Here is a 72,089-nt window from a genome sequence, read left to right as displayed (position 1 = left end):
TTCTTTGTCTCAATTTTCGCATCAATCTGGTAGTTTTGGATCAAATTCAGAAGTTCCGGTTTCTGGTTCACCTTGAAGTTTCGAATTGGGACCGGAAGTTTCAGATTTTGATTGGGCCGGATATTCTAGATTCTAGACTGAACTTCTGTTTTCTGGGCAGAACTGAACTTCAAGCGAACCAAGTTTAAGCAATTCGAAATATGACAAACCAAATTAACGACCTCATCAATCACTAAATCAAGATATATTTTAATTTAGTTTCTCGATGGCTACGTCGCTGCTGGCTAAACCACCTTAATCGGAGTCGATCACACACACGTACGAACGAGACGAGCAGCCAAAAGAATATACGTACATTTGCGCGATCTGGAGCCACCATTTATTGATATAGGCAGGGTAGATCGATGAACATAAGCAAGCCGACAATCTGTTCCCCATGGATTAATATATCAGTTCATCCGTCGGTGTGTGTACATCCAACTGGTAACTAAAGGCTGATGCCGTTGTTGGGGGCAAGTTCGATTTGTTGGAAAATATGATTAAGTTGTAATGATGTAGGTTTTGATAAGAAATTATTTTCAGAAACATACATTGAATTCGCTTTTAGTTTTCGTTGCAAAAGGAGGAGCGCCACTGTATAAATGTTATATACCACTTGTTAGAGACCACAATGTTAAATCTTCGTTAAGCATGTATGATTGTTCAGTAACAGACTTTGTATTTAATCTCATGTTATACATGTCATACATGGTATGGTGTTTAAGTTTCCTTCTATTCCAATGCGGTGTGGAACAGTATGGCTGTAACGATGTAGTAATGAACAGCTTATTGCATCTTAGAACAGTATAATATTATTACAATATTAAAAAACTAAACGCTGACGCACCTATCCCAGCAATTGCGTGTCTGTGACAGCGACGACCGCTAGCATCCTACACACTTCTGTATGGTTTTTCGCTCAGCTCTAGCAGTAGCAGCTAAACATAGCACGTGGCCTCGTGGGCCTTACAAATTTGCACATATATACATGCATGTGTAAGTAGCAAAAGGGACCAAAATCTATCTAGTACTACTGTTTGTCACGTGAATCACGCCTGGACATTTGCAGGTTTCGGTGGACAAAAGGCAGGCAGGCAGGCAGGCAGGCATATATGGGACTATCGACGACTGTTTGTAACGTGAATCACGACTGGACATTTGCAGGTTTCGGGTGGACAAAAGGCAGGCAAGCAGGCAGGCATATATGGGACTATCGACGAGGTAGCAGCTGGGTTGGGATCTATCCTTGCGATCGAACTCCATGGATGTTGAGCGTCGACCCAGCTGATTTGATCGCACGAAAGAGAGAGATGCATTAGCAGGTGGCCCACTGTATTTATTTCGCCATTTAGTTCGACTTGCCTGCATGAGCTAGATATATATCCCGGCCAGCCTGGCTAGCATGCGCTGAGTAGGACCAGCTAGGCATCTACTAGATGCGAGTATGCGACGTGCAAGATTTGCCAGATGAATATATATATCGGACCTGACACCAGCTGCTGCACGGCGACACTGTATTTGTTTTTCTAGTTTTTCTAAAAAAAGATAAGGTATCCATTCCTCCCTGTGATTCTCCGTTCCCACGTTTGGCTGTCTCCACTGTACAGGAGTAACTGCACTGTCGTGCGGCGGATCCTACTCGCGAGCTGCTGGGCAGATATATAGGAACGCATGCATTAGGGGAGCAATGAGTGACTGAATGCATGCAACAGTATAATGAAGTTCCTTATTATTATGAAAGCAAGCATTGTATATCTATATAGTTAAGTCTTAATGTGTGCCTAGTACAGCTTCTGTGAGACGACATATATTGATCTCATCTGGTACTAATGTACAAGTGGTTGAAGGTGCCAGGGCGGCAGGCCGTGGCGCTCTGAAATACCAAATCCAAGAATCGTTTACGTGCAAGCCAACAAAAAGAAAAGCAAGTCTACTCCGAGTCTTGTGAGAGTTTCGTTTCGGGTTGGCGGAGCATGCACCCACCCACCAACCCACGTCCTGCTCGCCAGCCCGACTAGGACAACGGTAGGCGATTGGTTGTCCGTATGTAGCTTTATTTGTATGGATTATATATATAAGTTGAGGGGAAATATGTTGAGTGAAATTATATTTGATAAAAAAATATATTTGATTAGTTGTATTTGTATGGATATGTTGAGCAGAATTTATATTGGTTAGTTGAATTTGAGACTGTACGAGGAGTTCGATATGTTAAGATTATAATTAGTTGATTGTACAAGAATAATTATGATGATACTGTATATGGGGTGTGGTATGCTTATCCCTCATCCAGGAAACCGTGTAGGATCCACCAGTCTGTTCACAGACATGTTTGCAAATGAAGATCTTGGCAGCAAGACCAATAACGGAGCATCTAATTTTGGTTTTTTTTAACATTTTTCTATTGTCTCCAGGATATCAACAGGATCACATGTATTTAGGGTGGAGTACAAAATTAAGACTTCCTTGCGACCATACGAGGAGACTTGATCTAAATAACCATGGACAAGTGTAACAATAATTTGCACTGGAACAATTCTTGACCAAAAAACAATTTACCAAGCTAATCATTAAAACAAAATCGTTATATGGATGCTAAAGAGACAAATAAGAGGGAGGAAAAAAGATATTTTCTTTACCAAAAAGGTGAACATTTTCCAAAGAATACATAAGGCTTTGTCAGACCAGCAAAAAAAGGTCGTTTCCTATCAGACCACACCAATAAAAACAAACTTACACTCCACTAACATGACTTAATTATACTTACACTGATCAATTCTGGACTTCATTATACTTACACTAACATGCATTAGCTTGTCTTACATAACAAAAGCGAATTACAGTTACACATCATCACCATATGTGAAAGTAACATATTATTGATGTGGCCTTTGCAGTGCTCCTCCTCCAGTAGGATGGTATTTATGGTGTCATCCCACAATGCATCACTTAAGATCACGCAGCTTCCAAATCTTCACTCACCTAGTCCTCCACTTGCGCAAGTGGTTGTACACCTGCTGGCCAGTGACCTCAACTCCAACATGGTCACTCACAATCCTTGCAACTGTGTTCAAGTGTACTTTCTTGAATCCCTTCTCAGTCTTCACTCCCTCCTCAATCAGCTAGACCATGCGATGTAGCATGAAGCTGGACTTGAGAGAGTTCCACTTCAAACTGGTCCTTCCACTAGCATCTCCAACCTCGGCCATGTCCTGCTACAGAAAAAAAAAAAGAAATAAAATATGTGGGCGGAAAAACCAAAAGACTAAACAAATCAACACCAACAGATGACTTAAAAAAAACGAAGGAACTTGAACCAAATAAAATTACTGCATAGAATAAATTACTTAGAGCACTCCTTTGCAAAAAAATAGAACATACTCAAACATATTCAATACCGAATATTGTCATATCTAGTCATACATAGAATATACTCATATTGTCATACATATAACATACTCATATTATCATACATAGTCATACATGCTACATCAAACACGCAATTGCCACGATTCATCCACATAGCAAGTGTCCACTCGTCCCTCTTCGTTTCCCAGGAGCTGTTGTCTTGTGCAATTTTGTTATGCGCTCCAGGCTCTATAGGATTAGGAGTCTACTCTTGCTTTAGTGGGATACACTCATCTATCCCATGCAATAGGATCCAATTTTGTAGAATGCAACAAGCTAGAACTAACTTTGATCTTGTAAGGGTGGAAAGGCTTGTTGTAAAGAATTCTGGATCGGTTCTTTGAAGCACTAAAAGCCTGCTCCACAGTGACCCTAAGAGACGAGTGTTTCAGGTTGAACAACTCTTTTTGGTCACAAGGATGGTTCCTCCCACCATACTCTCTCAAGTGGTAGCAGCAGCCATGGTATGGTGGAAGGAACCCAGATCGAACCGCATATCCAGCATCGACCAAGTAAAACTTACCTAAAAATGATAAATTAATTTAGGTAAGCATTTTTTGAGTTGAGTAAACTATTAATTGATCTAGGTTGTGTACTTACCCTTGGGAACCCTTAATCCATCATCCCTTTCCAACGCATCTGAAAGAATAAGTGCATCATATGCAGAACCTTCCCATCCAGCTAACACAAAGGTGAACTTCAAGTCAAAATCGACGGCTGCCATGACATTCTGTGTGGTCACACCCTTTCTACCATGAAAGACAGTAGCCATATTTTGCGGCACTCTAGCTAGCACATGAGGACCATCTAAAGTCCCGATGCAATCTTAATCTCAATGTATGCACTATTAGTATGACTACCATAATAATGTACAATTATAACCTCCAATGACATATTCTAGTACCTAGAAATATGGATAGGACATGCGGCTGTTCAAAATTTTTGGGTGGACGTTATTAGATCGGGTCTTAAGCATCTCTTGGCACAACTCCCAGATAGCATACAACACTTGTTGGAAGTACCGACTAATTGTTTCAACTGACCTTCTAAATGACAACTCTTTCAACCTAAATCTTTGATTATGACCTACCACTTGAAGGAACATCGCAACTTGTTCCTCCACTGAGCTATGAATTATGTTGGTCAGCAAATGCCTCGTCCTAAGCAATGTATGTAAGTGAAAAAATGGGCTCTCCTCATTCTAAGTTGCTCCATATAATGGCAATCATCATTGTAAAATATGAATCTAAGGTTATCCATTCTAATCTTATCTCTTTCTAACATAAGACCGTAGGTGACAGTAGGTGTTCGGTCACTGAAACGCCTTGACATATACATCATGTATGCACACATTGTAGCAACTATACTTGCACAAGACAATTCCTCCATCTATGCATAAGTAAGAACAATGCGATCAGGTCATAGATAAATTTAGTATTCCAGTACACATATGAGCAAAAGAATAAGCACTCAGTGTCTTCACTAGCTGGCACAAAATACCTACAAACATCAGGGTTGACACAAAACATTATCATCTGAGTTTATGAGTTGAAGCAAAAGAATATAAGGACTTAGTGTCTTCACATACCCTAAAGCATTATCATATGAGATTATAAGTGTATTCAACAGAAAGTACCAATTAAAAATCAAACTTTTAAGATGCAAAAGAATATAAGAATTCGGTGTCTTCACAAACACTAACCACATGGCCTTTTACTGATCCATCGTTGGTCAAATTTTACATGGCTCATGTCAAAGATCAAGAACTCACAAGCAGTGCTTACTTTTCTCTCAGAGAAAAGCAAAAAGGAAAATTGAAAAAAATAAAAAGATGCAGGAGGGTAGCAGTTAGAGGCCATTGATCTCTTTAACCAGACACAAAACTCTACTGCTATCAACTTGGAAAAATCCTAAACCTAACCAGCTCTCCCCTCTTCCAAAATACACACAATTTCACCAGCTTTCCTATTGTGAACTCCAAATACATGTTTCGACTAACTGCAAGCAACGACCTAAATCCACAACCAAGCTACACATTTCTTGATTTCTGAAGTCTAAATAAACAGAATCCCCTTGCACATTCTTCCTAGCTTACCCAACAAAACAATTCCAAAACAAACAACACCAAGAACAAAAATTTACCAAAACACTTGAAGGGAAAAAAGGGTCTGAACTAAACTGAGAGCACCAAGTTCTTGGGTTGCCACCCCAAATTGAAAAGAGAAACCAAAACAAAGAGAATAAGAGGGGGGGGGGGGGAATGACACTTTCGGTTCTTTGCAGGACTAGAAAAATGGCTAGCACCTTTGCCTCCGAGGTTGCTACAAGCAGTTCGTTTGTGTAGGTAGGAGCCCCAAGATCTATGCAAGAATCAGGCCAATGAGTCGGGAATAAAAAATCAGTGAATCCAACGTCTAAAATCAATGGATCTCTGAACCAAAATGCACAGGAAACAAGATCTAAAATCAATGGTGCTGGAGAGTTAACTCCTGTCGCAGGGATCCTGAGGGACCCCTTTTTAGAGATTCGACCGGGGGGATGATTCTGAATAAGTTCGCTGGAGAAATAACTGGATATGAATGCGATGGCTGGTAGAGTGGAATGATCTGGTGCGGAATGAAGTAAATGCACTGGGAGTTTAGACAGGTTCGGGCCGCACGAAGGCGTAAAACCCTACTCCTGTGTGGATGCTATAAATGTCCTGAGAATATCTCTCAGGAATGTGCTAGTTACAAGAATGTCTGCCTATCCTAGAGGCTGGGGCTCCTTGTTCTTCGGCTTCTATGCTCGTACGAAGGTGTTCTTCGAGCTGTGTGTATCTGTTGGCTTTCGGTGCTCTTGGACTTCTCGATCTTCTCTACTTCCTTAACTTCTTCAACCGTGCAGAGCTTGCCAAGCTTTTTCAGCTTGAGCGCTTGTCTTTGTCCATACTGCCGGCCGCTTTAAATACCCACCAGCAATAGTGTGCCCCGAATGGGAGGGCACGAGTTCCAAGGTACCATAAATGGAAAGGGCATCATCATAGCCTCTGTGCGAAGTGACAGGGGTTGAAAACGCGCCCCGCGCCCGGTCATCAGTCGTCATGATGGCACTGGCAATGGGCGCCGTGGAGAGGGCCCACCGGGCAGTCGCAGAGCGGCCCGGCGTGCCCGTCCTGTCTTGTTCTCCTGCCACAGCAGCGCAGTAGACGGAATGCCTCGGGCCTTGCGACGTTATCCTGAGGCGCGCCGGATGGTACGGGATGGGACCCGTGCATTTAATGTCTCCACGCCCTTCTGCCAGAATATGGCAGGAACTGACACCGAGCGTGGCGGGAGCAGTTGGAGGTGACATGCCACGCGCGCTCTTAAATGAGGCCTCGGGCCTTTCACCGGCTGACACCTCATCGCTGGACCCCTATGGGGGCCACTGACGGAGGGGCTTCCTGGCTCGTCGGGGAACCGAGTGCTCGGGGGTCACTGTTCACCTCCCCGAGCACTCTCTCCCAAAAAAGCCCTTTTCTTGGTCCTCGGGGAACCGAGTGCTCGGGGGCCACTATTCACCTCCCCGAGCACTCTCTCCCGGGCATGCTTGTATGGATCCTCGGGAAACCGAGTGCTCGGGGGCCGCGGCTCGCAGCCCCGAGCACTCTTTCCCGAAACTTTCTTCAGTGGGTCCTCAGGGTACTCGGGTGCCCGGGGGGCCACTGCTCGCGGCCCCGAGCACACCTCTCCCGGTACTTGGCTCTCCTGGTCACATAGTCTTCGCAGATCATCGGGGAACCCGGGTACTCGGGGACCACTGACTGTGGCCCCGAGCGCCCTCTCCCGGGACTTAGTCTTTTTTATCTCGCGGAGGTGACCCCGCGGGATGGCGCCACGTGGCGGACTACTGGCCTGACCTCGGGATTCGGGTACCCCTGGTTCCTAATTCACCGACAGCAGCCCCCGGGCCCATTAGCAGGCGATGGCCCAGAGATTGCAGATGGGCCCTTCGTCGTCAACGAGGCTGAACCCAGCATCGACGCCACACGGCGCGCTCTTAGGCGCTGGCCCTTCTGGTCCGGGCTTCTAGCATGGCCCAATGGGGAGCTGAACGGACGCGCGTCCAGCCGACTCCCGAGGCGCGTGATAACGAGGCGGGCGGTGCATGATAACGAGGCAGGTGGTGCGCGTGGCAACCGCGCAGATCGAGGAAAGTACGCCTGGCAACCACTGACAACCGCACGGCCCGAGGGAGATTCACCTGATGGTTGCGCTGGCTGAGGAAACCGTCTCACCGAGCGCGTCGCGGCAGGCGACGTTTGAATTTCCCTGGAGTATAAATGGAGGAGGGGAGCGAACCGCCCCCCTCTTTATGCCATCTTTGCGATCAAGCCTTCTTCTTCCTTGCGCTCCTGAGCTCTCACCTTCCTTTAGGCGATCAGAGCACCACTTTTCCCTCACCGTTCCAAATCATCCCCCACCCTGACAAGATGCCGAGAGCGGGAGGAAGCCGTCGCGACAAGACACCCGACAACGTGCTGCCGGAGTCCCGACTCGCGAACGAGGAGGCGGCACATAAGGTGCAGAAGTTGATGGTGCCCGAAGGCCAGCGGGAGGCCTCGGTGGTGAGGCCGGCGAGCTTCCCGCCAGTGACAGACCGGCTGGAGCGCATCGTCCTCTTCACCTCGTTTGTGGCGGCCGGGCTGGTGCCGCCGTTCTCGACCTTCTTCCTCCAGATCCTCGACACGTTTGGGATCCAACTGGTGCATCTCAGCCCGAACTCCGTCGTCATTTTGGCGGTCTTCGCCCACCTCTGCGAGATGTTCGTGGGGGTACCGCCGTCGGTGTCGCTCTTCCAACACTTCTTCATGCTGCGGCCGGTCGGGAAGAAGAGGGGCTTCTCCACCGCTGACGTCGCCGGCTGCTGCAATTTCCAGCTGCGAGACGGCCTGGGGGAGCAGTACATTCCCCAGGTGCTGCGTAGCAAATGGGACGACTGGCAGCGGGACTGGTTCTACATCGACGTCTGTCCCCACGACCGCCTTACATTGCCGGAGAGGGAGGCAGAGCCCCAGAGGCCAACCTGAGAGGTGTTGCCGTAGGCGGACGAGCGGATGGAGCCAGTCCTGGATCGCATCGACTTCCTGCGCCAGGCCAGGCTCACTTCGGTGAGGGTGGTGGCGGACTATCTGCGCCGCCGCCTGGTGCCTCTGCGGGAGCGGGCCCGGCCCTGCTGGGTGTATACGGGCCCCCAGGACATCACCAGGACCCAGATCGGCGCGGAGTGGAACCTGGACGATGCGGCATTGAGGGGCCTGCTCCGGGTGGTGACCGGCGTGGATGACCTGGGACCGGCGGAGCTTCCATGGAAGGAGCTGGCGCTCTGCGCCGACCCGAACCGGGTGGCGCTGCAAGCGACGCTGCCGGAGTTCGACGCCCAGGGGTTGGTCGACCAGCCAAGGTGCCGGAACCTCGGGACTATCCAGATTCCCGGGGTAGACGAGGAGACCAGCCACGCTCTGAGTGCCCCCGGCGGGGACACCGCCAGAAGCAGGCCGCAGACGAGCGGCGTGGAGGTCGCAGGCGGCCCGACGCAGACCGGTGGCTCGAGCGCCACGGGTGGCGGGCCGCAGGCCAGCCATGGGGCTACTGCAAGCAGCAGCCACCAGGCCAGTGGAGGAGGCACCGCCGACAGCGGGGCGGTGACAGCGCCGGGGGACAAAGGGAAGCGCCCCGGACTTTTGTTTCTATGCCGACGTCCTCGTCGTCGCCTTCGCCACCGCGGTAGCGGCCGCCGACGGGCGGCGCAAAGGAGGGAGGCCGAGGCGGCCAATCGTTCGGCGCGGGGCCGGCGATGGAGGCGGCATCTGCGGTTCTAGAACCAGACCTTGATCTGCTTGGGCTTGATCTGGAACCCGGAGACCAAGGCCGGCACAGGAGCGCGGGCACATTGAGTGCCCAAGCCGGCCCGCCGCTAGAGACGGACCCCGCGGCGGCCCCGCAGAGCCCCCCGCGAAAGAGGAGGAGGGAGGATTCCGGGCCAAAGCTGTCGGGCCCGGAATACAGGATCCTGGAATCGAGATGGCAATACCGCTGACCCAAAACTGCGTAAGTTTCCCCCCTTTTCCTTGAGCATGCCTTGCCCGGAGTGAGTTCGGAGATTGACCTTATTTTCTTTTTCGGGACGCCTAAGGACGCCGCCGGAGACCAAGGACGGCCAGAGGCGCCGAGGCCGGCTCCAGCCCCCGAGCCGAGCGCATCTGAGCTGAGCGTGCTGGTGGAGCCGGAGCCGCTGAGCGCACCGGTGGAGCCGGAGCCACAGAGCGCACCGGTCGAACCGTGGCCACAGGCGCCGCACTGCCCCGAGCTGATGGCAGAGACCGCGCCCGAGCAACCGGCGCCGGGTGAGCCCGCCCCGAGCACGTCGAGTACGGGACGGATGGCCTTGTCGAGGGCGGTGCCTGCGTGGCAGTATTCGGGGACCCGAGCCCCTCAGAGGGGGCTCGCAGGGGACCCAGCGCCCGGTTGTCGTCCAGCCAGCCTGCAGAACCCCTCCCGGACGTGCTAGGAAGCGCCCGGGAGGTGATCGAGCGGCTGGAGGCGGCCGTGGCGGGGGAGAAGACGCAACTTGAGGCAGGCCGCGCCGCCCTTCTTGAGGAGAGGGAGCGACTGGCCGAGTGCAGACGCCTTTTTGAGGCCCGCGTCGTCGCGGCACGCGCCATCAACGAGAATGAGCAGCGCGCGATAGAGGCAGAGCATGAGGCCCTGGAGGGAATACGCACAGAGGCCGTGTAGGAGCAAGAAGAAGCCACCCGCCTGGCTGAGACATCGCGGCGATGGGCCGCCGAGGTACTCGCCAGGGAGAGGTTGGTGCAGGCTCGGGAGGAGGCAATCCTGTCTCGCGAGAGGACGGTGGAGGCCTCCCAGGAGGACTCAGCCTGCCAGAAGGGCGAGGTTGAGCAGAGCCGCGCCGAGCACCAGCGTTGGGAGGAGGAGCTCCGACATCGGGAAGAGGATGTCGCGATCCGCGAGACCGACGTCGGCATCACAGCGACGGCTCTGGACGCCCGGGAGGAGCTACTGACCTGCCGGGAGGCAGAGGCTGCCGAGGCGTCGGCGGCCTCAGCTGCTCGGGAGGAGCAGGATGCCATGTGGGAGTCAGAGCTGACTACCCAGGAGCAGGCCCTCTCTGCCCTCACCGAGCAGGTGAGCAGAAGCAGGCCGAAGCCCCGGCGCCCGGCGCCGCCCCGACTAGCACGATCGAGGGACTGAGCCTCGAGGAGCGGCTGCAGAGCATGAAGGAAGAGCTCGAGACTGCCAGGGCCGAACGGACCAATGTGAAGCTGATGATGGAAGACATCCTTCGGCAAGCACGGAGGTTCGTGAGGGTGGCCGGGCTCGGGCGAGTCCACGTGGGAGCGAAGGGGACAGGCATCGGCCACATCGCCCTTGGCTTCGAGAAAATCAGCCAGCGACTCGAGGCGCTTCCCCAGGCTGTGCAGGAGCTAAATGCCCGGGAAGGGCGTGGCCTGGCCCAAGCGGTGGCCGAGCACATCCTGTCCTGCTACCGGAGCCAGGATCCGAACTTCTTGCTGGAACCAGCTCGAGAAGGGGTGGTCGAGGCCGAGGAGGAGGCCGCCCGGGAAGCTGTCCAGGGCATCACCGCCGAGGTGGCGGCTTATTTCATGCGGGAGCCGCCGCCGTCTCCGGACCCGGGGAGCAGCGGCGAGGAGGCCCCGCTACCTTCTGAGCCCGATGACTTCGACTTAGATTAGGCTTTTGTAATTTTCTTTTTCTTTGACTTGATGTAAATATGGGAGTGATCCCTCAGAATAGCTGTCCTTTCTTATGAATATAATGGAAGACTTTCTTTGGGGTCGCAACTCCAGTGTTCTTCCAAATGCTTGATGAAGTTTCTGTTCTTTTCACTTGATGTCCCGAGGAGTACTCAGTCAGACCGAGCCCGACCTTTCCCTCCCCGAGAATGAAGTCGCCCCAACCACTCAATGCCCGAGCAGTGAGGCCTTCTTCGCGTGTTCAGCCCCCGAGCCCTCGTGAGTCCGCAGCGGCTAAGTCAAAAGACAAAGGCATGAACTTCCTTGCTCGGGAGATAGGTCGATCCAGCACGGAGCATGCCACGACCAGTGAACACTTTCCCATTTTGCGACCACTCAAACAGGTAGACTGGAGACACGTGCGGGCGGAAATGTGACCAAGAGTCCCCACGGTTTGGAGGTGCCCGGGCTAGGACGGACCAGACGAGCACCGACAGCCCGCCCCCAGGGTCTAGGCTCCCGACCGCTCTTTGCTCGAGCGGTGAGATTACCCGAGAACCCTAGAGGCTCGGTAGTGCCCGGGGCCTTTTAAGCAGACCAAACACCACGATCACTATGAAGGACTTCGGTCAGACATCGCCGTTTGTACGGTACACCTTTCTACTGTCCGTTCTGTCGTTCCGGGAAAAGCGGACACGTGGTAGGGTTTTATGCGCGAGGAGACCATCTCGCCGTACAGATTAGAATACGAGGGCCCCGAGGATAACTCGGGAATAATATATTAATGAATGTAAATTCGTATGAATTTAACCACTCACCGGACAGCTGTCAGCTTTTCGGCCGACCGATCCAGGAGAGGTATGCGCTCCGAGCTCGGGATGCCCAAGAACTTGGTTCCTTCGGCTGGAGGGCCCGAGCACTGGGGAGCGTGATGGGGAGCTCGGGACCAGGCGATCTCGACTACTCATGCCTGAGCAGTAGGACCACCCGAGGACCCCTAGGCCCGAGCAGCGACCTGGGCACTGAGGCCCTCGATATCGAGCTGCTTTTGCTTTTGATTGTTGATCTGTGATTCGAGAAAAATAGAAAGATTCTTTGCTTGGTGCGCTCTGTTAGTGCGGTACTTATTATAGGCTGCTCTTGTTTTTGACCCGAGACCTCTCGAATACCCAGACCGGCGGACTATACAGGCAGAGGCATAACCCAGAGGTCATATGGTTCGGTGGCGCCCGGGTATGACAGACCAGACCGAGCACCGACAGCCTGCCCCTGGGGCCTAGGCTCCGAACTACTCTTTGCTCGAGCGATAGGATTACCCGAGAACCCCAGGAACTCGGTGGTGCCCGGGGGACTACCACGACACCGAACACCATAGCCTACCACGACAGACATAAGTCAGCGGCAACTGCCCGCGCGCATACCGATCGGGATTCTTTTATCAACGGGGAAAATGACAGAGCAAATTTTTTTCTCGCACGATCGAGCATCTCACCAGACAGATTAAACATATGGTTTCTAGAAAAAACAAAATTTGACTTAAGAACTGCACATTGATAACATATATATATTGTATTGATAATTTTTACAAGACTGGGTGACTTACCCGGTTAGTGGTATCCCCCGGTCAACTTGGGCTGGGGAGAAGCCCCCCGCCTGGTTGACCTGAGCACGCATACATGCCATCTATGGGAAGAATTTGTGCAGATGCTCGATGTTCCATGCGTTGGGGAGCGGCTACCCGTCCTCCGCATCCAGCCGAAAGGAGCCTTCTCACGGGACACCGATCACGGTAAAGGGGCCTTCCCACATAGGGGACAGTTTATTGCTTCCTTCGCGCGATTGGATGCGTCGGAGAACTAGATCCCCCACCTCGAGAGACCGGGCCCGGATGTGACGCTGATGATAGCGCTGCAGGCTTTGCTGGTAGCGGGCTGCTCGGACGGCGGCGGCGCTCCTCCAAGTAGTCAACGTCGTCGCGCCTTCGTTGTTCCTGTTCGCCTTTAGAGTAGGGATGCACCCGAGGGGAGCCTAGAGTGAGCTCGGAGGGGAGGACCGCCTCAGCGCCGTACACAAGGAAGAAAGGAGTCTCCTTGGTAGCGCGACTTGGTGTGGTCCAATTGGCCCATAGCACGGCAGGTAGCTCGTCGATCCACCCTTTCCCGTGCTTTGCGAGCACGTTGTAGGTCCGGGTTTTGAGCCCCTTCAGGACTAGGCAGGCAGGACGGAAGGCCATGTGAGTCTTTCTTCAAAGACTCCGGCAGGGATGCGCGCACGGGAGGAGGCCAGGCGAGAAAGGTCATCGGCCAGAGTGTTGTCGCGGCGAGAGATGTACCGCAGCTCCAGGCCGTCGAAGTGCCTCTCCAGCTTCCTGACTGTCGCCACGTACGCCGCCATTTGATGATCCGTGCACTGGTATTCTTTCGATACCTGGTTGACCACTAGCTAGGAGTCTCCCTTGACCAGGAGGCAACGAATCTCGAGGCCCACCGCGGCTCGGAGGCCAGCGATGAGGCCCTCATATTCCGCCATGTTGTTGGTTGCTCGGAACTGCAGCTGCACGACGAACTGGAGTTCTTTACCCGTTGGGGTGGTGAGAGCCACTCCGCCCCCCCACACTTTCAGTGTGAGGGAACCGTCGAAGTGCATAATCCGGTACCCGGGCACATCGTGCCCAGGATATGCTTAAATCTCTTCCTGGTCGACCTCAGGGACGGGTGTCCACTCTGCCACGAAGTCAGAGAGTGCCTGGTTTTTGATCGCTTGGCGGCTGATAAAGTGCAGGTCGAACTCCGCTAGCTCCACCGCCCACTTGACGACGCGCCCGGTGCCTTCTCGGTTCTGGAGGATGGGCCCCAGTGGGTACGTGGTAACCACCGAGACCTTGTGCACCTGGAAGTAGTGGCGCAGCTTTCGGGAAGCAACGAGAATGGCGTAGAGCAGCTTCTGGGCTTGGGGGTATCTTATCTTAGCATCCTGGAGGACTTCACTAACGAAGTACATCGGTCGCTGTACACGGCGGGCTCGGACTGCGGCTTCACCCGAGGGCCTGCCGCAGCCCCCGAGCTCGGCGACGTGGTCGGGGTTGGCCGGGTGCTCGGGCTCGACTCCCTGGTCGGGAGGAGCCAAGTGCTCGGGCTCGACCCCCTGCTCATGGGGAGCCGAGAGGACTAGGGAGTGCTCGGGGGCAGCCGGGAGCTGAGACTCAGCATCTTGCCCCGAGCACCCATCGCGCTCCACCACCAGTACCAAGCTCACGACCTGAGGATTGGCCGACACGTAGAGCAGTAGTGGCTCGCCCTTGGAGGGGGCCACCAGTACGGGCGGCGAGGTGATGTACTTCTTCAGATCGCGGAAGGCCTACTCGGCCTCCGGCGTCCAGTCGAAACGACCGGTCTTCTTCAGAAGCTTGAAGAGGGGGAGTCCTCACTCCCCAAGTTTGGAAATGAAGCGCCTGAGGGCCACCATGCAGCCGGCGAGACGCTGAACCTCCTTGAGTTGAGCCGGGGGTCGCATCTACTCGAAGGTCCGGATCTTTTCTGGGTTGGCCTCGATCCCTCGGTTGGAGACCAAGAAACCGAGAAGCTTGCCCACAGGCACCCCGAAGACGCACTTCTCGGGGTTGAGCTTCAGGCGGGTAGTGCGGAGACTGTTGAAAGTCTCGGCAAGATCTTCAAGCAGGGTGGCGCGGTCTCAGGACTTGACCACAAGATCGTCGATGTAGGCCTCGATGTTGCGGCCAACCTGCGAGTCAAGGGTGATGCGGATAGCGCGCTAAAAAGAAGACCCAGCGTTGCGCAAACCAAAAGGCATCGATACATAGCAATAAGTCCCTACCGGAGTGGTAAAAGAAGTTTTTTCTTCATCCTCTATGGCCATACGAATTTGGTGATAACCAAAGTTTGCATCTAAAAAACACAAAAGATCACATCCCGCAGTTGCATCTACAATCTGATCTATGCGGGATAAAGGAAAAGGATCTTTTGGGCAAGCCTTGTTTAGATCAGTGTAGTCCACGCACATGCGGAGCTTGCCGTTGGCCTTCGGGACGATGACTGGGTTCGCCAGCCACTCGGGGTGGAGGACTTCTCGGATGAATCCGACGTCAAGGAGCTTACTGACTTGCTCCCGGATGAACTCCTGGCGCTCGGGCGCCTGCCGCTGGACTTTCTACTTCACCGGGTGTGCGTCCAGGCGCACAGCCAGGCGGTGCTCGATCACCTCCCTAGGGATCCTGGGCATATCGGACGGCTGCCATGCAAACACGTCGATGTTAGCCCGGAGGAAGGCGACGAGCACGCTTTCCTATTTACCGCCCAGGTCACCGCTAATTCGAACGACCTGGGAGGCGTCTTCGCCCACCACGACCTCCTTCGTAGAAACGGAGGTGTCGGCAGCGAGTCGGGGTTTGGATGAAGAGGGTCCCAGGCCCCCTAGACGACCTTCGACCTCGGCCCGAGCTGAGACCAAGGCCGAGTACAACTTCTCGGCGCATGAGACGGCGCTGCTGGTCTCGGCGGACACGGAGATGGGGCCCGCCGGGCCCGGCATCTTAACCGTGAGGTATGCATAGTGCGTGGCCACCATGAACCAAGCGAGTGCCGGGCGCCCGAGGATGGCGTTGTAGGGGAGGGGGAGCTCCACGATGTCGAAGATGACGTTCTCTATCCGGAAGTTGTCCCGGCTCTCGAATGTCACGGGCAGCTCGACCTGCCCAAGGGGCAGGGAGTGCCCGGGTGTCACCCCGTAAAAGGGGAGTGACGGCTTTAGGCGCCTGGAGGGCACCTGCAGCTTCTCAAAAGCCTCCTTAGAGAGGAGGTTAAGGCCTGCGCCCCCGTCGATCAGCACTCTACTGACCTTCACATTGCAGATGGTGGGGGACACTACCAGGGGTAGTTGCCCCACGCCTGCAGTACTGGCAGGGTGGTTGGCCAGGCTCAACGTGATCGGGGCATCCGACCACTTTAGGGGCCTTGTGGCCTCTTCGCTCGGGGTCGCCGAGCACACCTCACGCCGCATGGTCTTGACACTGCGGTGGGAGGAGGGCGTGTACACGCCTCCGTCGATGAAGGCGACAGTGTGCTCAGGTTCCTGGAAGCCGAGCTCTTGGTTGTTGGGGGCGGCTCCATCATCGCCGCCCCTGCGGGGCTCCTCGTGGTCCCTCTGGCGCTGCTCGATGAGGCCCTTGACCGTGCGGCACTCCGTGAGGTCATGCCACCTGGTCTGGTGGATCGGGCACCACTTCCCCGGCTCAGGCCCCGTGGGAGCGGGGGCCCTTGCCAGAACGGGAGCCCTCGCGGGAGCCCTCGCGGGAGCCGGAGCCCTCGCGGGCGCAAGCCGTCTGTCGGTGGCCGCCCGGTGTGCTTGCTGGCGGTCGGGTTCCTGGGCCGGCCCACGGGCGGGGCCCTGGGCTGGCTCGATGGGGACAGCCTCGCGCCTCCTTCTCTTTTTCTTTTCCTGCCTGTCGGAGCGGGAAGGACCTGGCTGGTCGGCGGTGGGATGCTAAGGGCATGGAACGTGCCATGCCCGAGCTTCCGCCGCCTTGGCGTACTTGTCGGCCAGCGCGAAAAGCTCCGCGGTGGTTTCGATCTCGTGCGTGCCTAGCTTCTCAAGCATCCGCTCGTCGCGGACACCTTTCCGGAACGCGACAATGATAGTGTGGGGGGGTTATCCTCGGGATGGTGTTGCGGACCTAGCTGAAGCGTTGTATGAAGCGCCGCAGCGTCTCCCCCTCCTGCTGCTTCACGGCGTGGAGGTCGCACTACAGGCCGGGGCGCGTAAATGTGCCCTGAAAGTTAGCCACAAACTGGTGGCAAAGATCATCCCAGGAGCTGATAGATCCTGGGGGTAAGTTCATAAGCCAAGAGCGGGCAGAGCCCCTCAAGGCGACATGAAAGTAGTTGGCCATTACCTTTTCGCTGCCGCCAGCCGCTTGGACAGCAGTGGTGTATATCTAGAGGAACTCGACGGGGTCGATGGACCCGTCGTACTTCTCCGGCAGTTCTGGGCGGAACTTGGTGGGCCATTTGACCCAGTGGAGCTCGCTGGTGAAGGCTCGGCAACCGGTGTCGTACCCTGCGGTGCGGGCAGCGCCCTTGGGCGGTGAACGCCGGCGAGCCGGGGAGTCCCGACGATCATGGGCCGGCAAGGAGGAGGCCTGGTCCTTGGCTTCAGCCTCATGCCGGGTCTCCCACTGGCGCTCGAGGGTGATGCGTGCGTCTTCGATGCCCCTCCGCTCGTTGAGGTGCAAGCGGAGGTCCTGGGCTCCGGTAGTGGCCAGGGGGGCAGCACTCCGCTTGGAGGCCCCCCGGCCAGTGCGATCGCCACCTGATGATGGGCCGGTCTTAGCTGCGCCGCGGTGTGAGGTAGCGCGGGAACTTTCGACCAGCACCTGGTGGTGGGCTGTGCCGATTAAGGTGGCTACTTCCTGGAGCCAGCGGCCTTCCGGGGTTTCCCCCGTTGCCTGGACTGGCGGGTGCCTGAGGAGGGCTTGCGCCACAAGCAGCGTGCTCCCAGGACTGGCCTCGCCGAAGGCGAGCCTACGCCGCAGCGGCGCCCGGCGCTGACCAGATGTGGATCTGGCGGCAGGAGTTTCGACCACCTGCTGGGGGTTGGATGGTGCACCGGCGATGGCGGCAGCGGCCCTGCTGGGCCCAGCGCCATGGTCCCCCTGAGAGGGGAACGCCGTGCGCGCAGATCGTGGCTGCTGCTGGGAAGCAGCGGCGACTGGGGCCTCCTGAGCGAGGGGCTCCATTTCCTCACTGGAGCTGGAGCCAGAGCGCCGGAGACAATGACCGCCAGCTATTTTTTCTGCAGGAGAAAACAAACAAACAAATTCAGGGATGCTTCCCCCCTACCTGGCGCGCCAGCTGTCGGAGGGTTAACTCCTGTCGCAGGGATCATAAGGGACCCCTTTTTAGAGATTCGACCGGGGGGATGATTCTGAATAAGTTCGTTGGAGAAATAAATGGATATGAATGCGATGGCTGGTAGGGTGGAATGATCTGGTGCGGAATGAAGTAAATGCACTGGGAGTTTAGACAGGTTCGGGCCGCACGGAGGCGTAACACCCTACTTCTGTGTGGATGCTATAAATGTCCTGAGAATGTCTCTCAAGAATGTGCTAGTTACAAGAATGTCTGTCTATCCTAAAGGCTGGGGCTCCTTGTTCTTCGGCTTCTATGCTCGTACGAAGGTGTTCTTCGAGCTGTGTGTATCTGTTGGCTTTGGGTGCTCTTGGACTTCTCGATCTTCTCTACTTCCTTAACTTCTTCAACCGTGCAGAGCTTATCGAGCTTTTTCAGCTTGAGCGCTTGTCTTTGTCCGTGCTGCCGGCCACTTTAAATACCCGCCGGCAGTAGCGTGCCCCGAATGGGAGGGCACGAGTTCCAAGGTACCATTAATGGAAACGGCGTCATCATAGCCTCTGTGTGAAGTGACGGGGGTTGAAAATGCACCCCGCGCCCGGTCATCAGTCGTCATGATGGCACTGGCAACGGGCGCCGTGGAGAGGGCCCACCGGGCAGCCGCAGAGCGGCCCGGCGTGCCCGTCCTGTCTTGTTCTCCTGCCACAGCAGCGCAGCAGACGGAACGCCTTGGGCCTTGCGACGTTATCCCGAGGCGCGCCGAATGGCACGGGATGGGACCCGTGCATTTAATGTCTCCACGCCCTTCTGCCAGAATATGGCAAGAACTGACACCGAGCGTGGCGGGAGCAGTTGGAGGTGACAGGCCACGCGCGCTCTTAAATGTGGCCTCGGGCCTTTCACCGGCTGACACCTCATCGCTGGACCCCTGTGGGGGCCACTGACGGAGGGGCTTCCTGACTCGTCGGGGAACTGAGTGCTCGGGGGTCACTATTCACCTCCCCGAGCACTCTCTCCCGAAAAAGCCCTTTTCTTGGTCCTCGGGGAACCGAGTGCTCGGGGGCCACTGTTCACCTCCCCGAGCACTCTCTCCCGGGCATACTTGTATGGATCCTCGGGGAACCGAGTGCTCGGGGGCCGTGGCTCGCAGCCCCGAGCACTCTCTCCCGTAACTTTCTTCAGTGGGTCCTCGGGGTACTCGGGTGCCCGGGGGGCCACTGCTCGTGGCCCCGGGCACACCTCTCCCGGTACTTGGCTCTCCTGGTCACTTAGTCTTCGCAGATCATCGGGGAACCCGGGTACTCAGGGACCACTGACTGTGGCCCCGAGCGCCTTCTCCCGGAACTTAGTCTGTTTTACCTCGCGGAGGTGACCCCGCGGGATGGCGCCACGTGACGGACTGCTGGCCTGGCCTCGGGATTCGGGGACCCCTGGTTCCTGATTCACCGACATATGGATTCATAACTTTGTCAGTCAGATCTCTCACTTGCGCCCAGCTGCGAGAAGGGAGCGAATTCGGGATAGGGAGGACGAGGAAGAGGAGAAGGAGCTGGGTGCACGGAGCAGTGGAGTGGGGGCGGGGGTGAGTAGCAGGGGCGGGGTGAGAGGAAGGAGCGGGGGTGAGACTAGGGGGTGAGGGTGACGACTCAGGATGGCTCGTCGCTTGCACGACTCAGGCCAGGCTCGGGAATGAAGGGTCTCGCGATCTTTGCTGCAAGGACATGCCAACATCATATTTTTGCATACATCAAGCTAGACCATAACAGTTCAAACAGGCAACTAAACACCAATTTTTTAAAGATTGTACACATCCTTCAAGCCAAAATGGGCCTGATACCGACAACAAATCACCCTCTAAATTTCCGTCTGCCTCAACTCATGGACTCCTGGTTCGTGACGGGTCAGGCGCGGCGTGGTACGCCCAGCCAGAGAGGCACCAGACTGATGCTACTCCTGAGAGGAACCAGGTTGACGCACGCAACCTACAATTTGTACCATAGCTTCTGGTTGTACGAGATGGGTTGGGCTTCCCATCATCTAGGCCTCGTAACGTCCGTGAGCCATATGCTTCAGGATGGGCTGCTAATATAGTACTAGGTTCACACAAAACACAACACCTTCACGCCGGCCATCATTGCCTGCAGGCTCGTAGGCTACTAGCAGAAAGCAACAAGCAGGATCACCTAGGTGGTGTGCTACCAAATCCACCGGCGGTGTGGAAGACCTCCGACTAATAACTCGTCCCTGAATTCACATTGTGTTTTCAAAGCCTGCTCATGCTGGGTCAGCCATGAATCTCCCCGTCCGGTCAAATCATCCGCCTCGATCGGTCGTACGCATCCTAGCTTGCGTGTAGAGCCGTCGATGAATCCTCATATCTGCGTCGATCTCCTGCAGCATGACCCCGGTGTTCCTATCCGGCAGCATGCACGTCGCGCCGCTGGTCAAGTCAGCCGTCAAAGCCCCCCGCTTTATAAACCTCTAGTGGTCGGGCACAAACTTTGGTTTGTTTCTCCACTGGTTTCTAACCCGAAAACATGGTCTGGATAAGCCAATTTCCCTTTTTCTTTTCCAAAAAATGGAGCAGTCTTGAGCTCTTGATAGGGAGCACAGTAAGGTTTGTCATGGACCAACAAGTTGAGTGACAGGTAAGGCGCCTGGTTTCCCTACTCTTCCCTTGCATGTCTTGGCTGTTCCACGAGTTCAAGTTCAATCGATTCGTGCGGACTCTAGCCCTACCCATGGTTCACAAGAACATGCTACGTGTATGACCGGTCGTTCCAACCAGCACTCGCTACACCCCACCGGTTACTGTAGCACACGGGTGTGCTGGTCGTACGCGTTGGTCGGAACAACCGGTAGTACGTGAAGCATTTCCGAGGTTCACAAATAGTTTGAGCACCGAAATGCGTTTCCAGCATATTCTTTTATCAATCAAAATTCGAAAAATTCAGTGAGAATTTAGCCGAAATTTGTAAAATTTGATTTTTTGAATTTAAATTCAAATTCAACCCATAAGCTTCGGTTTTCATAATGCGACTGAGACTCGAATTAGTCGATATTCGTGAATATCGTTTGAATTTGTGAACCTGGTCCTACCATACAGAACACACGCCCATGAGTAGTCCTTTGCCTTCATGTTTGTGTTGCAATCATCTCACGATCGGCTTCATGTTTTTATACCCTTCTAATGCTCACTCTGTAAAAATGGAGGACCGTTTAGTAAATTCTTGCATGTGATTAAGCTCTAAGGGTCTATTTGGAGAACTCTAAATCCAAACTCCACTCTGAATTTGGACGAAGCTATTTCAAACACCATAGCTCTATCAATTTGTGGATTAGGCTCTCTTACATTTTATTTTGGTAGAAGCAGCTGAAGTGATGCTCCACGAATCCCGATTTCATGTGTACTCATAAAGTTGACGGTAATTACCCATCACTGCGCGTAATACCCCCAGCCTTGCTCGCCCCTCCTCGTCCCAGATTCCTCTCCCATCTCGCTCGCTCGAATCGTTTTGCCCGTCGCCCCTTGCTCCAGCCGCTGCCGCCTCCAAATTGCCGGAAAACCAAGGCTACTCATCCTCCAGTTTCTCCCATCGTCCTCCCTGCGGCGCATCGACCGCGAGCTGCTCAAGCCCTCGGCGTCCGTTGCACTGCACCGCCACTCCAACGCGCTCGTCGACGTGCTGCCGCCCGAAGCGGACTCCAGCATCTCCCTGCTTGGGTCGTCAGAGAAACTCAACGTCACCTATACTGTTTCTGCTGGAATTTCTCTGATCCGCATGAAGCCCTTGTTGATTTCATGTGCTATGGATCTGCTAATAGATCTATTGTTGGATGTTTTGCTGTTAGGTAATTGGTCTGCTTAAGAGTCTGAGACCCTAGATCTATCGATGTTACCGCTCAACTGACGGGATGCTTTTTTAATGGGTTCTGATCAATGTCGATGACTAACAGGTAGCATAAATGTTTAAGGAAAGAGTAGAAATTTTGGCAGGGATTGGTTAAAACTTGGATGGACCTGTGGAGTTTGTGCATTTTGGGCTGATTTCCTGTGGAACTTTGGGGCTTTTGTTGTGATGGGTATCATCCGAGTCCTTTATGATTTGTGGTTCAGCTAAAGAATATGTGAAATGTCAGGAAATGGCCATACGATGTGTTGGATGTGTGCTTCGACGAAGGATCTAATATTTGTAATTATACACATGCAGTTGATGCTTGCTGTTGTTTTATCATGACAGAGTTCGAATGACTGAACTGAGCAGAACATGTATTGCATAATCTACTAATTCATCTAATGAAGTGCAAAACATCATATCAATGTATGCCTAGCAAGTTGCAAAGTTCCAAGTATGATGGGTAATATTATCTGAAAGTTCTAATCTAACACTAGGATTTCGTAGTATTATCTGAAAGTTCTAAGGTAACACTTGGAAATACTTGGATTTTGCAGTGGTTCTTCTCTCAAGTCGGCTGATTTTTGTAAGCATTGACATGAGAGTGACTGGTTCGTCGATCATGTCCTGTGACCTTGAAGCAATTTCTTGAAGACTCAAATGTTGTGACCCTTACAATTTTTTGAAGACTCGGGATAATGATGTAGATATGTTTGCTCATTGCAATGGTTATACTTTCAGGATGATGAGTAGCAGATGTACCTCCTGCTTATGTATAATTAGCCCCTCCTTTAGTGCAAGTGTGAAAATATAATGCTATGTAATATTCAAGTATCTATGAACGATGTAATATTTGTAATCAACTTATTTCGTAATCACTTATATTCTATTATTATAATGTCTTAGAAAAACAATATTTTCTACGTTGAAAACACTCACAAAAATTCTATGTATCATATTTAGTACAATCAAACAATAAAAAATATTTATATGTTAAAACAGTGTACATGTAACACCACAAAGTTATCATTGACAACTCTTCTAAAAACCTCTCATTCTTAGATATGGAGCCACTCTTCTAGCCAAACACTTTCACTGTCAACTTCAACTTTATGGTAGATCTGTTCCACCGTGGATTTTTAGAGCAGAGCTGAAAAACCTGGAGTGGAGCTATGCCAAACACATCCTAAGTTAGGCTCCAGCTCCACCCAAATCTTGCCCCATCTCCAAAATTGTTAGAACCATTTGTTCCACAAGCTCAGAGACATTCTGGTGTAAGGACCGATGATGTCCTAAAGAGGAGGAAATTAGGTTTCTAAAAACTATGCGACTCAAATTAACAAGATAAACCTAAATCAATTCTATCTAGATGTGTTCTATGTTTGTCTAATGTGGCTACTCTATCATAACAAAGTTTTGTTTCGTATGTTCCAAACCTAGCAACTACACATGAAATTCTAGGAAAGTTACATGTGGAAGATAAAACAGTGCAATATAAAAAGTGTAAAATGTATATGAGATAAAGAGTGCAAATTTGGCACGACGATTTCTTCCATGGTATCGGTAAGTTGCCTCTCACTACTAATCCACATCAGAGCCCTCGTTAGAGCTAAGCTCCCTAATCGGATAACTCCGAGATTCTTATCGTAGAGCTCCCCCCACACATCGGTGCTCATCAGGTGCACCCGATACTCACCGCCGTCTTCACTAAGGTAGTGATTCGCTCACTCCTCCCACAGTCCCGCTCACAATGCTTGCGACAAGTCCACAAACTCTATTCGAGAGTCTCGCACTGTTGCCAAGCCATCTAGTTGTAGGTAAACACCAAGAGTAATAATTGTGGATCATATACTTGATCCAACTCTGGGTTTTTTTAACACTACCACAGAAAGGGTCATCCATGTCCCCTCTTCATTGTTGTTTTTTTAGCTCCAGGAGCGCAAAAAAAGGCCGTGTCAGTAAGAACCGGCAGTGATGTTCAAATTATAACCGTCAGATCTTAAAAAGATGAGCATAAAAGATGTGCCTTTAATAATTGGCAGTGTTAATATTTATGTCAATCGATTCATATTTCAAACCGGCGGTTATAAATATTTATCACTGCCGGTTCTTAAAAGGACGTACCTTTAATAAACCGACAGTATTACAAACCGACAGTGATAATTTTTATCACTACCGGTTCGTAAGCTGCATCAATGGAGCAATAATTGAGGACGACGAACTGACGGTTTTAATTATTATCACTGTCGGTTCGTATTCCCAATCGGTAGTGATAATTTTTCTATAAATTGAACCCATCTCCCTCAGCTGTGCTCATCGCTCATTTCTCATTCTCCCAAAAGCCGCTCTAGAAGGGTAGTGGTGGTCGAAGTGGAGCAGCTGTCACCAGCCATGTTCATTGCAGCCACCTCTACCCCTCGTGCCTGACTTCAACACCACTCACACAAGCTCCTCGTCGTAGCCACCATTCGCCAAGGTCAACTTCCGCCGTGCCCGTCATCTCCCGAGCCAATGCGCACCTTCCCCGTCTCCTCATTCCGCTCCCCGTGGTCTCCTCTCACCATCTCCTCATCACCTCTCACCGCCATCTCATGACGTTCGCCGAGCCCGCCGTCTCCCGAGCCAACGCGCGGCCGTGTGCCTACTCTTTCTCCTCATCTCCTCTCTCCATGTCTCCACTATGCAATTGTTGTGTAAAGATGTTTGTAGCAATAGATAGATCTAAAGGAATGACAAGAAGCACATCTCCTTCTCCATTTGAGTGTTAAATATTGTGCTTTTGCTTCATTTAGACTTACTATTGTCACTCTATCGGGTAGTAAATTCAGTCGGAACATCTGGAGAGCGTGCAAGATGTATAATGGATAGGGTAGAGCTGCTATATCAGGAGCTCTTTGACGTAGAACGTTTAAAGAGCTCTTGGTACAACAGCTTCGCAACATCTGTTTTATTTTTAGATTTAGGTATAAAATACTCTACCTTGAATATTTCGTCATGAGGTGTCTGTCTTAAGTTTGATGTCAAGTTTGATGTGACATTGATTTAAGACAGATCCCCATGCTGAACAGTTCACAGTAGATTATTTTTGCACATTTGAAAAGATTATCACTATCGGTTCATGCCTTGAACCGGTAGTGATAGTAGGGTAATCCTTGTCGGTTCAATGCTTACACCGATAGTGATACTTACTATCACTGTCGGTTCAATACTTAAACTAGTAGTGATAGTTACTATCACTACCAGTTTATTCACTGCTGGTTTAAAAATCGGTAGTGATGTCAATCTTCAACTGGTAGTGATGACCTTTTTTTAGATAGATATGTACTAGGCCTAAACTAGCACTAATCAAGTTCTTAGACTTGTGCTAGTTGCCATAATCTTCAACATCTTTACTTTGGTGGCAAGAGCTCTCAAATGTGTGTGGCAACAGTGCTCCCTCTAGCTCCCCCTGCATTCAAATGGCCAGGGAGTGAAGTATTTATTGGTCCAACTCTAAAAACTAGCCGTTGGAGGAATATACCTAGAAACCACAGTCACTGTATGATACGGTAACTCACATCGTATGATATAGTGACCTCCTTCCGACTAGGGATGGCAATTAAACCCTATTACGTATTTACCTGCAGGTAAATACCCTAATAGAAGATGGTATGGGTTGTATTTTGTACCTGCGGGTACGTTCGTGGGTGATAAATACTATCGGTCGGGTACGAGGGGTAAGATATACCCGTACCCGTGAAGCTTGTTTACCCGTATAACCTATATATCCCATTTCATTCAAAATTGCCCCACCTAGAATGAATCTCCCCCTCAGGTTCGGATGGAATTACCCATCTGCTACCGCCTTATCCTTTCACCCATCACCTAGACACATCCCTCCAACGCCGCTCAATCTCTCTGCCCACTACCAGGTTCCAGATATGCCTCTCTAGTCTATGCTCACCACCACCGATGAGCTCCGCTTGCACTGGAACAACTTCCTCCCACCTCGGGTCCTAGCGCCTCCGCACGACACCTCCCCAACCCCGACTGAGCGCCGCCTCTGTAGCCCCAACTTGGACCACCCCATCGTCGCCTCTCCATCCTTGTCATCCCATGCCGCTGCCCCACATCTAACTACCTCGGCCTCGATTGATCGCTAGAGATGGAGTTCACCATCGGTCCGATCCGATTGGGCTGCGGTGAAAGGATGGTGCTCCCCCTGCCACCCTTGCCCTCCTTGCTCTACAACTCCCATCGCCGGCACATCGCGTACGACGCCTATGGGCCCAGCAGGCAGGTGCCTCGCCCTGGCCTACCCCACAGCCCCGCGTCGCTGCCCTATGGGTAAATGGGTATACCCGTGAGCGATAGGTTTGGTGCTAGCCTTTTGTCCGTGGGCATTCGCGGGTATACCCACAGGAGAGTAAAAAACCGGCAAGTACATTTATGAATGAGCACTACTCGTACCGTCATACCTGATATCCATCCCTACTTCCAACCGTCATAAATTCGACAGTTGGAGCTTGTCACTATCTCACCATATGATATGGTGACTCACCATATGATACGATGGTCTTTAGTATTCAAGAATCCACTTTATGAAAACATAATACAATGACCTCACTGCAAGATACGATGACCCTGGAAAACTTCTAATGTCTTCTACTTGCCTTTTGTCTTGACTCATTGTATAGTATGGTGCCCCATCACATGATACGGTGACATCACCATATTATATGGTGACATGTTTTTCAGAGGGGAGTTGTCTAATTCAAACCAACTTATGTCTTGGTCTTTCAGACTTCTTTTCTTTAATATCTTAGGTCTTACTTTAGTCTATTAGATGTAACCAATCTAATGACATTAGATCAAGATACTAAATCTAAATTCCTCTTCATAGTACGATAAAAGAAAATAAACTTATTTAGTGAGTGATGCTCTCAAAATTTTGATCACTTATCTAAACAATAGCTTTTTATATCTTCATGAACATTTTCTTTGACCTTGATGTTCATCTTTTTACGGTGTTTGGAAGCCCAAGTTCATCACATAGCATATGTGATATCAAACTTTGTATACTAGCAAACAATGTTAGTCTCGTTTATTATATTATCACTAATCACTAAATCATATTAACTCAATGCTAAGGTCACTTATCTTTCACCTAGCCAAACAGAGAACAATCCAGAGTTGCGCATCAGAAAATAAAAAATGCGATTCCAGATAATAATATAATTTGTGGTGTTTGTCCAAATGAGATGATTAATTTAAACACATGGCCACCTAGCTTCTAGTAGGATCTATGAACGGAAAAAGACTTTTTGCGTGAGAGCATAATCTATAATCCATGCTAAACTAGACCTTAGTAGTAAGTAGCTTTTTTGGAGGCCTACTTTGTAACGATCACTTAATCCGTTCTAGTCCGTTTCTCATAGTTTAGTTTCTGATTCTTAAAAAAAAACTAGAAGAAACATTTCTCACTTTTGTACTAGCACCAACTAGAATCATCTAAAAAGGTGTTTCTCACCAAAATCACCTCCCTCTCAAACATAAATTCTTTCAAGAATCAGAAACCAAAAAACTTGCCAAACAATTGCACAAAGTGATCTGATTCAGATTCACTAGAGAATGCATTCTAAGGAGAAACAAAATCAGAAACTAGGAGAATAAGAAATTGTAACCATGGCAAAGATGCCCTAAAGAGAGCAAATGATTGCTAACTCAAAAATTCTCGTTACTATGGCTCTACAAATATTATTCGTGCTAATTCTCACATCCAGAATTTATTACTCCTCCCTCTTCTTTTTATATGTTGCACACGCATCAAGATTCAGACTTTCTGATCTTGATCGATAATTAGTCAAGCAGTATGCACGATTTGTGACAAAATATGATACTATTGGATTCATATTTTAAAATAATTTCCTATGATTAGATATAATATTGTTTCTAGAACATAATGCAAGAGAAACAAATAGTCAAACTTTAGTATTTTGTGCTGGCACGGAATCAAACTATGCATATATTTTGAGACTACGGAGTATTATCTATTAAGTCAATGACATGTGTTTTTGCATGTGCTAAAAAAAAAGGAGAGGTACATATGCTAGCTTTTTCATGACTAAACCACAACCTTCGCTAGTTAAAAATAGGCTCCATTTACCTCCCACTCGAGCGTTTTGAGGGAAGGTAGCACTCGATTTTTATACTGCCCCGACCCTCTTACCCCTCCTGCCACACCCTAGGCTCTTCGGTATCGTCCTCCTCGTTTCTCACCTCCAGCGAGCTTCTTTATGGCGTCGTCACCCTCTCCACGCCGTCCTTCCTTGTCTCCAGTGGCTCCCCACCGTCAAATTCATTTCCGTCTTCCACCGTCACGCTAACCCGTTGAGTCGTGATGCCCCTGCCCCGGCACCACCCAACCATCGGTCCTCTACCGCCTCAACGTCTCACCCCCACATCTGTTGCCACCACCAGGCTATCCTGCCGCTGTTAGCCTTTCCTTTAAACCCATCGGTGTCCGATGAAAACCCCACTCTCGAAATCCCAAAACTCTAACCCTAACCTCGCCAGAGCAATTCATAGTCATCGAAGGAGAGGTCGACCACAGCTCCAATGTTGGAGCAAATCGGAAGGCACAAAAATCACATGCTTGAAATGAAAATTAACCTGCCAAAGACTACGGATCCTCTTGGAATCTTGTTCTATTATAGTGCTGGATTACAACGATTGGATCCGAATAAACAGGATCAACGTAACAACCTGGGCGCTGTCACCACATCTCGTTAGACTCGGCCTCAACGCACGCCTCACGCTATGCCGCTTAGTTAACTCAGCTAAGTACAACTCAATTTTCTAACAGTCCCCCTCAATCCCAGCATGATCTTCTCATGTTGAGATTGTAGCTGATGAAGCTGGACGACGGCTTGGGTATAGCTTTAGTGAATATGTCTACAATATGATCCTTGGACGAGATGAACTTGACCTCCAGTGCCTTGCGTGCTACCTGCTCACGAACAAAGTGAAAATCGACTTCTACATGCTTAGTGCAAGCATGAAAGACTGGATTGGCACTGAGATACGTTGCTCCAAGGTTGTCACACCAAAGTGTTGGTGACTTATGCTGAGAAATGCCAAGTTCTTTTAGAAAGGATAGAACCCACACTACCTCTGCAGTGACATTGGCGATGGCTTTATATTCGGCTTTGATGCTTGATCGGGACACCGTCAGCTATTGCGTGAACTCCAGGATACCAAGTTTGATCCTAAGAAGACAGCAAAGCCGCTAGTTGATCATCAATCATCAGGGCACCCTGGCCAATCGGTGTCCAAAAATGCATTGATGCCAATTTTCTGCTGAACTGTGTATCTTCAGTCCTTGATCAATTGTCCCTTTCACAAAACGAAGTATTAGTTTAACAGCAACCTAGTGTAGATCAGTAGGAGCTTGGATATACTGACACACTCGGTTTACCGCAAAGGAAATGTCTGGTCTGGTTATTGTCAGATACTGAAGACCATCGACAATGCTTCGATACTAAAACTGTGCATGTCCGGACAGTGCTGAACCTTGATCTCGAGACAGCCTTTCACTAGCAGCCATAGGAGTTGAAATGGGTTTACATGTGTGCATATTGGCCTTCTTCAGCAGATCCTGAGCATATCTCTTTTGGGATAGAACAATTCCCCCCTTTTTTGATTTCACTTCAATACCCAGGAAGTAATCAAGTCTGCCAAGATCTTTTACTGCGAAGTCTTCTGTCGGTTCTTGAATGAGTCTTGCAGTAGCATTTGAGAAGGAGCTCACAATGATAATATCGTCAACATAGATCAGCATATAAATTGTTAGGTCTTTTCTCTTGAATATAAACAATGATGGATAAGCCTGTGAAGGAACAAAGCTAAGTTCTTGGAGTTTACAGGTCAGCCATGAGTGCCATGCACGTGGTGCTTGTTTCAGTCCATATAGGGATTTCTTGAGATGACACACATAATTATTTGGGGCTTGAGGATCTTCATAACCTAGAGGATGATACATGTACTCCTCTTCTTGTAGCACACCATGTAGGAATGCGTTTTGTATATCAATCTGATGCATTTGCCAGCCCTTGGAGACAGCTAGTGATAAGACAATTCTCACTGTGGTTGGCTTAATAACAGGACTGAATATGTCAGAGTAATCAACTCCGTACCTTTGTTTATATCCTTTCGCGACTAACCTGGCTTTGTAGCGATCAACAGACCCATCAGCTTTTCTCTTCAATTTGAACACCCACTGACTATCAATGATGTTCATCCCTTTCTTCGGTGGCACAAGTGTCTAGGTCTGGTTCTTCTGAAGAGCAGAGAACTCCTCGTCCATTGCTTGCTTCCAAGGAGCTAGCTGCATTGCCTGAATGTGTGAAGTGGGTTATGTGAGATGTTCCTTGCAACCAAGAGCTGCATATCTGACTGTGCCATCTCTGAAGTTCTTGGGTTGAACAATATTGTCTCTGAGTCTTGTACGCATAGGATGACAAGGCTGCGGTATCTCTAACAAGACTTGTTCAGTAACAACTCGAGAACCTGCAGAATCAGAGGAACTTCCACCAGAGTGATCATCAGCAGAGTTAGTTTGACCATAATCAATAGGAGATTCATCTATTGCTGGATTGTTTTCAGGCAAGGGAGTTCTTGGACTAGAGAATGAGTCTGTTGTCAAAATTTTGTCAGTCAACCGAAGCTCTGAATATTGCTACACTGGAACAACAGCGGGAAGAATTGTTGGATGGTGAGAATTTTGTGGAATCTCAGTGAGGGTTTCTGAGTGAGATGAAAAAGGAAAAACATTTTCGTCAAACACTACATCTCGTGATATGTAAACTCGACCAGTCTTCCGATCAAAATATTTGTAACCTTTGTGATTAGCACTGTACCCCACAAAGACGCACTGCTTGTAGGCTCTCAAATTGGGCTAGCAGGCACAACCAAACACTTACATGGATTTGTAATCAGGAACTTTGCCAAGAAGTCGATGCAGGGGAGTGTCATGATTTAGTACACGGCTAGGCATTTTGTTAATCAAAAAACAGGCTGAATGAAAAGCCTCATCCCAAAACCTGACTGGCATTTGGGATTGTGCCAAGAGAGTGATGCCGATTTCTACTATATGTCTGTGTTTTCGCTCTACAAGCCCGTTTTGTTGGTGTGTATGCGGACATGACACTTGGTATGTGATGCCAGTGCGCTAAAAGTATTTGTGTAGGCCATGAAATTCACCCCCCTAGTCAGATTGGACAGTGCGAATGCGCTTGTTAAGCAATAGTTCAATGTGTCGCTGGAACTGAAGGAAAATGTGCTCTACTTCAGACTTATGTTTCAGAAAATAAATCCAAGTAAATCTGCTGTAATCGTCAACAAAACTCACATAATAACTGAAACCATTGACAGAGGTTCGAGCTGGCCCCCAAACATCAATATGGACCAGCTCCAAAGGACTAGTGGTAGTGTGCAAGGAAAAAGAAAAAGGAAATTGATGAACTTTCCCTTGTTGACAAGCATCACAGATAGCGGAAATATTATTGTCGATTACAGCAAGATTATTGTTTTCTAAAATCTGATGCACTACTGAGGGAGCAGGGTGTCCAAGCCGTTGATGCCACAACTCTCTGGTAGTTTTGGCTGAATGAAGAGCTCGGATGGATTTATTTGGAAGCAGGTAAAGTCCATCCTCACATTTTCCTGTGAGGAGAGTTGTTCTCGTGGCTCGATCCTTGACAATAAAGCAATGTGGATGAAATTCAATATAAGCATCATTGTGAGAGGTAAGTTTATGAACAGACAACATGTGACGATTGATATTTGGAACATGTAAGACATTTTTCAGTATCAAGTCACGAGAAACAGCAGCAATAGATGAGTCTCCTACATGAGTTATGGACAAACCTATTCCATTGGCGACTTGAACTTGGTCACCACCGGCGTAGCGCTCCTTGATGCTTAGGCGATCGATGTCGTTTGTGATGTGATCTGTCGCTCCACTGTCAGCATACCAGTTGGAGTCAACTGCATAGCTGTTGGTGACGTCCGCCGCGATCTTGTTGGTGTCGTCTGCCTGATAAGAGTGATCAAAATGGTACCAACTGCGAAGAACATCATGCCCTGGCTTGCAACACACCTGGCATATCTCGCGTGCACCCTGGTTGGACTGGTTATTCTGATTAGAGTTGTTGTTGTTGTTGCTGCGACCGTCGGACTGTCGACCGCCATCGCGGCCGCGATGACCATTTCTTCCACCACCACGGCCATCCCTGCTCACATGATTAGCGGACGATACCTAAATGGTGGTGTCGTTTTGTTCCAGCCTTAATTCAAAGGCCAGCATATGTGAGTAGTCGTCGTTGATAGAGTACGTGTCAGCGCGGGTTGTGATGCTTGTCACCAGCGCGTTGTACTCACTGCCAAGGCCACGTAGCATGTAGGCGATCAGTTCCTCGTCGTCGAGGGGCTTGCCGATCGCAGAGAGAGTGTCGGAGAAGCTCTTCATCTTGCGGAAGTAGTCAGCTACGCTCATGTCCTTCTTCTGGATTGTGGCGAGCTGCATCCGGATTTGCATCACGTGTGCACGTGAGCTGGCGGCGTACAGTCTCTCCAGCGTGAGCCATGCTTCACGCGCTGTGGTGACACCGATGACGTTCCCGAGCACCTCCTCTGTGAGTGAGGATAGGATGGCACTCAAGACCAACTGATCTTGTTGAAACCAGATGGTGAATTCTGGGTTGGTGACGACGTGACGTGCACATTCACCACCATCTTCAATGGACACGCCCATGGTCTGGCTAGGGCGCTGGGTGGAGCCGTTGACATAGCCGACAAGTCATTGGCTTCTCAGGTATGGAAGAAGCTAAGTTTTCCACAGCAGGTAGTTGTCTCTCGTGAGCTTCACCTGAATCATGTGGCTAAAGGATGGTGTAGGCATTGTGCTGGATTGAGCCGAGGCAGAGGCAGAGGAATTGTCGGATGGAGGTGTTGTCAACATGGCTATGGCGAAGATGGATCAACAGCTCTGATACCATGAAACGAAAACTAACTTGCCAAAGACTGCGGATCCTCTTGGGATCTCGTTCTATTATAGCGCTGGATTACAACGATTGGATCCGAATAAACAGGATCAACGTAACAACCTAGGCGCGGTCACCACATCTCGGTAGACTCGGCCTCAACGCATGCCTCACGCTATGCCGCTCAGATAACTCAGCTAAGTACAACTCAATTTTCTAATAGGAGGAAGGAGAAATGCTCAGGTAAGTTATAGCTTTTTCGTAAAAATAAGAGTTTTGGAAAAGCCCTTGCTTCCTAAGAAGCCTCACAGAGAAAAGGTGATATCTTATTAACAGTGTTATATCCGGCAAGTGCATATCATATCGTTAATTAGCCAGCCACCGAACACAAGCACGCACGTAGTCTAATAAATCCACTAGGCGTCAACTACTGCTTAGTGGTTGCCTAACCGTGTGGAACACTGCACACCACAGAAACTTCGATTAAATTTGGCTAACTCAAGGCCGTCACATCCACCGGCCACTCGCCGATGTACGCACGTCGATCTTGTAGTGCCTTGGGCAACCGTGGAGCCGCCGGCCAGGGCGCACCACGCGAATTAATAACTTCTTGCAGCTCGAAAATGGGTTTTGAGTGGTTTTTGACGCAGGCCAGCTTAATTTATTTGTCCATGGAGGATCAAGTGCCGACTATTTTTTAAAATCTCTTCCAAGTTGCATGCATGCATGCATGGTCCATCGTCAGTACTCTAAGAAAATGGTTGGTTCATCTCAGCCATGCATTTTGTTTCTTGAGCTGTGCATCAGTGCATGGCTTTGTGCTTACGGCTTTCGTGGCAAACAACTTAGTTATTTCAATCACTAAGTAAGTTGTTTACTAGTACTCTGGAACTAATGAATAGAGTACGCAATCGTGCGGCTAGTATTTTGAACCTACGATACATACATATGTCTTTATCTTCAGTTCCATAATTTTTGTACTTTCTCAATTTATTTAATCATATTTTTGTATTATATTTTTATGATTATATTGTACCTGTTACGGGTGGAAATTAGAATTTGGGACCTGAAGTTGAAGTATTGTATTATGATTGAACGCTATGTTAATTGTAGGCTTCATAGGGATTGTATCTTAACTTTAATTGTAGAATTAGCAGAACCTGATGAACAAAATGGTCATTAACCGAACTAAAGTCATATCGGAAGTAACCATGCAATTGCGTGAGCAATGAAGCAAACCGTTATACATATATGGACATGGGAATGCCAAATGTAAAAAGAAAAGGAAGAGATAAACTGTTTGATTCCGACCAACCCAACCCAACCCAAGCAAATGTCGCCTCCCCTGTGCAACTCATCCCATGCATGCATCGCCAGCTCGAGAGTTTGACGTTCAGCCGGTTTTGCCTCGTCAACGTCAACATGCAGACGCGCTTCTCCTAGCTAGGGACCCTATGAACAGCCACATGGACCTCACGGTCGAGTCAACCCATGTTTGACCTGCCAACTTTTCCAAATTACCATGAAGCCCTCGCATCCACCCTATAAAACGGGCACCTCGAGTCATGGCTCCATCTCACACCATTTCCCTCAAGCTCAAGTACATTCATACACTTAACGAGCTTGGCACTAACCAAACATGGTGGCCTTCCACACTACCACCGCGCTCTCCGCCATCCTGGTGCTGTCCTTGTTCATCATCGTGGCCCGCTCCGACCCGGCGCCCACCACTCCGGTGCCGCCATCAACGGCATGCAACGAGACGACAGACCCCACGTTCTGCCGGACCGTGCTCCCGGCAAACGGCACCAACAACCTCTACACCTACGGCCGCTTCTCCGTTGCCAAGTCCCTCGCCAACGCCAACAGGTTCCTCGGCCTCGTCAACCGCTACCTCGCCCACGGCGGCCTCTCCGCCGGGGCCGTCGCCGCGCTGCAGGATTGCCAGCTCCTCTCGGGGCTCAACATCGACTTCCTGTCCACCGCCGGCGCCACGCTCAACACGTCCAGCAACAGCACGCTCCTCGACCCGCAGGCGGAGGACGTGCAGACGTTGCTGTCGGCGATCCTGACCAACCAGCAGACGTGCGCCGACGGCCTGCAGGCCGCGGCCGCCGCGTGGTCCGTTCGGAACGGGCTCGCCGTGCCCATGTCCAACAGCACCAAGCTGTACAGCGTCTCTCTGTCGCTCTTCACTAGGGCGTGGGTGCCTCCGGCCAAGTCCGGCGGCAAGAAGCCGAGGAACACGACGAAGCCTCCTCATCACGGCCACGGGAGGGGGCTGTTCGACGCCACCGACGACGAGATGGTCCGCAGGATAGCGCTCGAGGGGGCTGCTGCGACGGTGCCTATGGTTGGCGAGGTGACGGTGGACCAGAGCGGCGCCGGGAACTACACGACCATCGGTGCGGCGGTGGCGGCGGCCCCAAGCAACCTGGACGGGAGCAAAGGCTACTTCGTGATACACGTTGTCGCGGGCGTGTACTTGGAGAATGTGGTGGTGCCGAAGAACAAGAAGTACGTCATGATGATTGGCGATGGCATCGGCCACTCGGTGATCACCGGCAACCGGAGCGTCGACGACGGCTGGACGACTTTCAACTCCGCAACGTTCGGTGAGTGTCTTCATTTATTTTAGCCAAATCCGTCGTCAAAGGCTGTTGATTTTGCTTGAAAGTTTGGTTTGGCGTCGGTGTGCCCTTTCCCGCGTCATGTCACAACATTAGCCCACTAGAAGAAAATTAAGAAATTTTGAATAGTCAAACTGTCAAAGTGTTTTCTTGACTCTTTGGAGAAGCAATAAGTTGAAGTTCACCTTACGGCTCGGAAGATTATCGGCATGGCATGACAGGTCCAGATTATCTAAGTAGGTATTCTAATTTAAGTTTATAATTTTATTAAAAAAACAAAAGGAATGTCATTAGGTGAACTATTGCGTGGGGTGGGTAGGAATGTCAAACTGTTGTCGTGTCACTTGTCAGTGTCGCCATGTATGCCATTTCATTTTCTCGTTATACCATGATGATCTCATGAGATTGCAATCAGGGATTTCAATTTTAATTTACGATTTTTTTATTCATTGGTGAAATGATCCAAATTTATAAAATCCCGTTGAAATTTTAATTATTTTTCATCCGTTGCTACGTAAGTCTTATATGTCAGTAAAAAAAATTCGCTATTAGATATTTCATTCCTCTCCAAAATTATCGAAATTTTAACAAAATTTTAATCCCTAACTACAATCCATATTGATAGTACGTTCGTCCGTGAACATACTGAAATATAATTGTGTGCGTCTTCGTTACATTGCCAGCTAGTCCTAACTCCTAACTTGGTGGGACCTGCAGCTGTTCTTGGGCAAGGTTTTGTGGCGGTGAACATGACGTTCCGGAACACGGCCGGCCCGGCGAAGCACCAGGCTGTGGCGCTCCGTTGCGGTGCGGACCTGTCGACGTTCTACCGGTGCAGCTTCGAGGCGTACCAGGACACGCTCTACACCCACTCCCTCCGCCAGTTCTACCGCGCCTGCGACATCTACGGCACCGTCGACTACATCTTCGGCAACGCCGCCGTCGTGTTCCAGGACTGCACCCTCTACTCCCGGCTGCCCATGGCCGGCCAGAGCAACACCGTCACGGCGCAGGGCCGCACCGACCCGAACCAGAACACGGGCACCACCATACAGGGCTGCACCATCGCGGCCGCACCCGACCTCGCCGCGAACACGGCGTTCCCCGTCGCCACCTACCTCGGCAGGCCCTGGAAGCTCTACTCCCGCACGGTGATCATGCAGTCGGAGGTGGACGCGCTCGTCGACCTCACCGGGTGGATGCCGTGGGACGGAGACTTCGCACTAAGCACGCTGTTCTACGCTGAGTACAACAACACTGGCCCCGGGTCGGACACCAGCAGGAGGGTGACCTGGCCAGGGCTCCACGTGTTCAACAGCTCCGTCGCCGCCGGCAACTTCACCGTCGAGAACATGGTGCTCGGGGAATTTTGGCTGCCCCAAACTGGTGTTCCTTTCACGAGTGGACTAAACTGATAGATGATCATGGTTCATAGGATTTATATACTTGTGATTGCTAATTGGGCTAGTGGACGTCAAGTATTGTATTTTCTGCAAGATGAGATAGTTAGAAAGATGGTGTACAATACAACTAATAAGGTGGCAAATGCATTTGCGTGGCTAGGTTTGTGGTTATTTTATTATTATCTTATCATTACATGAAAAATAGATAAATAAGATACGAAATTAGTGACGGGTTGTAACATGACCCGTCATTTATAATAATAGTGACAGGTCGTAACATAACATGTCTTTATGTCAGGTTATAAGTGACGGTCACCTTGCACCACTCATAAGTGACGGATCTTATAACCTGTCACTTATAATTGTCCTAAGGTGACCTATCACTCATGATAAGTAATAAGTGATGACTCATCTTAGATACTCATAGGTGACGGGTTAAGCTGTGACCCGTCACTTATGATATGACATAAGTAACGGGTTATGTTGTGACCCGTTACTAATTATAATAGTCATAGATACTTAGTTTACTAATATTTTTTATTTTTCTTATTTTTTATCACCTAAGCAGCATTAGAATAGGAAATATATATAATTTCTGCTCAAGTTTGATGTAAGGAGTGGTGGTTATGGACACAAACGCGTATTATGAAAATAGTGCAGAAACTTTGGGGGGGGGGGGGTGAGAACTCAATCTTTCAAGCTGTTTTTGGTCTAAAAAAAATCACCGAACCCAACAACGTCGAGGAGAAATGGATATACCTTTTCTGTATATGTTCAAAGAGTAAAAAAAATTTGAAATACGAGTTCGTATGCAAAAGTTATGCCCGGATGCACTTCGGGGCACCTATCAAATTGCGATCGTTTGCACGAGATATTCAGAAATTCATAAAATATCAATACAATTTTATTGGTAAATTATAACCAGTCGCATATCAAATTTTATATGTAAATATTAATACATATTTTATATGTAAATATTAATACAAATTTTATATGTAAAATAAAAAATCAGTCATTAGTGACGGATCAATATTACGACTTATCACCTATAACCTTCATAAGTGATAGGTTACGGTTATGACCCATCATTTATGACCTTCGACAAAGAAGATAAAAGGATAAAATATCCGATGTCCATCACAAACATAGGATAACTGAGGTAGTAACACGCGCACGAGGGGAGGTGGTAGGTTGGATTCCCGCTTGACGCAAAGACAGAAAATAGTGCTAAAAAAATAGAAGTGACCCGTGGTGATAGGCGTACATTGGGATGGCTTAGGTGAAAAAATATTTTTTTTTGACTTTTTTCTATAAACAGTGCGAAAAACGTAAATGTTACTTATAACTTGTAATAAATGACGCGTCACAGTTACGACTCGTCACTTATGACGTTAATAAGTGACGGATTAAGTTTTGACCCGTCATCAATGACCTTATTGGTGACGGGTAAGACCCCGTCACTTATGACTAGTCATCAATAACGCGTTCGGGGTGACGGGCACTCGTCACCCATAACGATTATGACTCGTCACTTTTAAGTTTTTTTCACGTAGTGTATGATTGGAATTCAATCTCTCCAAACTTTGCTTTATTCATTACTTAACCGTACACTATTATGATTGCTGACAAAACAATACGATTTTTTTGGGAAAACATTTTGAAAGGTGACGAGTTTTATTTTACCATAATAAGCAGCAGCTGTCATAAAGTTCTCATCATCCAGTGCTGAAACTGAGTACCACGGAGTCGCTAATACCGTCGCCAAAGCTTGTTGGTTGCTCTAGCTCCTCCCCGAACTTCGTCGTCCACGGACCAAGGCAATCATCATCTACTGTGACAACCTCAGCGCGATGTATCTCTTCACCAACCCGTTCCAATATCAATGGACCAAACACGTGGAGATAGACATGTACTTTATTGGTGAACGGGTTGCTTTGGATAACATTAATGTCATACATGTCTCACAACTCTTCACCAAGGGTTTGCCAACTGCTGTGTTCATAGATTTTCGTCCAGTCTCAACATCCAGATGCCTAGCCGAGCTGCTGCTAACCGACTGCTGATCTTCCACTTTGATCTAGTTGTACTTAGAGACAAACTCTAACTCAGTTTGAATACATGTACATGTGTATACCATATAGGCCTTAGTGCTAATAGAGAATAATCAAGCCGAGTATTCTCCAAATATTCTTCTCTTTCATTCATAACCACGATCCCGTTCCTATTAAGCACACCAACCTGTCACGGGTTCAGAGATTTGAACTCGAATGATGTTCGGCCCGCTCAAAGAACTGCCCGGAGAGCTAAGCGTTCGATCGATTAACATTCATGTCGATCACGATGGTGGTCTGCGGATGAGCTTCGTGATGGTGAGGGCGATGCTGCAGAGTCTGTCGACCTCACGGTTGCGCTCCGTGAGGACCTTGCGGTGTTCCGGCATGGCCTGGCACAGCTTCACCTCCGTCTGGCTCGCTGCCAGTAGGATCGCGAACGACGATTAAAAATGATAAATAGGTATCTCATAAATTTCTTTTGAAACTGATGATATTCTTCTATTAGGTTACCCAACACACTAAAAAAATAGATCACAACAAAAGCAGCACAAAACATCAAAACGTAGCGGAAAATTCATTGTTCAACTTGGAAGTTCCAGATTAAATCCGAAAGTTCTAGGTACCCGGAAACTCCGAATGGACTCCGATTTTGGATTCTCTATTACGTACAGAACCACTAATCTAGAAGTTTCAAATTTAGGTTGGAAGTTCTGGCCAAACAGAAAAGTATCGGTGCAAAAATAAAAATCAAAATTAAAGATCTAATCAAATGTGAGTCTCATGGTTAGAATCAAACACTAAATTTCACAACAAAACAATCCAAGACTCATCCCCCACACAAAGTTTGAAACTTGAGAGGAAACACCCAAATATCGAGAAGATAAACACGGGTGAAGATAGTCTCCAAGTTGATAGATAAGAGATAAGAAAATTTAATACTCAATTGTGTATATTTGTATGTGAATTTTATGCCTCTAGCAACGAGAAGAACCACTTTAACAAGATGAGAAATTTCAGCTTAAGCACGAAAACAAAAATCACAATCGAAGGACAAAAAACTTGCAAACTCATAAGTGAACCAATAAAGGAAAACTAAAGGTGAATTCAGGCATGAGAAGGAAAATAAACTTCATTACTTCCAAAGATCAATCCTATTTTTGGTAGATTAAAAAAAATTCTCTCAAAAACTCTCACCTAGTTCATAGGCTAAGCACTCCTCTCCCTTTCCTCTAAAACCCTCGCACAAGCTCTTATATGTGTGGCATAATGAGCTCAAGAGGCTGGTTCGTCTCTCCCACATAGTCCTACCCTTCTTGATGCGCGTTTGTCCAATCTTCTGAAGGTAATATGATAAGTTGATTGGTGGAGTTTCGATATTAATGATCTAAAGGCTCCAAACAGAACAGATCAAGAACCCTCGCAATCACTACACCACTATTATGTGGTTATCAACCATGCCAAGACGTGGTTGACCTCGCCAAGAAGGCTTTTTCTGCAAGCGAATCGAGAACACAAGCAAGAACAGGTAGATGTAATCTGAATATTCCTAATTACCAATGAAATACTCGAGTTGGGGTTCTACAAACCGAACAAGCGGCGAAACTATATAAAACAGAATAATCTAAGCAAAACCTAAATCTAAACTACGACGGCTACTATGTATATATAGGGGATGTGAAGAGATCGACCTAGGGTTGTGCAACCATGAAAAGAGGCATGCACAACCTGGATTTCGATCCCCACACGATTACAAGACCCAACAGGGTCCAAAACAGTGGTACAACATCTTATTTCTTTGATTCTTACTAAACTATAAGGAATATTTGATCGAGCTCTTATCCATTGGAAATGGCTCATCGTAAGCTTTCTAGAATATCCAAGATTGCTTAAAACGGATTTCGTATGAGAGAGTTATGCCCGTTTTACTAACGTGTTATCGTGTGACTCGACCACGACCACGACCACGACTAGAGTTCAGCCTCGAGTCCAAGTAGACTTGACCTTGGAGGGGTGACGTACGGGTAAGGTTGTGGTACTTCTCCCATGTTCCTAAGCAACAAAACAACACAAAACTTAGTAGTATTTTATTCTCTACGAAGAAAATATAAACAATAAGGAACGAATTTATCATGTGTGTATTCGAAGGAGCCATGGGCTCTCACTTCTATTTATAGCCTAGGTTCCTTGACCTCTAAATTTTGTAGATTATTTTCAAAATACTCCTCTCTTGTAATACACTTCTACCTACCACCAAGGGTATGTTAGTCCATTTTCTCCTTCATCCATCGAACGACCATGGCATTTTCATGACTTAACTTCGCCACGACGTAAGCTTCACGATAATGCCACATGCACTTCTATCCATCCCACGGTTTTAAGGCTAAACCACGAAACCCCTTGTACGCTTCTCAAAGCGTGACTCACTGCCACTTGCTTGACCTCGAGCAAGCATCCCAATATCTATACATATACTCTGTCTTGCAATCTTGACAGCTAGCATGTCTCTCCTGCTCCCGATCCCTAGGGGCTCCTTATCACTCGCACCGGCAGCTCCTTCGCTTGACTTTGTCAACACGCCGTTTCCATCTATTTTTCATGCTTCGCTTGACCTCCGCATGTATAGTTAGGATCATCCTTGACTCCGTCCAGCCTCCTTTATCGTCCGGCACCAAACACCCCACTTAGCCCCAATCATCCAGTCATCGACCGCCAAGTTGTATCCACCACCTGTACACCATGAGACATAAATACATATCTCCAACTCCAACTCCAGTTAGTCCATAATCAAAAAGCTCAAAAGAAAACCCAGATTTGTTCAAAGCACATTCCAAATTAAAACCGAATCCCCAAAAATCATGGAACCCGGAAGTTCCGGATGGACCTCCGGGTGACCTCTCTCTGTCTGTTTTTCGCATCAGTCCGAAAGTTTCAGATTAAACCCAGAAGTTCAGGATTCTAGTTCACCCGTAAGTTCCAAATTATGATTGGGCTGGATGTTCCGGATTCTGGACAGAACTAAATTTCAAGCGAACCAAGCTCAAGCAATCTGCACACGACAACTCAAATTGACAACCTTGTCAATCACTCATCACACATAATCTAAGGCATATTTCAACTTGGTTTCCCAATCTTTTCCTTGATGAGTGTATTGACAACCCTTAAAGCACAAATATTTTGGTTTGAAGAAATAAAAACAAGATGGACTCATCCAAATGACCAAAAACTCAAGAAAGAGCAAAAACAAGTCACATGGTATAAGAAAGATTGCATAAGGCCGAAGAGAGGCAAAGCCAAGCTAAAACCTCAAAAGAGCAATAAAAGCTCAAAAGTTCAAAATCAAATGCCCCCCCTTGATGAATCCACATATTTCATTTATGTAAGATTTTTCTTTGTGATTTGGTACATATTTTCCATTTTTCCCTTTTCATCATTTCTCCCCCTTTGGCAATGCAAACATCAAGGACAAAACATTATGCAATGTATGAATATGTAAACCTAATGAGTTTTTACAAGTATACCATAAAATATTTATAAATACTAGAAATGTTAAAGGGCTATGAAAAGTAGAAGATGGAGCTCACAATCACACAGGCTCAAAACGAGACAATGACACAAGAACATGAAGCTATATAAGCTAAACCCGAAGAATTGGTTGGTGTATTTAATTTTACATAGCCGAATTATGTTTAAAGTGACCACCACATAAGCATCCACTCGAGCCGAGGCAATACAGACATTAATGACTAGCAAGCTTCAATCTCAAACTAGGCAAAGAAACATTTATGAGAGCAGGCTTTGCAAACGCTCACATATGAAACCAAGACTTAGTTAGATCAAGTGTTTTAAGAAAATTTGAACATTTAAGCATATTTCCTTTAATTCATTTTATTCTCAAATTGACTTTAGCAATCACGGATTCACATGTTTAGCAAACCACATGAAGCATCAAGATAATCGTATTAGATCATATTTAAGCATAAGAAACTTGATTTTTAAGATTTCCAAATTGCACGAATTCAATTACAGACAGACAAATATTCTTATCCGTGAAATCTATTCAATGCCGGAATTCGACCTACTATTAATGTATCAAGTTTTCACATGATCAAGTTAAGTAGTGTCTTTGCGACATAAGGAATATGTGTTCTCCTATGGTTCTATCATGAGCTAAACACTTGACAAAGACAAAAAATATAGTGTAATGTTTCTCAATCCATAATCTTGAATCAAGAGGTTTGGTGAAGATGTCGGCTAGCTGGTGTTGGGTATCAATATATTTTAACTCTATGTCTCCCTTCTCATTGTGGTCTCGCAAGAAGTGAAATCTCACATCTATGTGTTTGGTTCTGGAGTGCTGAACTAGGTTGTCGGCAAAGCTGATAGCACTAGTTTTGTCATACAAAAGTGGTACACTCTTGAAATCTAACCTATAGTCTATCAAGGTAGGAACCATCCACAAAATCTGGAAACAATAGTTAGCGGCATCAACATATTCAGCTTCAGCAGTTAACCGGGCAACACTAGACTATTTATGAGAAGACCAACATACAAGAGAGGTACCCAAGAAATGATGAGTAACAGAAGTACTCTTCCTGTCAATTCTACAATCGGCAAAATCCGCATCCGAAAAACTATGAAAAGAAAGCAAAAACGAAGTAGAATACCAAAGACCATACTCGAGAGTGTGCTAGAATATGTTTCACCGCTTGGCGGTGAGACGTCCTTGGTGATGCCTAGAAGCGAGCACATAAGCAGATGATGAAGCGATTGTTGGGTCTTGTTGTCGTCAGGTATAGGCGGGAGTCAATCATGCTCATGTACTCCCGCTGGTCTACCTCCTCTCCATCCTCATCCGAATCTAGCACGATCGAGGTAGCCATCAGTGTCGCTAAGGGCTTAGCATTGCTCATGTCAAACTTCTTCAACAAATACTTGGTGTACTTCATCTGGTGGATAAAAGTATCTTGCTTGCATTGCTTGATTTGCAGTCCAAGGAAGAAGTTGAGCTTGCCCATCATCGACATCTCGAACTCTCTTCTCACAATTTCTGCAAACTTGGCCACAAGTGCATGACAAGAACTACCAAAAATAATATCATCAACGTAAATCTGAATGAGTAGGAAATAATTGCCATGCCTAAAAGTAAACAAAGTTTTATCCACTGACCCCATCACATACCCATACTCTAGCAAAAAAGACTTAAACCTATCATATCAAGCCCTAGACGACTGCTTAAATCCATACAAAGCTTTCTGAAGCTTGTATACTCTATATGGGTATTTAGGGTGCTCAAAACCTAGGGGTTTCTTAACATAGACATCTTCCTCTATGAAACCATTTAGGAAAGCATTTTTGACATTCATTTGATACAACTTAAAACCTTGGGATACCGCAAATACAAGGAAGATCCTAATGGCTTCTAGCCTAGCTAACGGTGTAAATATCTCTCCAAAGTTTATCCCCTCTATTTGAGTGAAACCCTGGGCCATAATTCTAGTTTTGTTTCTAACAAATGACCCATCTTCTCCATGTTTGTTCTTAAAGACCTATTTGATGTCTATAGTATGAATGTTAGAGGGTGGATCTACAAGGACTCAAACTTGATTTCTCTTAAAATTTTCTATTTCTTCATGCATGGCATTGATCCAACTTAAATCAGAAAGAGTGTGCCCAACATCATAGGGCTCAAAAGAAGAACAAATACAGAATCTGTGAAATGAGCATATTGAGCAGATTTGGATCTCATTACCCTCTTACCAAGGTCACCGATCATCAGCTATGGGAGGTGTCTTCGCATTGTGAGATGATCTCCCCCTCATTTGTTGCTGGTGCATGCTCGAAAGCAGCTGAAGTGAAAGTAAAAGCTGCAAAACCCTATGCTGGTGTAGAAGTAGCAGGAGCCAACTCTGAAGCAAGTGCGATGATAGGAAGTAGTGGATCATCCTCATCATCGAGAGAGCTAGAAATTCGCCATCCACAAAGATGATTTTGCTCATCTCTTGATCACCTGCACACTTAAAGACATAGCTAGCACACGGGGTTGATTTATCAAAAGGTATATCATAGGATTTCATAATGGTATTTGTGCCAAGATGATATACCCTGTAAGAATGACCATAAAAAGGAATACCCTAAGAAAATTCCATCAGAAAAATGCGACTTGAACATGTCAAGATTGCCACACTTTAAGATGAAGCATCGACAGCTAAAAACTCTCAAATGTGAAACCTTTGGCTTTCTCCCAAAGCACAACTCATAAGAGGTTAAATTCAAAATCGAGTGCAAGAAAATCTAATTAGAGATATAGCAAGCTATGCTAATAGCCTCCGCCTAAAACTTTCTAGGAGTCTTATGCTCATCGAGCATCGTTGTAACCATCTCTACCAAAGTATGATTCTTCTTCTCAACTACGTCATTCTACCGAGGAATGCGTGGGGTAGAAAATTGATGCTCAATGCCATATTCATGACTGAAAGCATCAAAGAGATAGTTCTTGAACTCGATGCCATTATCACTGCGAATTTCATTCAATGCACCAGTAAGTTCCTTGAACGATCTCAAAGCTAAGCTCCAAAAGTATGAGAACACTTCGTCCTTACTCACAAGAAACAAGACCAAGAGTAGTAAGATAAATCATCAACAATGACAAGTATATACCACTTCCCATACGCCGAACAAACCCGAAAAGGACCAGTAGTGTCCATATGGAGAAGTTCTCTCGATCGTTCAGTCATAACCAAATTAACTGGAGAAGTTCTCTCGATCGTTTAGTCATAACCAAATTAACTGGTGGGTGAGACACGACAACCATCTTACCATACCAAAAAGGCGCACAAACAAAGTTATTCTCAAACTTGAGCTTGGGCAATCCTCGGATCAAGCGTAGGGTACTCAAACGAGAAAGGAAATCAAAACTCATGTGCCACATTCAAAGCTTTGAAGTGGGTTGAGTAATTAAGCATCCAGAAGAACCAACAGACTCAGAAAAATTAGCTCCAAAAACTCTCCTAACTCTGAAAATCCAACAAATCAAACTACTCGAAGAATCAAGAACTCGAAAAATATCGTGTTTGAAATGCACTTCTAAGTCCTCACCCAACAACTAAGATACAGAAAATAAATTGTATCATAGATGCTCCACCAAAGCCACATCTTTGAGAGTGAAACTCTCATTCACATTTACCATACCTTTGGCTTTCACCCTTTCTTTCCGATCATCCCCAAAAGTGATGCACTAGTGTCTCTTCGTCGGGGTGAGACTAGAGAATCATGATTAATCTTCGGTCATATGGAGTGAACAACCGAAGTCAATGAGCCACATATTCTACAGGCCTCCGCCTGCCACCTACATATGAGAAAAATAATAGGTGGATGACTCACAACTGGGGTTAGACAAAAACCTCTTGGGAATCCAGTACTGGGTCATCCATCCTGAAGCAGTAGAAGCAGGTGCATGCAAATCAATACTAGTTCGTTGAGGGCGACTTCCATGAAAAGAAAAACATGGTCCGCTAAAGCGTCGTAACTCAAAGCCTCTTACACGTGAACCAAAATCAGATGAATCACGGTAAGATCCACGCCGGACACCTCCTCTAAAGGAGAACTGAAAAGCGTCTGAGACTCATGGGTGGGAGCGAGTAAAAGGCTCATGTACACCAACAGAGGGGCGGTACATGTCCTGAGTGCTCCACTCTCATTCACGCTGTTCATCTCTCCTACGGACATTCTCTCTAGCAGTAGGTGCAAAGGTAGCATCTCTCAGGTGCACGATTGCCGATCACTCTAGGTTCTCACAGGTGCTCTCATCTTTGGCTGTAGAGCTCTCTTGGGTTGTGTTGTGGCTCTCTTCTTTATGGGTTATAGCGTGGGTTTCTTGATGGATTATGGTGTGGTATTGATTGTGGACTTCTCGGCTTCTATGGTAGTAGGTGAGGTGAAAATAGTCTTACCAACTTCATTGTAAGCCACCATCTCAAAACCCAATCCCAAGGTTAAACCCGCCTTATCGGCACATATCTTGGTCCTGATCAAGATCAAATCCATTTTGCCCTTGCCTTCTGAGCACTTCACCACAAAAGAAAGAAAGTATTAATTCTCAGCCATGAGCTTCTCAACTTGCCCTTTAACCTAGCTGAGCTTGTCCTTTAGGATGATACAAGTGGAACAATTTGGCAGCACATCTTTAGAACTCTTAACACTCTCCAATCTAGACTCTAGCTCCTTTATGTGTTTGACTTTCATATCAATATCCTTTAAGAGCACAGGGCAATTCTTGCAAGCGCCTAAGAGGGCAGGTTTAGACTCCTCCTACATGAGCTTCTTCTCGACAATCTCAAGGTGGCTGGCGACTTGAGCATGTAAAGTCTGAAGCTCAGCAAGATCTCTCATGATCACAAAACAACTATCACACTCCTCATCATTGGCCCTAGACTAAAGTAACTCAAGCTCAGTAGATGAACACTCTAGCCTAGACTTGAGTTACTTAACCACACAAACTGCTTTCTTAAGCAATTTATTCTGACTAACAAGCGCATCATTCAAGGTATCAACTTGAATAGAAAGATAGTCGTAGGAGGATGATACGTCAGAAGAATCGAGCTCGGGTCGCTATCGTTGTCGTCCGCCATGAAGAAAAGGCCGGTGAAGTCTTTATCCTTCTTTTTATTCTTCATGAGCTGCTCCTCCTGCTCTGAGCTCTTCTCCTCGCTTGAGGAAGCGTCGACGTCGCTGAGCGCCGCCACAAATACCCTTGAAGCCACCTTAGCCGCCTTCTTGTTCATCTTGTCGTGGTTCTTGAAGAAGGGTTTCTCGGACTTTTTGTGTTTGTCGTGGTCATGGTTGCGGTCTTCCATCTTCTTGAGCTTGGTATAGTCCACCATGAAGTGGGTGGTGTCACCACACTCAAAACAAGCACGAGAACAACCCCTTCTCCAGTGTCAGCAGTTGTTATAGAAGTGGATGAACTTCTTCACAATCAGTGCAAGATCCTCATCATCAAACACATCCACCTACTATTGTGTGATAGAGACTAAGGAAGACAAAGCAAATCCACTCAGTGAAATGTTAGCACAAGAAAAGCTAGTTCTAGCCTGATTGTCACCACGAGCTCCAGAAACCAACACCATGTTCTGAGACAGTAGGTTTCTAAGACCTATTCGAGCTGTTTTGGCTATCTCGATGGACTTGACTTTACTGAAGAGTTCATCATAAGTTAATGTGTCGTAACTGGATGAGTCTTCAATGCTCGAGATCTTAACTTCCTATATGATACGGTCAAGATCACATAGAAGTCTGATTGCTCTCTCGTGATTAGAATAGGGCAAAACACCAATAGATCTAAGGTTGCTAATAATTCTATCAAATCTAGCAAACATAGCATCAAAGGATTCACTGGGCTTTTGCACAAATATTTGATATTCTTGGTTGTATGTGTTCTAACGCCTAGCCTTGATTTGGTTAGTACCCTCATGAAAGACACTAAGCGTAGTCTAAATCTCATGAGCAGTACGGAGGTACTGAATCTTTTTAAACTCATTCCGACTCAGGCTTGTGAACAAAATATTTCTGGCCTTATTATTGGCTTCATACTGTTCGATTTAAACCCGAGTCATGCGAGCAGTAGTAATCTTATAGTTGGAATCAACTATTTTCCATATTACACTTCCTTGGCTTAGTAGATAAGCCTCAATGCGCATCTTCTAGGGTGAAAAATCACAGCCGTCAAACAGCGAAATCTTCCCACTTCTCTCCATTATCACCTACGGATTACAAAGTCGGTTAAGGTCGATAGGTGATCAAACCGGCTTTGATACCAATTGTAGGATCAAGAACGGCGACTAAAGGGGGGTGAATAGGCACCTCATAAATTTCTTTCAAAACTAATGACATTCTCCTATTATATCACCCAACATACCTCAAAAAATAGATCACAACAAAAGTAGCACAAAACACTAAGACACAGCGGAAAACTCATTGTTCAAACCGAAAGTTCCGGATTGAATTCGGAATTTCCAGGTACCCAGAAACTTCAGATGGACTCTAGTTTGGGGTTCTCTATTACGTACAGAACAATCAATCCGGAAGTTCCGAATTTAGGCCGGATGTTCCAGCCAGAACAGAAAAGCAGCGCAAAAAACAAAAATCAAACTTCAAGATCCAATCAAAGGTAGGTCTCATTGTTGGATGGTTGGAATCGAACACTAAGTTCCACCACAAACTAATCCAAGACTCATCCCCAGACAAAGCTTGGAACTTGAGAAGAAACACCCAAATATAAAGAAGATGAACACTGAGTGAAAATAGTCTCCAAGTTGGTAGATAAGAGGCAAGAGAAATCAATACCCAATTATGTATGTTTATACGCGAATTTTATGCCTCTAGCAACGAGAAGAACCACTTCGACAAGGTGAGAAATTTCAGCTTAAGCACGAAAACAAAAATCACAATTGAAAGACGAAAAACATGCAAACTCACAAGGAAACTAATAGAGGAAAACTAGAGGTAGGTGAATCCAGGCATTAGAAGGGAAATAAACTTCATTACTTCCAAAGGGCAACCCTATTTTCAGTAGATTACAAAGATTTTGCTATCAAAAGATATCACCTAGTACATAGGCTAAGCACTCCTATCTCCTCTAAAACCCTAGCACAAAGCTCTCATATGTGTGGCACAAGGGGCTTAAGTGGATGATTCGTCTATCCCATAGCTCTACTCTTCTATTTATAGTCTAGGTTTCTTGACCCCTAAGTTTCATAGCTTGTTCCTAAATGTCCCTCTCTTGTAGTACTTTTACTTACCACCGATGATATTTAAGTCCATTTTTTCCTCCATTCATCGAACGACCGTGATGCCTTCATGACTTAGCTTTGCCTGATGCAAGGTTTGCGACAATGCCACGTGCACTTCCATCCTTTCCACAATTTTGAGGCCAAACCGCGAAACCCCTTGCACGTTTCTCAAAGTGTGACTTACTATCACTTGCTTGACCTCAAGCAAGCATACCAATGTCGACACGTGTACTCCGTCTTGCGATCATGACCGTCAGCAAGTCTCTCTAGATCCTGATCCCCTCTGGCCACCTTGTCACTTACACTGGCATCCCATTCGCTTGATTTTGTCAACACACAGTCTCTATTCATCTTCCATACTTTGCATGACCTCCACGTATACAGTTAGGATCACCTTTGACTCCGCTCGATCTACTTGATCATCTGACATCAAGCACCTCACCCGTCATCGACCGCCAAGTTGCATCCATCACCTGCATGCCATGAGACAAGCAAACACATATCTCTAACTCCAACTCAAGTATTTCATAATCAAAAAGCTCACAGGAAACCTCAAATTGGTTCAAAGCACATTCCAAATTAAAATTGAATCCCTGAAAATCGAGGAACTCGAAAGTTCCGAATGGACCTGCGGGTGACCCCTCTTTGTCTGATTTTCGTATCAATCCAGAAGTTTCGGATTCTGGTTCACCTGGAAGTTCCAGATTGGGACTAAAGATTCCGGATTCTAATTGAGCCGGATGTTTCAGATTCTGGATTGAACTTCCGGATTCTGGACATAATTGAATTTCAAACAAACCAAGCTCAAACAATCCAAAATATGATAAACCAAATCGATAATATTATCAATCACTTATCACACATAAATCAAATTACATTTTTACTTACAACTCGCTGTAAGCCGCCGAGTGCAGCGCCATCGTCGCGTTCGTCAGCTGCTCCACCGCAGCTTCGTATCTGCAAGAGCATCAATCGCAGCGTGTCAGCCTCAGCCATGGCCGTCTTGTCGAGAGCATCACATGTCAGCGACCTGTGCGACATGTGCACTGTTGCAGTCACGGACAGGCATGTTGGAAATTAATCTTGTTTTGGTGTCTTTAGGTAAGTTAAGTATTTAGTATAGACAAGTCAGATGCATGCACGTAGAAAGCTAGGATAGTTTTGGTTGGCCAGTTTTCGTATACGTACTTGTATAGAAGGTCTACAAGTCTGCAGAATACATAGCGGTCGATCAAACCTGAGTCGTATGCTTGCATGTGTCTAGGTCGTAGAGTTCGAGTCAGAGTCTGTATGCTTGTATGACAAAGTGCACGTGCATATGCATGGAGTCCAGATCGTATACAAGTCGGAGATGGTGGCTTGTATGTCTGGCCGGTCATATACTCAGGGCCTATATAAGTAAGGGCATGTAATAGGAGTTTAGATGCATCGGGGACAAAAGCTCAAAGTACTTGGTTAGGTACTCGGAAAGCTCAGATCTCCTCAGGACGTCAAATCGTGGAAAGCTCAAAGTACTTGATTAGTTACTCGGAGAGCTCGGATCTACGATCGGGTCGAGGAAAGCTCGAAGTACTCGGTTAAGTACTCAACGAGCTCGGATCTCAAATCTAGACTTCAGAAGAAATAGAAGAAAAGAAAATGCTAAGCTATCACGACTTTAGAAATTTGTGTGTTTTTGTGTTCTCTCGTCGTGTTTTAGCGAATCGTCGAGTTTCGGGTGACAGATTGTCCGTCTTGCTTCTCGCCGGGTTGTTCGTGTGGTCGTAGCGCTCACTTGGTTGGATAGCGTGGTCTTGCACGTTCTGGTCACTCTTGTAGTCAAACGTGGACTGATCGGACCCGTGTTGGCTGATCGTGCTACTTCTGCTCATGAGAGCTGATCGTGAGACTACTGCTCAGAACAGCTGGTCATGAGTGGTCCTGGTGGTCGTGGTTGGGAAAACCAACAAGGCACGTCGTCCTACTTCGACGCACTGGTACAGCTGCAGTGTCTTGTTCTCGAGGTTGTCGTCGTTGTAGATGCTCGAGAGGAACGTGGCCGTCTCCGACGCGTTCCGCTGCGCCGCCAGGATAGCGACCCGGGCCAGCCCCGCCGTGTCGGCCTTCTTGGACGACGGGTCCCCCGAGAGCGTCGCCACGCACAGGTCGTAGTGCCCGGCGGTCTGCTTGCACGCCTCCTCGAGGGAGTACTTGTGCTCGACGGCGCGGCCGTAGGCGCCTCCGTGAGGACTGACGATGCCGCGGCGACGAGGACGGAGAGGATAGCGCCGACGGCGGCGTAGGAGGTGGCGGGCGCCATTGGGCAGCTTGTCGTTTGCTGTCTCAATTGTTATTTCGGCTCCTGAATTATTTCCATATATGTCGCTCGATTTGGCTAAATTAAGTAGTTATAAGCTGATGTTTGGCTAAATTAAGGAGTTCTGATTGGTAGGTCTGTGTGTTTGTTTTTGCGGTTGTGGCTGGTTGGATGAGGCAAACAGGGAGCTTGTTTCTGCAACCGTCGCACGCCACGTCGCTCCTCCCGCTCGTCGAGGCCCGGGGATTGTCACCACCTCAGCGCCTATCCTCACTCTCCTCTGCGGCTCTGCGTCAAGCTGCCGTGGCTCAACCCCACTCACTGCCTCCTCAAGAATGGCCATGGCGGCCGAGATGGCGCAGGTGAAGACCATGGAGGACAAGCTCACCCGCCCGGAGCTGTGTTCCCAGTTGTGTAGAAAATACGAATACGATAGAAGATGCCGTAGGAAAAGGACAATATGTGGGCCCTTCGTCCTAACACAGTTTACAGGGTTAGTTTGGCCATTTTAAAAAAAATGACAGTTTTTTTTCTTCGAATGGCAGAGAGTTGACGGCATTGGCAAATAAGAGATCAAAGTTGGACTTCAGTTGTAGTGAGGAAAGTGAAACTTTTTGATGACAAATCAGGGATTTAGCTAACTTCAAGTGTCAAATTAGGGATTTACGCAGAATACAAATGATTGGTTTATGAGATAATTTCTTGTATGCCATCGAATTTTTTAAATCCTCGATTTGCCACTAAAAAGTTATTATTCATTGTGAAAATTTTCTTTCCTTATATACCACTGCCGTTATAACGGTGTAGATGGCAGTGACACATAGGAAAAGGAAAATTTAGTTTTTTCATCTCGCTTGTGCCATTATAATTAAAAAAGTTATGATAGTAGTAGCATATAGGATAAGAACAATTTCAAATAGTGGCATATGAGAGAAAGAACTTTTTGAGTGCCAAAGGCGAGGATTTTGATAATTATTTATGGCATATAGGGAATTGTCTCTTCGTTTATTTAACTCTGAAATGGCCGAACTACATGATGCCGGCAATGGCGGTAAGGATAGATGAAATTACCGAGACCAATTTTAGCGATTAGAGGAGGACACACGGAACTAACGAGAACAGGCCTAGAGTTAGAGGATCTGGACTGGTGCTGCTTTTGACTAACATCTAGCTTTGCCGAAATGCTGCGGTAAACGTTCTCTTGTTGACCATGACTGGAAACTAGTTTGAGCGATTTGAACTTTCCTTTTTCTATACTACTGCAATCGAGACGTGGCACTGTATTTTAAACTAGTAAAAGCTTAAAACAACTCAATCATGCGATACTCTTTTCATTCTTTTATAAGTTTTGAGAGAGGATACTTCTTGACAAAGTTCGATGTTTGGCAGCACTCGTTGAAGCGTCCACAGAGAAGTCCAAAAAGGGCGCGGGCGCGCGCGCGCGCACACACACATAGCTAGTCCTGGTTATTTCTGGCCTCTCCATATAGCAGAATACACATACAGGAATGTGATTTTATTTGTTTGGTGCTGCGCCCTTGATACCTAAACATACGTGTGTTAATCTTATGGGCGTGTGCCCTGCCCCTAATCAAACCTACACTCACCCTGAACACCCTAAAGTTCAGTCTGCAATGAACCAGAACCTTACCTCCAACATGATCGACATGATTAATAAAATCTGATGCTTCCTCAAAAAGATCATTGATGTTTGCATCATCGTCATCACTAATCTGCAAAAGATATCGTATTCCAATTTAAATACAAAAGTATGAATTGTGTAACTAGCATGACCAATGAGAATCCTAAACCACAGAGATTGATGCTCTTACTGAGAAGTTCTTGTATACAAAAAGATCAGGAAATTGGGAATCGAACACAAACATAGTACATGGGTAATGCCCAAATGCTGAAGGGTGTACTTAGATCTTGCAGCCAGAGCCCCACCTATGAACAAGTTGTTGACAACAAGAGAAGGTCGCTCTGTATTTGAAGCATCAGAGATCAAGGCTATCCTTTCAATGATGTGTTCAATTCGTACCTGCAAGTGATTTATTATCAGGCTTACTAATTCCTTGACAAGAAGTTCAAACTTTAGATATATCTTGAGACCCACCTTCAATCCATAGGCATCAGCTACCATGTTGTTTTCAGTTCCATCAAAGAAGCCAGAATAAAAGTTTGATCACCTCGGTCTTAAGGCCATCTCCAGCGGGAGAGGCTTTTCCAGCCGTATCACTGTGTGAACGAATCATTTCGTATTTTGCCGATCGGGAGCAAGCGCGATCCATCTCCAACAGACTCGGCTTCGAGTCCAACAGTGAAGCCGACGACAGGAGGAGGCCAGCAAATCTGCGGTCGGATAGGGAGCCTCTATCACTGTTTATAGCGTATGCACGTGGGTCCAGGGAAGGAGAGTAATTGAAGGAAGAAAATAGGGTAGCTGTTGGAAATTAAAAAAATAAGAGATGTTGTAATAGTATTAAAGGATACTGTAATAGTGTTATAGGGGATGAATTTTTAGAATATCTGTTGGAGATGGCCTAAGTGCTTCATTCCACTGTTCGATCTCTTTGGGCAATTCAGGATCAACCTGTTGCATGACAAAATTACTCGTATCTGAAGTTCAGAATCAACATTATTGCTAAAAACAAGCCAATCTCATAGAAAACAAAGAAGCCCATTAAGCAAGGTAACTTCAATTTTCAATAGAAGCCTTTGTAAGTTGTTCCATTAACATTGGCTGTATGACTGTATCAAGTAAAAAAGAAAGACAGGCTACTCCAAACTAAAAAATGAAAGAAAAAATTGGACAACAACAACAACAACAACAAAACCTTTTGTCTCAAGTAAGTTGGGGTAGGCTACTATCTAAAAAAACTAGGGTAGGCTAGAGACAAAACCCAGCAAGAGCCACAACTACACTGAATGAAATAAATTAGACAAAATTACTTACACTGAAAGAAATAAATTAGATAAAAAATCAGAGGAGAAAAATCTAAGGTTTTTTAAGAAAAATAAATCCTTACTTTCAGTCAGAAGATTCTTACCTTCAGGTTCTTGTAAAAATCGCGAAGTTTCACTGTCATTCTTAAACTTCGGGGAGCCTCTGCGCTCCCCTTAAAGTATTTGTTGCTCCAACTGTCCCTCGACAGAGGATAAACTGAATCTAAGCTTCCACAGGACCCCGCAGAAGAGGACTTCATTGCAGAATTCAGCATTTCAGAATCACTATGCAGTTCATTGTTCATTTTCTTACTAGCAGGGCAAGGAGTACAGTAGCTGGATCCAGGTGAAGGAAAATCCGAAATTACAGCATCATTATTGTCAGATTCTTCAGAGCTCTTAGTAATTAAGGACAAGAAAACTCTCAAAACACCATCGAGTTTTTGGTAAAGCTGGAGAAGAAATAGGCGGAACCCCTCCAGATCCCTAAGAGCTGCACGAAATGATCCTCGGAATTCATGAATCACCGCAGCATTGTCTTCATCAGAAAGGGAGAAACAAGAATCAATGGAACTAACCTCATCAGGTCTTGGATGCCCAAGCTTACCGCCAGAAATTTCATACAGGATATTTGAGGAGTAGTCTGAACTATTCAAAATGAGCTCCACAACTTTGGGATACCGTCCATGATCTTTGACACGTCGCCCTGCAGGTGGGCGACGGGGCACCCCAGTGTCAATTGCTACAATGCGAAAAGTGTCATTCGTACTTTCATTATTTTCTCTTTCATTTTTCAATGTTTCTAACTTTGGTGACATGGGATCCAATTCCGGAGAATCAAACCTTCTATTTGCAGAGTGAGATCGCTTCTCTCTAAGCAAAAATTTTAGTAATGAGTTGATTGGAACCATCTGTAGTGCTCTTGAAATCTTGCAATCTGTCCACACTGGGTAATGATGATCTATCTGAAATCATCAGGTTTGCAGGATTACCACGCCAACCAAGCTGATGGCATGGTAGTCTGTCCTCATTCCGGAGTATCAGATCAAGCATCAAAACCCTTCCCAGGGATGAAGCAGTAACGCAAGCAGCTTCTCGTGAATTGAATGCATTTAAACTCTCAAGTTGTGGGGAGCCATGAATATAACTGCCAAGACAGAAGGCAACAATTTCAGCTCCTGTATGCAGCAGTTCACATAGAGAAAATGCATATACTTATCATAATTGTACTAATAGGTAACAGTACCTCATTAGAAGAAGGCAGCGGCTTAGCTCAAGAGCTTCCAACAACTCTGAGCAGGTCATCTCACCAACCTCATCATTATTTGAAACTGCTACTACTCGTGCATTTTCTGCAGCATGCTAATCTCCTGCCACTCTAGGCTAGAAGTATATACTACTATAGCCTGCATTTTTTTTTAGAAAAAGCTGTATGAGAAATCAAATTGTACAATATTCATTGGGGTCCGGAAATACTTGTGGTGTCTGGACTCCAAGCAATCTTGCAAACTCATAACCCAAAAGTTCTGCCTGTGTCGCCATCTTTGATGATGAGAACTTTATAACAGCTGCTGCTTCTTTTGGTAATCCATTGTTGCCTGAAGAACTAAACAGAGCAAAAAACACTACACCACCAGAGTTCACGGTCACCTATAAACAACAGGACGTGGAGAGCGGCATATTAATTGTGTGCATCAATATTGATGATACTCACAAGTGAAATGACAGTAAAAGAGTATGATATTGCGTGTTTAACACATAAAATGTTAATCCATGTTGGTGCCTTACCATGCCAATTTGTCAAAGATATGGTAAACAGAAGCAAGTGATTATCATTCTCACTACAACAAACACTACATAGAACATTGAAATTGACATCATAACAGGTAGCAACAAACCTCGAGAGCTTTGTTCATTTTGTCTTCAGAGTGTTCCGAACTACTACTATGTTCTGTATGGTGCAGAGATGATAGCTCATTCCATGAAAAATCAGATGACTCAATGTCTAGTGCAGAAGCATTCCCAAGTCTCTCCCACAAGCTTATTTCAGGAGGCTGATCGCAGGTCAATGGATCTTTGCCTACTGGATCTGCTCTAACCAATTGTTCACTACAGTGGGCACAGCAAAAAACAATAACAATAGCACCATTAGCACAACAACCTTACGAAGCTGCTACTTAACAGCTTATGTTTCACCTAGCTGCTGCTTAACACCCAATGTTTTTACAGTTTACAACCCATACAAGTTCATCTTGCTAGTGGACCTCCCTTTCAATTTCATGTTACAAATTCTAAAAATAATAATCAAATAAAATGTACAGATGGCGTCATGTGAAATTCGTTACATGTAAAGTGTTAGCTCGTCATTCCTTCAGGATTGTTGGCTATGTTGCCATCATTCTACTACAAACATAAAGGTTTCTTTGTTGGAGATAATTCCAATAATACAGATCAACACGCTGTATAACAATATTTACACCTAATCATTAAATTTACATTAAAATATTTAGTTATACTTAAAGCAGAACTGCTGCTTTCATTATGGAATAAGACATAATTGGCCAACTAAGATGACTCTGAAGGATTAGCTCTCTAGACAACTATATACAGAATTACAGATCCAATCTATCACCTTTGCAACAAAGATGACAATTTGGTGTAATCTTATATTAATCGAGAAGAGCGTCAGAGCATCTTAATAGAGGGAAATAGGAGGGGGAGATATACAAGCATACAAGCCCAACATAACATTCCAACAAAAGAAAAGCAAAAATAGGGAAATATATGTGTTGGCACAGATTTCAAGTTTTCAGATAACTTATTGTCCCGGTAATTCAGTTTACTAGAGAAATCTAAAAGAGGATTCAATCTTCTTCCCCAGGTATTCCACTTTTTCTCTGAGAACATAGAGCATTCCATTTTTCATATGAAGTAAAATGGAATATAATACAAAAAAATTACCATCATGTTTTTAGAAGTACAAGTTTTTCCCAATAATTGCCCAGTGAGAAGACTATGAGACAGTTTAATTTTGCAATTACAGATAATCAATTAAGTGCTACAAGTGATCTTTAAGGAGTACTATAATATAGAAGATTCATGAAGCAACCCTAAGTCCCCGCTACTAAATAGTGAGAAGCTCCCGCTTGGCATGACTTCAATCCTTGAACTCCGATGTGGGAACCCTGATGGTCGGAATGCTCCAATTCATTTACGTACCAGTGACAGCCATTTCTCAAAAGTCTGTGCTGGACTCGAGATATCACCACCAAATAGCAACAAAACCACCTATAAGCATGAAAAAAAATTGAGAAAGGAATCCAAACAATTTGTAACCTTGATTATTGTTTTAGGTTTAGTGTTAAGTAAGAAAAAGCAAGAAATATAAATGGACACTGAAAAGCAACACTTACACGAGACGATAGCTTCAGATCTCTATCCTCCTCATTTTCCTACAAGTAATGTAGTGTAAGGTAATATTGGAAGCACATTTGTAGCATATTTCATTTGCATACTGTGAATAATTACAACTTTGAGATCAAAAGACAGATGAGAAGCATAACAATATTGATTCTTTCTAAAATAAAACTAGATGGGGTTTTGGTACCCAGCTTCTCTAGATTCTCAACTTCAAACAAACAGAGGAGTGTAAGCACTCAAGATCAAAACTGAAACAAAAATGAGAAGAAGTTGGATTTACTTAACATTGTCGCCTTGAGGAATGATAAAGTAAAGGCATGTACAATAGTGTTGTCTCTTAGGTTATCTCTAAGCCTCCACAACAATTTAGCGACAATCCTAGAGACAACCTCTCCAATGCATTATCTCTTGAATTGTATCTATGTGACCTCACGAGATATTAATTGTCTCTTAAGTTATACTGTGTGATCCCACAAAGAGACTCTTACCGAGGTGTTAGTTATCTGTCCGATCTGACATTAAAAATTACCAATTGTATTTACTCTTCTCCTACCAAAATGCAACTTTCATTGAAGAATCAAAAGCTTCAAATGAGGGAAAGATTAAAGTAAAAATTGTAGGATGGGTTCTCCCAACTCTAAATCAAACAGAATGCTAGCCAGGACTGGATCAGAAGGAGACAAGCATAATGCATTTCGCACTGGATTGAACTAACCAAGTGAGAACGACAACGGTCTAGGGATTCATTCTCCTCATGTACAATAAAATCGCACCAGAAATATCGACACTGAACGTGCATTCAGGGGAAAAATCAGGCTCACAGAGATGCCACATTTCATAGCCTAAGCCGGATCAAGCAGCCACGGAAAGAAATCACATTCCGCAACTGCATCGCCTTATCGCAGCAAGCAGACCAGAAAATACGTAACGGATCAAGAACCCAGACTCAAAGCGGGTCAAGATTCGCCGCCAAAGGCGCTCTCCCCCAATCCCCCACCAACCTGGATCAGTCTCGGATCACACAGCACGAGCAGAAAGCGGAAGAGAAACGAGCTCACCTTGGGAGGAACGGGCAACTCCTGCTCCGCCTCCTCCTCCTGTTGCTGCGCCTCCCGCTGTTCCATGGGAGGGGCACGGCGCAGGTAGCCGTTACCGACCCAGGCGCCTGGTACGGCCTGGCCTCCCGGTGGGAGAGCCGTCAAATCCGACGAAAAAGGCAGGCTCTTGCGCGAGCCGTGCTGCCCCGCTTAGGCCTGTTAAAAAAAACTCAAGATCTATTCGAACTCAACTAGTTATAGCTTTAATTCAAAGCTCGAGATTCTAACAAGCTAAATTCATAGCCATACGCTCACGACTGTCGAGCCTAAATAGTTTATGAAAAGCTCACCTAACTCTAACTATTATCCGTCGGGCTAAACCTGATGTCCATTTACTTCAACCAAATTTATTTTTCTAACCTCACAATTTAATCCAAAGTTCAATCGTTTAACTTCAAAATCACATGAGGCTCATATATATAGGACTATTAAAAAGCTCAAGGATAGTAAATTATTCAAACTCGACTCGCTCGTACATTTAAATGACTGAGTAAAGAGACTATTAAAAAAATTATTCAAACTCGACTCGCTCGTACATTTAAATGACTGAGTAAAGAGGTATTTATAGCTCAAACAAGCGTACTAGCCGTTGAAACTCTAGAAAAGTTGTTAACACCAGATGATCCGGTGAGAACAGTAATACTAACACCGGATCGTCCGGTAAATACACTCTCGCAAACTAGCCGTTGGAACCCCCACTTAAACCTCTGTAAACACTGGATACTCCGATGTATACTTCATCTCTATCATCGGACTATCCGATCATTGGACTATCCGATGAGTTACCCTGAGTCATTCGAGCCTTTCATTCTTCTCTGTATAAATTGCTCTGGTGAAAACATCTGATGCACATCACTTCATCACCGGACTATTCGGTGCCTTGAACTTAGTTCTTTAACACTTGACATCCTCTCTGTGTAAATTAGTCTGGTGCTTAATCCTCCGTTCACCGGACTATCCAGTGAGGTATTCAGACCTCTCTCCCCTTTGTCAAGCATGCTTTAGTGAGTTCAACAACCAGAGCACCGAACCATCTTGTGAAGCAAATCTTACTGAGACTTCTCTAATTCAGTCCAACTTTATCTCGGCTACGGTGACTTCTTCATGTATTGCATCCATAAGACCTACTAACATATATTCTTGACAAACATGTTAGTCCCATTGACTATATTATCATTAATCATCAAAATCACAATCATGACCTAATAGGGCTATTTTCCTTACATCTTTGCACAAGTGCACACGTGCACCATTGCACCATGTCGCCCACCGCGTATGTAAGGGTGTGTTTGGTTGCTCGAACGAGGTTTTTTAGAGCTACATCGTATAAGTAGGTTGAGGAAAAGTGGGCTGAATAGAGTCATATTTGTTGAAAAGAAGAGTGTTTGGTTAGTCATATCTAAGGCCGCATAAGCGGATGTAATGAGCTAATTTTCTGTTTAGTTGACTGAATCTGAGGCTGTATGAGTGGATGCAATTGTTGATATTGTGATTGGTTACTCGCATAAAGATAATTTTGTGACACTAACAAGTGAGCCCGCCTGCATGAGTGGATATATTGTCTGCATCCGCGGGCCAGGCTGAGGAGTCCTCAGCCAAGATGAGGGCGTATTTTTGCATCCGCTCGTGTAGGTAGGAATAGTGGATACAGGCAACCAAACATGGTTCTTCCTGAGATTATATGCATCCGCTCATACAGGCTGAGGGGGATTCAGGCAACCAAACAGTGCCTAAATAAACCAAATATTAAGGAAGGGGTTCTTCATCAAGTTCACATACGCTTGGCACAAACGTGGCATCAGCTTTTTGCATTGTAGGCTAGTCTTCTATTGGAGGTTGCAGCCCAATCAACTCCCTTAGGGCTTGTTTGGAAGCTCAACCCCCGTCGGGATCCTAGCCCTTTCCCTAGTGCAGAGGTCCATGGGGAGCTTCCTCGGGCTAGATGGACGGCGTATTTGGTTGGCCCATTTCCATGGATTTCGCAGCTAGATCCACGTACTTTCCACGGGGAGAAAATCACACTAGCCCACGTCGGGAACATTTTCCCGATCGATTCCGCCTCTCTCACTCCTAACACATGTTGTCTCCACCGCCTCTCTCGCTCGTCGCAGTGCTCTTCTTCGTACTCCGGCGATGAACCAAGGCTCCTCCACCTCGAATCCTCCTATTGCCTTTGCCTCCGCCTTCGACCCCTCTCTCTCTCCGGTGACGATGTCAGTACTCTCTCCCTCTCCCTCCCTCTAGGGTTCCTCTGCTCACACTTTTTTTCTTTTTCTCATAGATCTTGTTGGGGGGAGGGAGCACACGACATATACGAGGAACACAAGGGAGTCCATATCTACATCAAGGTTAGAGGATACATCGGAGGTGATTTTATTGTGCTAATCTTTTTCTTTCTGTATAAAACCATCTTTGCATGTTCACTTGAGCTTCACATCTGCTTTAATAACTAGATCATTAGGTTTCGGAGTAGTATATTTCATTTGGCACTTGGAATTATAGCTTCACATGATGCATGCATACAAATTTTATTCCTGGAAATTATTGGTTCACATGCTTCCATTGCTTCCATTATATGATGAGCACATTGTATATATGTTACAAATTAGTTCCTATAATAGCCTAGTAATATTGGTCCCTACACCCATGCTCATTGCAGCATTGTTTACTAGAAATTTAAGAGGATAGTGACCAGATATAGAAAGATCATAGGCCCTCAATGATCCCATTGTATGCGCTCTTAACTTTCTAAGGAAAAAAAGGGAAACACCTGTTGAAATTAGTTATTCTATTATTTATCGTATGATAAATGTTTAGCTCATTATACTAATTAATATTATGATCTACGTATACTAGCTAATACATTCTTGAGAGGAGAAGAGTTAAAGTTGTTTTGGTTTAGATATAAGATAATCTGATTGTCATGGGTGGGAATATCTGAAAGAGATTTGTTGCTTCTAGACCATACCTTGGTGGGTTAAAAATCTAATCAGTGTGTGATGTATTGTCTATGTAATACACATTATTGCCCAGCTTTCCAATATTGTTCTTGTATTTCTTTCTCAGGGAAGTTTCATTTTACTACGAACTTGGCAATACATGATAGCAAGAGTGATGATCAAAGTGATTCTTGTTGTTGTAAACTGTAATCACATTGATGATAATCATGTATGATATGATGGTTATTTTGTAAGGTTGTACACTTGTATAGCATGACGGAGTTAATACTGAATGTTTTGCTGCAAGGTGATTTTTTCCTAGTGACTGCTCCTGCTTTCTATTGCTTGGTTTCAAGGTTGTTTCATTTTGAGAAGTAGAATGTGGTTGGATCTGTATACGGTGAATGCTTTATCTTCCAGAATCCAGATACTTGAAACATGAACTGACTCATGTTTCCTGATGTGAATTATCTATGACGTGCTCATGTGCGGATGCCATATTGGCTGGATGTTATACACGATATAGTTCAACTTCTGCATGAATTCAACTCATGTCTGATTCGATTTCAATTATCTATCATGATGTAGGGATGGAGAGAACCTAATTTGAATTTTGGTGCAGATTTTAGTTAATCTTTTCTCAAAGTATTTATAGATAGAGAGAACAATAATTTGAATGTATGTATGCTCTTATAACGTTGGTGCAGATTTTGAATTTCTAATGATCTTGCAATGAGTTTCTCATATTACTATTTTCCCTCAATTTTCCTTGATGTTTTCTTATTTTTTCAAACCTATTTTTGTTTCCCGGGATTTTATCCCTTCTACTCCCTAACAGTGGTAGGGAATGACAGATATTCTCTCATGAAAATGAAATGCCCTTTAAATCCCTCTTGGGGATTTATTTTGGGTTTTCCTCCCCTTGCTTCCTAACATGCCCTTATTTGGTTAATTTTCCTCAAATATTGTGTTGCCACAATAGACAAAAATCAGTCCGCACGTAAAAGACACGGAATAAGATCATCTGACTTCACCCTCCGGTGAAGTCAGTGACTTCAACGAGCTGTGAACCGTTGATTTGAGATGAACGTGCCAAATTTGATGCTACAATGCTACGAACAGTAAAATGTTGCTACAGTAACTGACGTATTTGCTACATTTCTGTTCATCCTTTCACAAAACACTATTTCTCTCTGACTTTACCGGAGTGTAGTCAGAGGAACCAGGTCCAAAAGACTAGCCCACGCCTCACTTTGGATGGGGGAGGGTGTTTTTTGCAGGATAACAATATTTTGAGGGGGTATGTGTCAGGTTTGTAGTTTAGAGATGTCAGATATACGTTTCCAATTTGTGAATATATCATAGTTTGTTAAGTAAATCAAATTAACTTTAGATATATACAAATATTGATTATCCCACGCTTGTTGTGTAATTTGAAATACACTAGCAATTACACACAAGTGAAATCAATCTAGAATATAGTAATAGTAATACAAATATTGATTATCCCACGCTTATTGTGTAATTTGAAATACACTAGCAATTACACACGAGTGAAATCAATCTAAAATATAGTAATCTGAAGAAGTAAAAATATATAACATAAAAAAAATTACATATAAGATTTTCCAAATAGACACGTACCTGGTTGTAAAAAAGAGAGCACAATCAGTGGACTGAGGAGATTGAAAACATTTAAGAAAAATGAACGGACTCAACTTTATACCGTGACTATTTAATCAATTAAAATGGGATCTGCCACATCACCTATTTTTATAGATGATGATGAAGAAACACATTAATATCTCCGTTTCTAACTTAAAATAAAGCAAGAAATTTGGACGCTACTAATGGAATACAAATCCAATCTTGCACTATCAGCTTCGTGGCCAGTTTGGAGCCATCCAAATTTAAACAAGATAATGCTGCGACAACAGCCTTTCGATGACCAAAGACAAGATACAGATGCTACTTGACGTCCCAATTTCTTCGCTTCACACACACATACAAGTTCACACGCTACTTGAGTAGTGATGACTAGACCCGCGCGTCGACATCCTCCACGGCAGCCGTCGTCGTGTCCGTCACGCCACCGCCTTTGGGCCCCGCCTCCGTCTCCGCGGCGACGACGCTTGCCCGGCACAGCGGGCAGGTGGCGTGGCGCTGCAGCCACGCGTCGACGCACGCCGCGTGGAACCGGTGCCCGCACCGCGGCAGCGCGCGGCCCTCGTCGCCGCCCCTCAGCTCCGCGATGCACACCGCGCACTCCGCCGCGGCCCCCTTCTCGCCGGCGCCGGAGCGCACGACGAAAGTCGGCAGCGACGCCACGAGGCGGTCGTGGTCCTGGATCCTTGGAGGCGAGGACGGCGTCGAGGCGGAGGACGACGCGCCGTCGTCGTTGTCACCACCGCCGACGGGGGACGTGGCGCGCTTGCGGGAGAACACCCTCCAGAAGTAGAGGTAGACGAGGGCGACGAGCGCGACGTTAACGGCGACGAGGCAGGCCGTGAGCGCGCGGCCCTGCGGCGTCCAACTGATGCTTCTGGTGGCGGTGGCTGGCGCTACGTCCGTGCCAGTATCAGCGTCGCCATATGAGCTCGAGCTCCGTTCTGACATGGCGGCGGGTCAGAGAACCAACAACTCAGAAGAACAGGAATTCTGAGACCTTGTGATCACCCGGCCCGACTGGAGCATAGATTTGAATCGGGTTCTTTGGCTAGTGAGAATTTCAGTCGGGATGCTAAGGGGAAGAGGAGAGAAAGGAGAAGGGGAATGACGAGATGAGAAAGACAGTCGACAAGATTAGACTATCTGAACTCTTTTTCTTTCATTTTATTCTCTCTCAACTTCTCTTTTCTATTCTTATTTTTTATTTTTTTATCTTTAATAATATTTTTCAAAGAGATTCATAAAAAAAAGAATTCTATCCTTGAGGGAGTAACCGAATCCTTTCGTGAAGAAAATTATAAAATAAAATTATTAAAGTGCTAAAGAGGAAAAAAATTCTTTCGCAAAGCAATGCTAGATCACGAAGGAAATCTATTAAATATGGTCTTACGGTGTGTGCGTGGCAAAGATATGGTCATGAACAGATACGGAACGGAGTATTCAATTGGCAATTAGAGGCTATGTATTGAAACCTGCAGGGCCCTAGGTGAAGCAAAAAAAATTAAACACCTATTACGTACAGCTGAATTACATTTCCATAAAACAAAATGATACTCGCTACATCGCATGAAAAAAAAAATGAAAGGCCATTTTTTGGAATACAAAACCCATCCGAAAATTTTATTTTTCAAGGTCAACAGAACAGGCAGCGGGAGAATAGGGAAAAAAGCTATTATAACATTACGCAGATATAGCTACGTTAAAAAGAAATTCTACAGGATCGGATCATTCAAAATATCTCTTCCTCCAGCACGACACATGTTCTTTTTCTCTTTCTTGCACGCGCCAGTTGTTGAATTAGAAGAATGACGATATAAATCAAAGTCTCATCAAAATTTTTCTGTTAAGGGTCCTAAGTATACTATAGGTATTATTGGTAAAGAAATACTACATGAACAAAAAATAACATACGGTAACATGCTGCAGGTGATGTTAGAGAATATCCTATCAGCAAAAACACGGTAAGAGAGCCATCGTCTCAGCTTGGTTAAAAACTTATACTCCGTATAAGAATTGGTTTATAGAAGTAAAAGAGGCATCTCAACATAAAACCACCTGGTCTTGATGGTTATATTTGATAGCATTGGAAGTAGTAGGAAGAAAAATATTGATGAAAATTTTAATTGGGTAAATTGTGTGTTGCACGAAAAAGCAAGAAAGAATTAGAGGACACTTAATTGAAAACCGAAGGAATTGTAATGGAACCTCAATACTACCAGAGGCAGGGGGTGCATTCTTGTGAGGAACATAGCCACACTGAAAGTAAATCTATATAACCGGATCCTTCAAAAGATCTCCTCCTACAGCATGACATGTGTCTTCCTTTCTCTCTCTCCTGTATGCATCAGCCGTTGGATTAAGAGAAGGATGGTATGAATTAGGATCTCATGAGAGTCTTTCTGTGAAGGGTCCTAAGCATACTATAGGTATTATTAGTACAAGAAATACTACACGAACAAAAATAACATACGGTACCGTGGGTGATGTTAGAGAATATCCTATCAGCAAAACACACGGTAAGAGAGCCATCGTCTCAGTTTGGTTAAAAACTAATACTTTGTATAAGAATTGGTTTATAGAAGTAACAGTGGCATCTCAACCTAAAACCACTGGTCTTGATGATTATATTTGATAGCATTGGAAGTAGTAGCAAGAAAAATATTGATGAAAATTTCAATTGGGTAAACTGTGCTTTGCACGAAAAAGCAAGAAAGAATTATAGGGCACTTAACTGAAAACCTAAGGAATTGTAATGGAACCTCGATACTACCAGAGGCAGGGGCACATTCTTGTGGGGAATTGCAACGTTCGTTCGAAGGATAGTTTGTGGCATAGTAATTGTTGGGTCAAAACTGAAATTCTTATTTGTGGGCGCCTGTGAGCTAATTAGCTCGCGGTGAGCTCAGTCTGGTTGCCATATATGGAAGGCCTGGAATGCTCACACGCATGACACACCGGTCCTCTTTCCTTCTTCCACCCCCTTTTTCTCTTTCTCTCTGTTCACATTCATCCTGTAGCAGCACGCCAGAGCCCCCACCATCTCTTCCATGCATTGTGCCCCACGCCACCACTAAGGAGCTATGCCCCGCCGTCGAGAGAACCCCATGTCACCACCAAGGAGCTAAACACCATCACTGGGGAGCTGCGAGCGCCATCGGCGGAGCCGCATTGCTACCACCGTTTGTGAGCTACGTGTGCCGCTATGTGAGAAACCGTCCAAATAATATTCTAATTAATCACCAGGAGGATCATTATTCATAATCACAACCTCGACGATTAATCAGAATATCATCCCGGTAGTCCCGACACGTGTTTTGTACCTAAGATCGGAACACATGCCTTTCCAACATGTACATCACAACAAAACTTAAGAAAGAGCGAGTAATTAACATTATATTACAAGTTCTTAAGCATGCAACAAATTATCATAATTTACAGCAAAAGAGAGCTAGAGGAGACTAAAACCTGCTTAACTCCTAACCAACAAAAGAACTAAGCAGCGGAAGACTAAAAACTATACAACAAAAGGGAATGGAGTCATATACCCTTAGGCTCCATCACAAAAGCACGGCCACCCAGAGTAGGATGCACTACTCTTGCCCACCACCTGCATCGGCGGGCGTGAAGTAGCCAAACACCGCCCCTTCCTCAGCGACAAGAGTACCTGAAAGCGCAGGCATGAGTACAAAGGTACTCGCAAGACTTAAACCATATAGAGCACATATACATAGCTCAACTCCAAGGATTATGTATTGATCATTAGTAAGGATGAACCACAGCTTAAGTAAAACATAAGCACTAAGCATCCTAGACATATGTGTGAGCGACTGAAACTTAACCATAACATATGAAAACTACCATGCAACTAACAACTAAACAAGTGTATCTGTAAACAACATGTATATCAATAAGTGACAAGTGCCCACATCACTATCTCCCACATACTAAACCACAAACCATACTCGAAACTCTACGACCGGGTACAAATGAAACAATAGCATGCTCATGACCGAGAGCGCGGCAGTTCAAACTGTTTATACACCCTGCAGAGGGATACTCCTGGACCCACACGACACGAGGACCATTCGGCTTGTGCCACTGGCCAAGGTGCACACAAGGGGGTACTCGTGACAACCTTTCCCAACTAGCCCTAACTGTGTGGGGCATGCATCGCTCGGCGCGACGATACTAGAACTACTCTCGGAGCAAACTAGTACCGCTTACAAGCCCGCCCGCTCACACCGTCGATGTTCACGCCCACATAGCCACAACTGCGAAGGTATTCGGCTCGCTTTACCATTAGATCGGCATGTGGTGAGTAAGGTAAGTGCTAAAGCCAACTACCCCGACGATCGGCATTAAATGATGCAAGCAGTCTACGGTGTCTGGTCTTACTTTACCGGCCTACCCAGGGGAACTCCACATCCGGGCAGGACAAAACACCATCCTAGCACCGCCCACATCTCATCTCATACTCACCACTCATACAACCATCCCAACCACAATAAGTGTGCGTAACCATAAGAAGGTCCTATGCTCGCGAACAACGGAACGCGCCATCGTTCGACTTTTACTGAATAACCTAAGCATAGCTAAGCATATAAGTCAAACTCGTGTCTAGACATTGACAACACCTCAAGGCTACAAGCAATGTAAATACACAAGTATTCAAGGTAGAAGAATGCAATCGGTATAGGTTCTACTCATTGGTACCCGACACTGACTCACTAAACATGCATATATACATAGGCATAATTTATCAATTTTAGACTTATCCAATTACACAAGAGGGATCAATAAGCTTAGTTGCTTGTCTTGATGCACTGGCTCACAAAAGGTGGGGTGCCTCTGGATCGCCCTCGTTTGCTGGGATCGTCGGATCGGCGTTCTCTAAAAAGAATAACACGTGCAATGCCATGAGTATGGATGAAATGTAACAATGCATGCCATATGATGCGTAAAATATGTTAAAAGTGCAAACATGCGAATTAGAACAAAATTGGGACTCAAACCCATTTAATTCGCAAAATTGGGACTCAAACCCATTTGAAAAGTTACTGGAAGTGCGGAACCTCCGAAGAAATCTCCGGAACCTCCGGACATATGTGGACTATCCGCAAAATTATGCGGAACATCCGGACATTTGCGCAACTTAGGCAAACTCCGGACTATCCGAAGAATTCTCCGAAACTCTGGACATGTGCGGACCCTCTGGACTTTGTCCAGACACTCCAGACATTGACAGGAAATGTGTTTTCGTCGATTCGTTGATCGATTCAACTTGAACACTAGACACACTATACTTAAACATGGTCATACACTATATAAGGGGTTTAGATTCAATTAATTACGCAATGTTAAAGATTGAAACCATTTCAATGACTCATTAAACCTCAGCGCATATTTCATTAACCAACGGAATTCAAACACTCATCTCATAGCTCATAGTATTTTTAATATGTAGAGCATGTTAATACAAGGCTAACAAAAGTGGTTTCATAATTTTAGGACATGGCAACAACTAACCGTGACCTAAACAAGCCGAAACACATTTAATTAACTCACTAATTCTCAAAACTATTTTCTGTAGTTCTAACATTTTTAACATGTAGCTCACACTCATACGAAGCTAACGCAACTGGTCTCACGTCGTTTGGAGTTCGGATGAATTAATTATGAATTTTACAAGCCTCAACGCGCCTGATGAATAGTAAGTGCGAACCCTCCGCACTTTTGCGGACTATCCGCACTTTTCTGTGGAGGTTCCGGACTGCGGAACCTCCAGACAATTTTTCGGAGGTTCCGGACTTTCCAGAACTGCTCCCATTTGAGGGGAAACTTTGCCAAGTCGATTTGCGATCTTTTTCACTCCAAAGGGGATATGTTTGGGAGAATTTAGAGAGTCTAGAACTCAACTAATCACCTAGCAACTCAATTCCTAAATCAAATCTCATCTAAATCCTTATTTTGGTCCAAAACCTCAAAAACTCATGAACTTTGCTAAAACTCGAAATCGATCAACCAAATCACGAATTCTTGCCATGGGGAGCCTAAGAGACTTACTCAAGATGCTTGTGGAGTTGGGTGACCGTCGGGGAGTGAAGGAAATGGAGGGAAATCGAAGAACTCCGGTGTTTCTTATGCTTCAACCATGAACACCAAAAGACATCAAATCCGGCTTGAATTTTTCGAGAAAACGAAAATAAATTGGATGGATGAGTAGCTTATGAGCTCTAGAATGCAATGGTACCACATGCATACCTTCAATCCTTCTCTAGAGCTCAGATTTGAGAAGAAATGGAGAGAGGAAGTGAGAGCTCTTGAGTGGGAGGGGGAAGCTCCAGTTGTTGCTGCACGTGAGAGTGAGGGAAGCAGGTGGGAGAGAGAGAGAGTAGGTGGGCTGCCCATTTAAGTAGTTGGAGGGTGGGGCCACATGTGGGGCCCACATGTAAGTGAAAGGTGTCCATTTTCGCTGCGAAATCAATTCTTTTCTCTCCCGTATTTCTTTCTATCATCCAAATAGTTTCATACGAATGCATTAACATTCAGAATTATAATGACGCAAAAATTAAATATAATGCTTCAAAAGCATGATTATGATTAATTGCGTGATTAAGAATTTGGGTCGTGACACGCCACGTGCCATTCTCTTAAACCCTAGATCCGTTGGAATAGGACGAGTGCACGGCCCCGTCGGTGCCGGTGAACAAGTAGTAGGTTTGTTTCATTTTTTTAAAGTTAATGCTAATTTATTAGGTGTAATTCATTTTAGTTGGTTTATATAGTTGATTTTTTTTGCACTCAAAACTTTTTGCACTCAAAATTTTCAACTTGGATATTTTTTTTTGTCCTTGGAACTTTCCACTTGAAACTTTTTGGACTTGGAAAATTTTCCACTTGTTATTCTTGGTTTTGCCCATACCTAGACGGTTTAGCGGCCATGAGTCTTACAAGACCCTCCAACCAAGTTTGTGGAGAGGCAACAAGCTTTTTTACGTTGGAGGAGTGACCCACGCTGGAGTTGCAAGGCACTGCCTTAGTGGAGACAATGGTGAGCTTCCTAGTGCGCATAGTAGGAGGCCCACCGGTGTGGGGAGCTTTAACTGCACGAGTTGCAAAGTTATCCAACTAGGGAGCTTGTCTCTTGCGAGGTCCTCAATGTGGACTAGTGGTGAGAGACAACTCACCAATACTATGAGAATTGTCGTGTGTAGTTTGTAGAATTGGAACCTAGGGTGCAAACTTATTATGATAGAAGAGTTGCACTAGATAAGCATAGAGGATATTTAAATAGAAACCAATTTCGGTTTGTCTTATTAATTTGGATCAATTAGTTTTCAAATCCATAATTCACCCCTACTGCATCACTGATCCTTACAAAGAGGAAGGGAAGGGGAGGGAGGAAAGGAAGGACGGAGGGGATCAAGGGGAGGGGAGGGGAGGGGAGGGGAGGGCGGGGACCAGATTGGCCTTTTGCTATTGGCTGTCATCTGCCTGTCTGAAATTGAGTGGAAGTTATTTAGCTCACACGTGCATTCAAACTAGTTGCTCTTGGAGAAATCCATTGAAAACCTAAAACCACTTTCAAATTAACCTTTTTTAAAATCAGAATAGAAAAATATGATGCTAGAAATGGATACAAAGTCAAAACTATCACAAATATCAGTAGTAGAGACGTCAAAGAGGAAACATACCGGTATCAATCGGGAACCAATAATTAATGTTGGAAACATTGCACTGGAGCATCATAGCTTCAAGCACTCAACTAAGCAGGACTACATAACATAAGTACAAACTTTTGATTTCTTTTTCCTCTTACAATTAGTTAATGTGCAAATGGCTTAAGACAAACAGGACAAGTTAAACTCTTATAAGACAAATATA

At 46.2% G+C, this 72,089-nt stretch overlaps 2 protein-coding genes and 2 pseudogenes across 2 annotated transcripts; 1 reads left to right on the top strand and 3 right to left on the bottom strand.

Annotated features, from left to right (window-relative positions):
- The first annotated feature begins 34,553 nt into the window (after positions 1-34,553).
- On the top strand, positions 34,554-37,174 carry LOC133911059 (pectinesterase-like). The gene is made up of 2 exons (XM_062353283.1): positions 34,554-35,580; positions 36,313-37,174. Exons 1-2 carry the CDS (start codon positions 34,605-34,607, stop codon positions 37,008-37,010), a joined length of 1,674 nt encoding a protein of 557 aa, XP_062209267.1. The 5' UTR covers positions 34,554-34,604; the 3' UTR covers positions 37,011-37,174.
- A 2,159-nt stretch (positions 37,175-39,333) lies between these two features.
- Positions 39,334-52,789, bottom strand: LOC133931359 (pectinesterase inhibitor 28-like; annotated as a pseudogene).
- A 664-nt stretch (positions 52,790-53,453) lies between these two features.
- Positions 53,454-59,853, bottom strand: LOC133911048 (dual specificity protein phosphatase PHS1-like; annotated as a pseudogene).
- A 4,535-nt stretch (positions 59,854-64,388) lies between these two features.
- On the bottom strand, positions 64,389-65,361 carry LOC133911037 (RING-H2 finger protein ATL39-like). Its single transcript, XM_062353265.1, has one exon. The coding sequence runs from the start codon at positions 65,151-65,153 to the stop codon at positions 64,575-64,577; it is 579 nt and encodes a 192-aa protein (XP_062209249.1). The 5' UTR covers positions 65,154-65,361; the 3' UTR covers positions 64,389-64,574.
- Between the last annotated feature and the right edge of the window lie 6,728 nt (positions 65,362-72,089).

Source organism: Phragmites australis, chromosome 1, assembly GCF_958298935.1.
Source record: "Phragmites australis chromosome 1, lpPhrAust1.1, whole genome shotgun sequence".
NCBI lineage: Eukaryota > Viridiplantae > Streptophyta > Magnoliopsida > Poales > Poaceae > Phragmites > Phragmites australis.
Note: the sequence above shows the minus strand (reverse complement) of the source record. Positions and strands in the feature narration are given on the sequence as shown.

What these genes read in the sequence shown, in the direction of transcription:
- LOC133911059 (XM_062353283.1), top strand. Translation starts at nt 34,605, where the DNA reads ATGGTGGCCTTCCACACTACCACCGCGCTCTCCGCCATCCTGGTGCTG. An exon ending in TTTCAACTCCGCAACGTTCG is followed by an intron (nt 35,581 to 36,312) that starts GTGAGTGTCTTC and finishes TGGGACCTGCAG; the next exon opens with CTGTTCTTGGGCAAGGTTTT.
- LOC133911037 (XM_062353265.1), bottom strand. Translation starts at nt 65,153, where the DNA reads ATGTCAGAACGGAGCTCGAGCTCATATGGCGACGCTGATACTGGCACG.